Source organism: Amia ocellicauda, chromosome 7, assembly GCF_036373705.1.
Source record: "Amia ocellicauda isolate fAmiCal2 chromosome 7, fAmiCal2.hap1, whole genome shotgun sequence".
NCBI classification, from domain to species: Eukaryota; Metazoa; Chordata; class Actinopteri; order Amiiformes; family Amiidae; genus Amia; species Amia ocellicauda.
The window spans coordinates 47,216,360-47,276,664 of NC_089856.1; the positions used below are offsets into that span (position 1 = coordinate 47,216,360).

The 60,305-nt window shown below is 43.4% G+C and overlaps 2 protein-coding genes, 2 long non-coding RNA genes and 1 other non-coding gene across 8 annotated transcripts in view; 1 reads left to right on the forward strand and 4 right to left on the reverse strand.

Annotated features, from left to right (window-relative positions):
- Positions 1–4,232, reverse strand: part of LOC136753715 (uncharacterized) — a 4,545-nt gene extending 313 nt beyond the window's left edge. The window contains exons 1-4 of the long non-coding RNA XR_010817462.1: positions 4,180–4,232; positions 3,725–3,861; positions 2,675–2,772; positions 1–2,127 (exon numbers count right to left, since the gene is read on the reverse strand). The exon at positions 1–2,127 is cut by the window's left edge and continues 313 nt beyond it. This is a non-coding gene — a long non-coding RNA (uncharacterized LOC136753715). The remainder of the gene's footprint in view (positions 2,128–2,674; positions 2,773–3,724; positions 3,862–4,179) is intronic.
- A 5,782-nt stretch (positions 4,233–10,014) lies between these two features.
- LOC136753716 (uncharacterized) lies at positions 10,015–11,217 on the reverse strand. The gene is made up of 4 exons (XR_010817463.1): positions 11,102–11,217; positions 10,595–10,657; positions 10,344–10,406; positions 10,015–10,071 (listed from the first exon to the last, which is right to left on the reverse strand). It is a non-coding gene; the product is annotated as an uncharacterized LOC136753716 (long non-coding RNA).
- Positions 11,218–25,993: 14,776 nt separating this feature from the next.
- LOC136753696 (6-phosphofructo-2-kinase/fructose-2,6-bisphosphatase) lies at positions 25,994–49,571 on the forward strand. Of its 4 annotated transcripts, none has more exons than XM_066710015.1 (15): positions 25,994–26,453; positions 37,979–38,104; positions 38,329–38,425; positions 38,619–38,685; positions 39,153–39,227; positions 39,551–39,607; positions 40,005–40,126; positions 40,378–40,585; positions 40,895–41,041; positions 41,305–41,409; positions 41,506–41,635; positions 41,936–41,998; positions 42,337–42,401; positions 44,036–44,161; positions 46,759–49,571. In XM_066710015.1, exons 1-15 carry the CDS (start codon positions 26,414–26,416, stop codon positions 46,816–46,818), a joined length of 1,488 nt encoding a protein of 495 aa, XP_066566112.1. In that variant the 5' UTR covers positions 25,994–26,413; the 3' UTR covers positions 46,819–49,571. The 4 variants fall into 4 exon arrangements, with proteins under 4 accessions (XP_066566112.1, XP_066566111.1, XP_066566109.1 ...); XM_066710014.1 differs by lacking the exon at positions 25,994–26,453 and adding an exon at positions 27,958–28,191; XM_066710012.1 differs by lacking the exon at positions 25,994–26,453 and adding an exon at positions 35,158–35,500.
- A 2,641-nt stretch (positions 49,572–52,212) lies between these two features.
- ndnl2 (necdin-like 2) lies at positions 52,213–59,752 on the reverse strand. Its single transcript, XM_066710038.1, has 11 exons — positions 59,622–59,752; positions 59,129–59,201; positions 57,770–57,895; positions 57,149–57,212; positions 56,930–57,009; positions 56,657–56,751; positions 54,937–55,016; positions 54,652–54,694; positions 54,008–54,070; positions 53,503–53,617; positions 52,213–53,147 (listed from the first exon to the last, which is right to left on the reverse strand). Exons 2-11 carry the CDS (start codon positions 59,186–59,188, stop codon positions 53,058–53,060), a joined length of 816 nt encoding a protein of 271 aa, XP_066566135.1. The 5' UTR covers positions 59,189–59,201; positions 59,622–59,752; the 3' UTR covers positions 52,213–53,057.
- LOC136754179 (small nucleolar RNA SNORA11) lies at positions 53,735–53,869 on the reverse strand. The gene has a single exon (XR_010817558.1). It is a non-coding gene; the product is annotated as a small nucleolar RNA SNORA11 (small nucleolar RNA).
- Positions 59,753–60,305: the final 553 nt, after the last annotated feature.

Consider the following 60,305-nt stretch of genomic DNA (forward strand, 5'->3'; position numbering starts at 1 on the left):
GCTGGGATTTTTTTCTTTGCGCTTAACGAGATCGAAGCTCCATTGTTCCTCTGCTGCGTTTGCCTTGACCGCTACATAGCCGTGCTTCACCCGATCCGTTTCTTGCGCTACAAAGATCTTGCATACTTGCATACAGGCTGCTCAGCTGCTGTTTGGGTCATTACTGTGGTCATCTCCTTCTACACGACCTTCCTGCAAGGTAAACAGGGTTTTTACCTCACAACCAGCATCTTCTGCAGTGCCTTCATATTGATGATCTTCTGTAACCTCTCCATACTGTGGGCTCTTAAGCGGGCTGGACCGGCTGCCCAAGAAATGCACCCCGTCAAGAAAAAAGCCTTCAACACCGTTCTGACCATTTCAGTTATCCTGATTTTTAACTATAGTCTATTCATAGTGCTTATACCGATTGAACATGTGCTCCCTTGTATACATATTTGAATGCTACATCATTCCCATCGGCCAGTCCTTTGTCACCATGCGAATCTCTATCCAACCGCTGCTCTTTCTGTATAGAGTGGGAAAAATGCCTTGCTTGCCAAATTCAAACTAGTGCAGGTCAGACAAAAACCCTATGTATGACATTTAAGTTAGTAGTAGTAGTAGTAGTAGTAGTAGTAGAAGCAGTAGTAGCTGTAGTAGTTTGGTTTGCTTAGTCCAAATTCCATCTCTGGAATTTTAATTCATTTCAAGTGCAATTATTTTGCTTTGATCTTTTGTTTCCACTTCACTTGAAATAAACTTAAAATTGTCTGAATTTAATTAGTGAATATTTTTTCTTTCTCTCTCGAATTCAATTAAAAACATGTACATTAATACCGTGCCTTTACAATGTTTTGACAAAATCTGAATTCTACAAATGTGTGTCACAGAGCAGTATTGGTCTGTGTTCACCTTGCTGCAATAAAGTTATTTAGTTAGCTCTCTGTTGTTCCAGTCTTCAGATGTGGCAAAAAAGGATTGTTATGATTATACTGCTTTAATCTTTTTCTTAAACTGATGTATATCATAGTACATATTCACAACATTACAAGAGGTTAAAATACTATTACAAAAAATACATTTAGCCATGGGTTGAATGATGAACAACATTGTCATATTTTGTAGCTTTCAATTGTGGAAATGGAGTTATTACAAAGATAGGGGATTAAATAAAAACTAAATGGAATGGTTAATCGGATTCCCCCCAAATATTGCAAATAACAAAAAGGCAGTAACAGTATAATTTTGTCTTTTTTGTGAATCTCATAGGCTACCCATAGGCTAGTATTTAATAGCTACAGCGCCTCTACTGATTTGTACTTGACATGTCACAGGATATTAACTGAGTTGTAGGGCTACTTTATCTTCAAGTGCACTGTGCCTTTTTATATTAGTCATGGTGCGTATTACTCCTTTAGGTTATGTTCAGTCAAGCTCACATATCGTTCTAGTGGTAATCAAGCAATAAACTTTACATCAGTCTGTAAATTAATTTGAATAACACTAATTAATTAACACTGCGTTACTTAACAAGTTAATGCTATTTCTACTGCACACACAAAATAATGTCACACTGCACAATTAAATCAATTAAATGCTGGGCCCACTGAAAGCAAACCAGTATAATATACTAGCCAAGGGTAAGAGGTGTTACAAAATCTACTACACTGTACGATTCCCATAACTAAAATCCATCAATCTAAGAACGTCTTTATAAGATTCAAAATAATGAGATTTCATATAGAGCAGTGGTTCCCAACCCTGAAATCGGTGGACTGTCTGTTTCCTGTTGGTTTTCATTCCAGCCCTAGTCGTTGTCACCTGTTTACCCGACCCAATCCCCACCCGTTTAGGAGCTGAAGACTATGAACAAGGCTGAACTAAGACCATCATGGCTGGAATTAAGGGTTTGATTGAGAGCTCAGATGGAGTGAAAACCAGCAAGCTCAGCTGTCCTGCAAGAATAGAGTTGGACACCACTGACACAGGCTGGTTTGGGAACGTAAAGCTCAAGGGCTTTCAGCTGCCTTCTCGCAGATAAAATACTGGGCTTTGCTGCAAAGGTCATCGTTCAGTTTGTCTCCTCTTATCTCCCCACAGTCTTCATTCCCATCATAGTTGTTAGGTTGACCAGGACCCCAAAAGCTGAATAAGAAGAGAAAACAGTTATGTTTTGTATCTGACCCATGTACAACTGTCTCATTGGGTCAAAGCTCTTAATGGTTCAGCACCAACTTCTACATTTCCTCACTCAGTCTCCGCAGACAAGATGCCAATGTATTAAACACACAGAGAACCAAACCTGCTGCCTTGAGATCAGGCATTCTTACCCTTAACCCCTAGATTATGGAATAAACTCCATACACATATTAAAGACAACATACTGTTGTGTTGTTATTTTCTTAAATCTAAATCGATGACATTATATATATATATATATATATATTTTTTTTTTTTTTTTTTTTTTTTTTATTGCTGGATATTTTGTTTGTATGTATTTGAATAGAAAGGTGTCACTATCTCTATTGTGTTGATTGTAGAGTTATTTGTGATGTCCTGACTAGAAAGGCTCTATAAAATAAAGATGCTGATTTTCATGATTGGTGTGGTTATTAACACAAGGTGTGCGTTAGTGAATTAACCCTTTAGTCCTTTCCATAGAAACCTACAAGGGAATACAGAGTACTTATACCTGCTCTCCACTGGACTCTCATCCAGCCACTTCCAGGTTTGCTCCTGGTCATGGTCATTCAACCCCAGCCAGCGCTCAACAGGGCTTTGGAGAAACTTCTGCAAATATAAGGGACAAGAAACCTCATTGTGAATCTGAATCAGTGTAGTGTGGCCCGCAGAAGACTCCACACTTTGAATGATGCCTCCACGGGTCTACAGCTGCTTTTAATTTAATCATCCTGTGGATCCTAAGGTGTGGACAGTGCCAGGAGAGCATCTCTCCCATACATTCTTTCCTGGAAATGACCCCCTTGTACCACTGATATCTTTTCAGATTTTTGTCAAACACTGATTAATTTAGTTTGGTCTAGTAAACTTTGCCGATTTATCAGCGAGTCTGCAATGGGTTTACCGCTCCACTGTGTGGGCTCAGTTCAATCACATGGGATTATTATAGTTTCCTCTAGGCTGAGTTAGTGTTGAACTTGGAAATTACAGCCTTCATAAATAAGTATACTTTACAGAACAGTCATAATGAAAGTCAATGAATAGATCCATTAGATTTGTCTGACAAGAAGGGTTGTGTGTATACCTTTCAAACTACTAAATATTGGCCAGGCTTGGGGTCACATCCACTTGCAATGCTCTTCAAATACCATTATTAGTGTTCATCCCTATTCATTAAGGTGAGATTGTCTTATAACTCCTCTCCCATTCATCCTCCTCTGCACTCAACACAGTGTTACCTGTTCATGATCTTCTCATACACTTCATGAGTGTCATAAATGTCATTACAACAACCATGTAAAACTCCAATGTTTTCAAACATAATGATTCTGAAAGCAGGTACTGTGCAAATTACCTCAGACTTAAGACTCCCCTCAGAGCAGCCTGTGCCGTACTCAGGGCAGTATGGCAAGCCTATCTGGACAAACTTAATAATGACTTGTATGTGTCTATGTCACCAGCACTGTGGAAATTCAACTTTTCCAACTGACACGTGTCACTCAAAGCACAAAATCAGTCATGGCCGAAACTGGCAATGTAAGAGCAGCAGCTGAGTTCTTACCATCTCCTCTTGAGTCTTGACAATGGGAAGCTGCGAGCGTTGTTGTCCACAGTAGTTTTTAGCTTCATTCCAGTCCTTTTGCTCTTTGGAGAAGTAATAGCATTTCCCATTGAACAATCGCCATTCAGGTGGGCAGGCTTTCATAGCACAGTACAATGGGAAAAAAGGAGAAACATATTAAACTCATCCATTTACATAACAAACACAATCACACATCATAATACGGTTACATCTACGGTCATTTATAAACATGATAATATGAATTCCTCAAGTAATGTCCATACCATAACCAACCACGCACAAGCATTCTTAAAACACAGCCTGGACCTAATCACTGACAATGTTGGAAAAAGGGTTGGATTTAATAAGAATAGTCAATATAACATCACCAACAATAACAATGATAATAACAACAACAACATCAAGGGAAGACATTTAAATATCAGATGACTCACCGTTTCGGAGTTTGGCCTCTAAACCCTCCAGTCTTAATAGCAGCTGGGAATCTGAAAACCAAACACAGAGCTTCTTGAAAATGTTCAGAGGCAAGAACAAAGAATGGTCAATTTTCCCAACGGTGCTCAGCTCACAAGCTGGGGAGCCCTGGCCCTGGGGGTCCCCAGCCAGTGCACCTGGAAACAAAGCTGAATTGACTCAGTTCAGTGGATACAGGGTTCACTTCAGTGAGTGACAGTCGAGTCAAAACTAAGAGACAGGAGCCCCTCCAGGAAAAGGGATTCCTACTGCAGCGTTACTCCTAAAGGAAACAGGCGCAAGGCCAAAGATGGCATTCTCGTCCCTATTATTAGACCCAGCTGCCATTTGCAAATTACAATTACAGTAAGTGCCGTTGGATTCTGTGCTCGACAGAGGATTCTGTCTTCTGTCCTAACGAATCTGGAATCTAATGCGGATATGGAAAGATATAAGCTACAGGAAGTGCATTCACCTGTACGTACAGAAAGAACTGGACTGCAGCATCAGAACAATGACAAACACCAGGCCCACTTCACTCAGTTGCTGGGCCAAAGGCTTGATGAGCTGAGAATCTCATTAGGCTGTTTCTGAAAGGATCCCAGGGAGACAGGGATCTGCTTCACCAACTGGTGAGTTTGTACCCCCCCAGCCCAACTCCTGTTTCCAGTCCTAAAAGCCCTCACACTTCACTTCCATTTGTGTCCTTCTGGGGTCCTCGTATCACTGATGTTCTTGGAGAATGTTTATCAGTGGATGTCACTGCATGGGACTGAATATATCTCCTCCTCATGTTCCTCCTCAAATTCCCCAGTATAAAGGGAGTCAATGATTTTGCGAGTATGATGTTCCTTTGCTCTCCTTTGTTCTCTTTACGGAGCAGAAATATATACTGTAGAGTGATCGGCCACAACTGAAACAAACATGTTGACAACGGAAGCCTTGGACCACCTGCAAGACCATCTTAGACCACCAGACTACACACTATCAAATCATGAAACTTGCCTTGTGTTTTCAGTTGGTTTTGTTGGCTCCTGACCTCAGATAATGCATTAGAATCTGAAAAGATATATAGTGACTGTGTTGACCTTGTACTGGTGTGTAAGTGCAACCACAACAACAGTGACAATGACAATAAAAACATTGAAAGAAGAATTATTGCATTATGTTGCATGTCTTTAGACATGGATTGAGAGATAACAAATTAGGCATTAGACAGCTCACCTTCCTGAATCCTGGACTCCATGCTCCCTAATCTTAAAATGATCTTAGAATCTGAAAAGCAGAAATACACATTAGCATCCCGAATGTGTTTAATGTACAGCAGTGACAATAATCCTCTTGGGTCTTTGGCTCTCATTTTAAAACTAATGAGGGAAAACAGTTAAGCACGTTTACCCTGGTATGTGTACCATATTGGTTCAGTTTTACCCTACCTTTACTGTGGTTTTATCATCCTTTTACTGTGGTTTCCTATGGATTCAATATCTCTTCACTGTGCTTTACTGCACTGGACAGTGGGAATACCATCATATACCATGGGAAATATTTTGAAGGCTTACTATGGTAGACCAGGGTTGATTCATGGCAGAGTGCAGTTTTAATTTCTTTGTCCTCTATATATATGCATGTCCCACTGAATGTGAAACCAGATTCCAATCAACAATCTGCCAAATCAATTCCAAATCAAGAAACACAAAGATCTTGAAAAGAGTCTGTTGACCGTATTTTAATTGCCCACTGTAATGGCTTTAAATAGGAACACCAACCTTGACTGATGAGCTGGGACTCCATGTTCTTCATCTGAGAGGAGAGCTGAGATCCTAGCAAAGTGATACAACAACAGTGTGAACACCCGTGGCAGCCCTTGGCTTTGCTCTGCGTACCAGGCAAAAGCAGTTGCCTGCTGTTTAGCAGTCGATTCTACACAGGTGTGGGAGGAGGTGGGCGGTAGGGCTGTTTGAGAAGGAGCTCTAAGCATCTGTCTTCTGTGTCTGGACAAGCTTTGCTGACCCACCTGTTATGTGTGAGAGTTTCTTACCTGCTGTAAGTTAGTCCTCAGTCATGTTGTATGCTGACCTTTCACTAAATTTATAAGTGTGGATTTGAAAACCTTTTACAATCTAGACTTTAAAAAAGCTCATCTGCCTACTGTGTCTCCTGCTCTAAACCAGGGCACTGTCATGCTGTTTGATGGTGCCCTGGGTGAGAGCAGGAGACACAGTAAAGGTAGAGAAGGCAGAGACAGAGGAGACACAGAGGCAGATCATCCAATTAGGCAACTGAGGCATGTCTTCACTAAGATTTCCAAAACATTAAAATAAAATTATAATAATATTATAATGCATATTATTTTAATTCCTTGAAAGAAAATACAAAAAATTATATGCAACGGACCATATTCTCTGTGTAACTTCCCAATAAGCACTGTAGTGACAATATTGAAAACAGGCTCATAAAAATCGCAGCACAACACCAGAGAGCAGAACAACACTTGATTTTATGTGAGGCCAGAAACCTTACATGAGGCAACTGGCCTCACTGAGGTATCGTCCCAAATGGCACACTTGCTCCCTCCACCCTTAGACAAGTGTACACTTCACATGACGTTGTCCTGACCTAGGATGTAGGCTGCAGGGCGAAGCTAAAAGCGTTAAATGGGACACAATTCAGTACCATCATTCAGCTACACAATCTTTTCTTGTCAGATTGTAATTTAGCATTTGCACTGTTCATCTTCCACGTTCCTTTTTAATAATATATTTAATATATGATTTATTAATAATAATTTGGAAATAATTTGATCGCTTATATAATCTCCTAGTTTTATACTGCTTCAGTAATTAATTCATAGGTGCCAAAACTTTTTTTCGCTGTACTTTCTAATAACATATTTAAATCATGACTATAGATAATTTTTTGTATTATGTATGCAACTCCATAGAGCATACATATTACAAATAATGTCCTTAATAAATAACAATATCTACAACTGCCTAGATAGATATATTTACATTACATTTATATGCACTCCCCGCTGCCATATTTTCCACATTTTCCTAATCGACTTCCTGCTTAAAAGTTCTCAGCCCCCTTTCCAGTTCCGTCTCTTAGGTTTCTATGCAATGCTGGGCATTGAACTCAAACTCTGGGAATACATTGGAATAGTGGAAGGAAACTGCTATAATAGTAGGCCTATATGTTAAACAAATGCTACTTTTACTAAATCAATACGGTCCTTAATAGCATATCGAATCATTTAAGTATCATTAATCATTGAGAGTTTGAAGGAACACTTTGAGGACCTCCTCAACCCGGTGGACACGCCCTCCTCGCAGGAGGCAGTGCTGGATAGCTCTGGCGAGATCAGATCTATCGCTGTAGCTGAGGTTGCTGCAGTGGTCAAGGGCCTCCGTAGCGGTAAAGCTGCAGGGGCAGACGAGATTTGTCCGGAGATGTTGAAAGCGCTGGACAGGCGTGGCTAACGTGCCTCTTCAATGTTGCGTGGAAGGTGGGTACAGTTCCTCTGTATTGGCAAACTGGGGTGGTGGTCCCCATCTTCAAGAAAGGGGACCAGAGGGTGTGTTACCAGCCTCCCTGGTAAAGCCTATGCCAGAGTGCTGGAGAGGAGACTTCGTCCGTTAGTTGAACCTCGGGTTCAGGAGGAACAAAGTGGATTCCGTCCGTTCCGTGGAACAACGGACCTGCTCTTTGTCCTTTCACAGATATTTGAGGGGGCATAGGAGTATGCTAATCCAGTCTACATGTGCTTTGTGGAGAAGGCATACGACCGTGTTCCCCGGGATGTCTTGTGGGAGTATGGGGTGCCGGGGCCGTTTATGTGTGCCATCCAGTCCTTGTATTCCCAAAGCGAGAGCTGCATCCGTATTCTAGGTGTTAAGTCGAAAAAGTTCAAGGTGGGTGTTGGACTCCATCAAGGGTTTGTCTTGTCCCCACTCCTGTTTGTGATTTTCATGGACAGAATATCAAGGCGCAGCCAAGCTAGGAAGAGTATCCAGTTTGGGGGCTTGGAGGTGGCATCGCTGCTGTTTGCAGATGATGTTCTGCTTTTTGCCCCATCCAACTGTGATCTCCAACACGCACTTCATTGCTGAGTGTGAAGCGGTTGGGATGAGAATCAGCACCTCCAAGTCTGAGGCCATGGTTCTCTCTCAGAAAAGAGTGGATTGCCCGCTCCAGGTTAGGGGGGAGTTTAAGTACCTCTGGGTTTTGTTCACAAGTGATGGAAAGGGGGAGCATGAGATTGGCAGGCAGATCACTGCAGCGGCTGCAGTATTGTAGGCACTGTATCGGTATGTGGGGTGAAGCGGGAGCTGAGTCCTCGGACAAGGCTCACGGTTTACACGTCAATCTACCTCCCCATCCTCACCTATGGTCATGAACGTTAGGTAATGACCGAAAGGATGAGATCGCAGGTACAAGCGACAGAAAATTAGGTTTCTCTGCAGGGTTGCTGAACTCACCCTTCGGGATAGGGTGAGGAGCTCAGTAATCTGGGAGAGCCTCGGAGTTGAGTCACTACTTCTCTGGACCGAGAGGAGCCAGTTGAGGTGGTTTGGGCATCTGGTAAGGATGCCCCCTGGGAGGCTCCCTGTGCAGCTTTACCGAGCATGCCCCACTGGGTGGAGACTCCGAGGCCGACCCAGGACACACTGGAGGGATTATATCTCCCGGTTGGCCTGGGAACGCCTGGGAATCCCCGAGGAGGAACTGGAATCTGTCACTAGGGAAAGGGAGGTCTGGTCCGGCCTGCTTAGTATGCTGCCACGCAACCCTCACCAGGAAAAGCGGTGTAGAAAATGGATGGATGGATGGATGGAAGAAACAAAGGCAGTGTCAGCTGTCCTGGTATGGGGGACATAAACTCCAGTAGCACGTGACTAACAAATTATACTGCTGGTCATGTTTGCTTCAACAACAAAATCAGTTTGGACGAGTAATGGTGACAGCGACTGGGAAAGTCTGTCACAGCTCACCACAGGAGCACAGAACTGAGGAATGAGGTTTCCCTGAATAAGAATGACGAATCAACCTTCACTACAAGTAAGGTAGGCATACGTTATTTTCTTTAACCTGTAACGCTCAAATGAATAATAATCTTTATGATTTAAAGTATCTTTAATCTCTAAGAATTGTTTCTCACCGAAAAGCTTGCCTTATTAACATCACTCTCAACATCTATTTGCTGAGAACGTGCGTCATTGTTGGGGGCCGTGGTTGGGGGGGTGTCTGCTTTCAGGTCATTGGGCAGATTACATCCATTCAACTCTGCCAGGGAGCAGGTTTAAGATGCTGGACATGGACAACTTTAAGTTCGCTTTGTAGAATGGAAAATCACGAGTTTATGGCAAGTTATCCTGAAATTTAGCTGGCTAACCTGTTCAAACTCGGTGTTGTCTTCTAATGCGTTAATTATACACTAGCTTCTGTCACAGAATGAGTCTGTTCACAGTGACATGTGCCTGAATGCTTGTCTGGTTGTCATGCCATATTATAATGTTGTGAATATATACTACCTTGAATGTACAATGCATCTTAAAATAATCATCATCCTCATCCTCATCATCATCATCATAACAACAGGGCAAGCTGTAATGTCAGTACGCTGTTTCACATCAAACTTTAACATGAACACTAACCATGTGCATTTAGCTGGGACTCCAGATCTTCTACTCGGGAACCTAAAACAGAAGTAAAGCAAATGGCTTAAAAATAATGCAACTCTGCTGTGCATTCATTGTGAGTTCATTAAGTGCGCGGTGCAGTGGGGTGCAATCATGTTAAAGGAGAGTACCAACCTTGTGCTTTGAGCTGGGTTTCCAAGTCTCCCACCTGAGGGGACATCCCGGAAACTGAAAAGTAATAAGACCGCCATAATACCACAAAATGATTTATTCATTTACTGTGTGATATGCCTCGATGCAAATGCTTGGAATGAAAAATAATAGATTGAGAAGGACCAGAGTAACTGGGCACAATGTTTTTAATAGGAGTGTGGAATTGACTTTAGTTCATTTAAATTAACATTTCTTAAAGAAACATGTCCCTGTTTTCTTTCAGTCATGAAGACAAATAGGGGGAGCTAATTTAGCTGATGATAAAATTATTCAGGAATATGTCTGACCTTGTGTTTTGAGCTGGGCGATGTCTGATTCCAGCCTCTGTATTCCGGAAGAGACGTGAGCATCTGAACACAAACAGCAAACAACATGAGTTCATTCACAATGACTTAAATCACGACAATATGGAGACTGGCCAGTATCTAAAGTACATATTATGTTCAGGTGTATACATTTGAAGGACATAAAATCACATTTGTATTATTGCTTCTCAAGTTCTCAGACGCTTCAACAGTGTTCAGATGCAAGTCCATACCGTTCTCTTTCCAGGTCGAGATAGATCTTCTCAGCTCCCGAATTTCTTCTGCCAAAGCTGAATCTAGGAAACAGAAAGTAAATCACACCAAAGCCCCCAGTGCAACGTGTAACTGGTGGGCACACTTTCTGCTTCCTGTCTCTGGTAATCAGACAACAAAACTGTGTCCTATACATGGCCCTTTTAAAGGTAGTTAGTATATGGTCATATAAAATGGTTCATGAAAACTTCCCCATAGAGAGATGATATGTGTGACACATATAAATAGAGTAATGGGCAGCAGGCCATTCAAAATCAAACTGCCCAGTAGGACAATGAAGAATTCCACTTCCCCAAAGCATTTTGGGAAAAGGGGATACCTTGGAGAAAACTAACCAGGAAAATGGAGGAAAGGGAGTTGCTGATTTCTCATTTGGATTGCTTTTGTATTAGGCTAATAATATATAGAAAAATACATCCTGTCCATATACATGAATTATGCTTCACTTCCATACATTTGATACTTACATTTGTTAACTACAACTGATAGCAGCACTGTCCCAATGAGACACACAGTCAGTAGCAAGATGGTGAGAGCCACAGAGGACTTGGTCTTACAGATGACAGGAACTCGGGAGGGATGGTTAAAAGCTGAAAAGCAGAGAGAGGTTCCTGATTATAACCCCACATTTTTATATTCCCTTTTAACCCCTACCTCTCAACCAAAATGAGTTGAGACCCTGGAAATTTTAATTGCAATAGTCCACTCAGTGGGTGAGTTCTGTAATGATGTAATTGCTATTCACCAGTCTTGACTTAATGTATCTGTCCTGAGAGAGAGACTTAAATCCGCGGTCATAAAACATTAACTTCATGTTACATTTATTATCCATTTTTTTAAAACCAACATCCAATGGTACAAAATAAAACATTACATTTTTCATTACATTACCTCAGTACAACAGATGTTAACATAGCAAATTGACACAAGGAATATCACCCCTAATCAGAAATTGGAAAATGATTATTTTCTATCATCCCAGTCTCAAACTAGACATTTATTGTCACTTTGGTCACCTCTATGACCCAGGAACTAATATTAAATTCACAGATCACAAATCACAGGCTGCTGTGTTGCTGGTAAACCAAATGTCTCTCAGTGTTACAGAGAAAAGCAGGGAAAAATGTACCTTGGCTACTGTTTGTGTAACTCCCTTGTCTTCTTCCTCCTGGAAAAATGTCAATCCTGTCTTCTGTAATTTCAGTCGATGCCTCCATTTCTTCAAAAATTCCTGCATTATCATATTCAGTCTTACTTTCTTTGCATATGTATACCTACATAGAAATTAGTATGAAAATGGAAATCCTTTACCTGAAGTTAGCTTTCCCTCAGAGTCCTGTAGCTGGTTAGGAGACACCCCTTGCTGGAACGACGTATATTTTGAAGTGGTCATCTTATATAAGGCAAGGAAAGTGAATCCAAACACTCTCAATCTCTGGCTGCCTTACTCTAGGAATGCACATATCCTGTACTTTGGGGTATTTTGAGAGAGAGGGGAAGGCAGGATGATAGTTTTCAGTTCCTCATGAACTTCAGCGTTACTGAAGTTGAACAGTTTTTAGTTGCCTCCAGGCACATGCTTCTTCAGAGGCTTGGAGGGCAACACATATGTGCTGACATGTACATGTTCAATAGTAATAATTATTATTATTATAATAATACATTACTTAAGAGAAACCTTAACTTCAGGGAAACACAACATTTACACACTTTCAAGAAACATAATGATCAGAAATCTATAAAATAATTATTCCTTTACATTGTAGAGCACTGTCTGTCTGTCACTGTCAGGGTCAGAGCATCAAAACATTGAATGTAAAAGAAAATAAGAACCTGAGTCGAGTCATTGACCTACCCATGAACTGCAAAGCACAAACCTGTACCTTTGAAAGTGGCATCTTGCAAATAAAATAAAACAGTAATCGGTGGTTGTTGGTCAGTCATTCCTGTTTGGCTTTCCTCCTGGTACAGACCCCTCTATGAAGGATAGTTTGTGCTCCATACCCCTCGGCACAGACCCCAGCAGGTCTGACTGTGTCGTGTTAAGATGGAATTTAACTAATGCTCCCAAAACACCATCAGATTGCTTTACTTCATTCAATACGTTCTTAGAAAACAAGGCTGCATTTCAGTTTTGTCCTATTTTCCGGATATCTTTTTGACATGATGACCAAACCCTGGCTACAAAAGCAGAAGTGTATGATTGCACATGTTTTGATACATTTAGCTTTGTGTGCATGTTCTTTATATGGAGTTGTTTTTCACGCAACAGTGTCAGGCGAAGGTCTTCATTCACAGTTAGGGAAGGGCATAGAGGCAAGGCCTTCGTAATAAAGAAATGTTGATTCCTGACTCCAGACTCTGACACCGTTTTGGAAAGAAAAATGCTCCTGCAAGACATGAATCAATATCTAAAAACCACTCCTTGCTTTCCCACCTTCCAAATAATCCAGTCACACAATTCCTCTCAGCAAGGCTGTAGTCTAGATAGAGTCTTTCAACCAGGTACCGAAGTTACCATGCTATATTCAAGAGTTAAAGTCTGTGATTTACGTGTACAGGAGGAGGGATGATTGGTGGATGTGTGTGTCTGCTTTTGTTAAATTTTCCATCTTCTTTTTCTTCAGAAAATCCCAAATTTTTAAACAGGCATTAGGGATTAGGTTACAGCAAGTCTACACACTGTGCTGCACACAGTGAAAGAATCTGGACTGAAGTTGAACAAAGACAAATCATCACAAGTCATTGAAAGAAAGATCTACAGTTGTTTGGTCACATCATCAATGGAGATGGAATCAGACCAGATCCAGACAAAGTGAAGGCAACCACAGACTTGCCTTGTCTGACAAATGTCACAGAGATTCCACAGGTGTTAGGCATGATTAATAACTTTATCCTACTTTGCATATTTTACATATCATTGTCCCATGGTGTTTGTGTTTGTGTAACCGAGTTGTCAAGCTGAGGATCTGGGGGGTGGGAGGACATATCACAGAGTTGTTCGGGGGAGGGGTGAAGTCTCCACGACAGGGGTGTGTGGGGGAATCCAGAGCCGTGTCTGAAACAGCCCCCTATCCACTAAATAGTGCATCATTTCGGGTGTGGGCCATTTTGTAGTGGTGTCCAAATTCATTCGCTACATCTCGTTCCCTACATTTGTTCATGCATTCTTACCCACAATGCAATCTGATTTCGAGCGTACGTACGATGTACACGCGCCAACCCCTATTTCCCAGAATCCAACGTGGGGACGGCGGATGCAAGCACCGGAAACAAACAGTTCTATTGTCTTTTTATGAAAAATAAAATATACATAAACATGACAAGTTGAATTATTTTCTCTATAATTTTTGTAATAATCATAACAAATGAACAAAGATTAATTGTATTATAATTCATTTTTTGTTAATGCAAAAATAAAACAAAGCCAGGGGTATGCACAGTAAATTGCATATTATAAAAGTGTATACATACAGTGAGGGAAAAAAGTATTTGACCCCCTGCTGATTTTGTACATTTGCCCACTGACAAAGAAATGATCAGTCTATCATTTTAATGGTAGGTGTATTTTAACAGTGAGAGGCAGAATAACAACAAACAAATCCAGAAAAACGCATTTCAAAAAAGTTATAAATTGATTTGCATGTTAATGAGGGAAATAAGTATTTGATCCCCTATCAATCAGCAAGATTTCTGGCTCCCAGGTGTCTTTTATACAGGTAACGAGCTGAGATTAGGAGCACTCTCTTAAAGGGAGAGCTCCTAATCTCAGCTCGTTACCTGTATAAAAGACACCTGTCCACAGAAGCAATCAATCAATCAGATTCCAAACTCTCCACCATGGCCAAGACCAAAGAGCTGTCCAAGGATGTCAGGGACAAGATTGTAGACCTACACAAGGCTGGAATGGGCTACAAGACCATCGCCAAGCAGCTTGGTGAGAAGGTGACAACAGTTGGTGCGATTATTCGCAAATGGAAGAAACGCAAAATAACTGTCAGTCTCCCTCAGTCTGGGGCTCCATGCAAGATCTCACCTCGTGGAGTTTCAATGATCATGAGAACGGTGAGGAATCAGCCCAGAACTACACGGGAGGATCTTGTTAATGATCTCAAGGCAGCTGGGACTTGTGTGCAATTTGGGGAATTAGTTCATTAAACAGGGTTCAATCAGTCCAGCCTATGTTTCAAGTGTGAGAAGTTAAGTGATAATGAAAAATCCAATAAAGCAAACTGAATAAAAGAAAGACAAAACAAATCACACATGCAAATCAGTGAAAATAATGTAATTTCAACAATCCTTAGAAAATTTGTGCAAATCCTAGTAAAAGGTAATTTGAACAAACATTAAATTAGTATTACTTAATTGCCACACCTATGACAGTTCCACCAGTGCATAGTGTGTGGCTCCCCAGGGGTCTTCACAGTAACCATGCATGTGACCTGTAAGTGTTTGGTGTGCAGGTCTAGCAGGTCTCCTCTTCTCAAGTCTTCTCTTTCTCCTGATCTAGATTACAGCTTCTCTTCCATGCTGAACGTTTCCAAAGCTTGCACTGCAGAGGTAGTGATCGGCAGTGATAGTGACAATCATTGTGACCGAAATCAAGACCAGATTCCTTGTCTTGGACAAGGAGCCCTTAAAGACATTAATCAAATGTTATGCAAAAACAATAAAAGTGTACATTGATGAGTACTAGATCCATTGATTTATATTAATTATAATAAGGATATGAAAGTGTTTTTCTTTTCATTGTTGACAAGGAGACAGTGAGGCCAAGTCAGAGCTGCCATATGGAGTGAACGGGTTTCATCTAAGAATGAAGGAGAGAGAGAGAGAGAAAGAGAGATCGAGAGAGGGAAGAAGGTACATGCACATTACATTATACAAGGGAAAAAGCAAGAAGTCTTTATTATTCTCCTCTTTTTACAGCTCAGTTTACAGTTTTATACTTCATTCCTACATTTGCAAAAGACCAGCTTTGGTTGAAAAAATCCATCACCTTAAATGTAAGAATGAGTTGAGCGATAGTATGATAAGTTTCACAGACTGGAAAGTATACGAATGGAACATAATTAATTGTAAATCAAATTTTTGGTTTTGGAAATGACTGTGGAGGAAGTTTGCATATTTAAATGGTTTTCATTGTTTATGGAAACAATTACATGTCTGCAGCACCTGCACTGACCCACAGAATCTATCAATATATATCTGGAGCTTGCCATGTACAATAAATCACTTAATAAACAAACAAGCATCTGTGAGAAATGCTTATTGAAAACGGAACTTAAATCATGGTTCCATATTAATTAAACATAAGTAGAGATAGAGATGCAAATATTTTATTATATCGGTTTTGTCACACAATCCATCTTCTCAAATGGCAAGACAGTGATAAAAATCCTGCTTGCAGTTTTTATCCTCCTATAGCATCAGAAACATTTTCTGCAGTTTTCTAAAAAAATATACAAGCACATTTTGAACCAGTTCCATTACACACACGCATGAATGATAGTTCTCTCCAGCTCTCTCTCAGCACAAGCCCTGAAGAGCTTCAACCCATCCCTTCTTCCTCCAGCCTGATGGTCACTCATGGATCCTTTCCTCATCAACTCAACATCCGTCCTCAACACCACCAACAAAACGGCAAAGTGCAGAGATATCTGCAAGGACAGAATTGCTGGTTACATATTCTGCCTTACAGTGGAGTCTATCACTGTCATTGTGGGTTTTCCAGCCAACCTGAGGACCCTGCAGGTGCTGCGAGGGAGGGTGGCCGATTCCTCCACTTCGGATGTCTTCATTGGCAATGTTGTGGTCCTGGACACTCTGTTTTGCCTGATTATTCCTGTGACTGTCATTAACGTTTTCCACATCCAGAACCCATACATCTCAAAGGCAGTGGATTTAGTCTTCATGCTCAACGAGAACGGAGCTCTGTTGTTCCTCTGCTGTGTTTGCCTTGACCTCTACATAGCCGTGCTTCACCCCATCCGTTTCTTGCGCTACAAAGTCCTTGCCTACAGAGCTGGCTGCTCGGCTGCCATTTGGGTCATTACTGTGGTCATTTCCATCTACTTGACCTTCCTGGCAGGTAAACAGGGTTTTTACCTCACAACCAGCATCTTCTGCAGCGCCTTTGCATTGATGCTCTTCTGTAACCTCTCCATACTGTGGGCTCTTCAACAGGCTGGACCGGGTGCCCAAGAAATGCACCCCATCAAGAAAAAAGCCTTCAACACAGTTCTGACCATTTTAGTTATCCTGATATTGAACTATAGTCTACTTGTAGTGCTATTCCTTATTGACGATGTGATCCCTGGATACATATTACAGTACTACATCACTCCCATCGGCCACTCCTTCGTTACCATTAGAGTCTGCATTCAACCCCTGCTCTTTCTGTATAGCGCGGGACAAATGCATTGCTTACCAAATTCAAACTAGGAAATGTGGGTAAAAGAAACAAAGTGTATGACATTTAAGTTACTAGTAGTAGTAATAGTATTTTGGTTTGCTAGTCCAAAGTCCATCTCTAGAATTGTAATTCATAAAAATTTGATTTTCTTTCCATTTAACTTTTAATTCATATTTAACTTTTATTGGTGAATATTTTTCTTTCGCTCTGGAATGCAGTTAAATACATTTATACATTTATAACACGCCTTTACTACATTTTGACAAAATCTTCTGAAGTCTACAAATTTGTGCCACAAAGCCGTATTGGTCTGTGTTCACCTTGTTGCAATGTTATTTAGTTAGCTCTCTGATATAGTTCTGAGCTTCAGTTCCAGTCTTCAAATGTGGCAAAATAAATACATACCTACATACATACATACATACATACATAGTTATGATTATACACCTTAAACACCTTTAAACTGATTTATAAGAGTCCATCACAACATTGCAAGAGGTTAAAATACCATTACAAATAATACATTCAGCCATGGTTTGAATAAATAACAACATTGTCATATTGAGTAGCTTTCAATTGTGGGAATGGAGTTTGTACAAAAAAAAAAGCCAGATTAAATTATTCCTGGTATGGTTAATTGAATTCCCCCGAGTATTACAAATAACAGTAACAGTGTAATGTTGTCTTCCATGTGAACCCCATAGGCTCCCCATAGGCTAGTATTTACAGTTTCTCAATTGCGTACAAGCATTATTCTAAAAGGGTGACATGAGCATTTACAGCATAAAAGCAATTATCAAATCCTTAAATCTAAATAAACCTCTAAACCAAACCTCTAAATGTGACTTGTGAAACTATTCTATTGGCTCCAATGTACAAAGCAAATTACATCACAGTATGCACAGTAATGTAAATCAAAATGGTTGATCATTTGGTCTTGCTGGAAATACAGAGAATGTTTTTGCTGTTCTAGAATTCAGAGAAGAGCACGTTGGAAGCGGCTGTAGTTCTCAGAAGAACAAGAAACTGTAATAGAGGACATGGTTCAGGAGAACAATGTCATTTGCCTTTGGAAATCAAGCAAAAGATTATTGAAGGTGATCAAAAATTTTCCAACATACTGTAACGGGTTGGGGAGCCCCGTCACAAGAAAAGGCTGTATGTAGGCGGGGTCTGGTCTTGAAACACAGTAGGGAGGCAGGCAGAGGGTACAAAACAGGCTTGCTGTTGTTTTATTGCTTCCCTAAATGGCAGGCACAGTGTTCAGTTTGTCTGCCGATATCTCCCCACAGTCTTGGTCCCCAATCATAGTTGTTAGGTTGACCAGGACCCCAAAAGCTGAATAAGAAGAGACAACAATTATGTTTTGCATCTGACTTGTGTACCACAGAGCCAGAGCCTCCCGTCTCATTGGGTCATAGCTTTTAATGGTTCGGCACCAACTTACATTTCCCACATACATTCCCTCACTCAGTCTCTGCAGACAAGATGCCAATGTATTAAACACACAGAGAACCAAACCTGCTGCCAGGCATTCTCACGCTTAACCCCTAGATTATGGAATAATCTCCATAAACATATTAAACACAATGACACGGTTGTGTTGTTATTTTCTTAAATCTAAATAATTTTGTTGTTGCATATTTTGTATGTATGTATTTGAATAGAAAGGTATTGCTGTCTCTATTGTGTTAATTGTAGAGTTATTTGTGATGTCCTGACTAGAAAGGCTCTATATAAAATAAAGATGCTAATTTTCATGATTGTTGTGGTTATTAACACAAGGTGTGCATTAGTGAATGAATCCTCATTAGTCCTTTCAATAGAAACCTACAAGGGAATACAGAGTACTTATACCTGCTCTCCACTGGACTCCCATTCAGCCACTTCCAGGTTTGCTCCTGAAGTGTGGACAGTGCCAGGAGAACATTGGGAGATGTCACCTTACTCTACTGATTCCTTTCTGCCATACAACCTATCCTGGAAATTGTCCCCCTTGTAAAACTAATATCTTTTCAGGGCTTTTCCTAACACTGAATCACTTAGTTTAGTCCATTAAACTAAGCTGATTTATCAACAAGTCTGCAATGGGTGCCACTCTCTGTGTTTACCGCTCCCCTGTGTGGGATCAGATCACTCAAATGGGGTTGTTAGTTTGCTCGAAGTGTTGAACTCGGAAATGACAGCCTTCATAAATAAGTATTGTAAAAAATCTGATGTGAAAGGATTCCACACAACCATGTGAATCAATAAGATGTTTATTGTATAGTGGTCATAAAATATAGATAAACAAGTGACAAAGATATAGAGGATCCCCAGACTAAGTGCAGGTTCTGAGCCACAAGCAATAATAGGTGCTTTTATTTATGGGTCAAGACCTCGAAAGCGAATAAGGAAATGTCAATGGGAATAATTAGGAAGAATCACTGAATATGCTTTAAATACTGATTAGTATGCAAAGCTAACAGATCATATTGGCTACTGAATAAAACAATATAGCTAATGGGTAGATCTGTCAAACTCTCTAGTACATTTCCACTGCAAAACGTCTGTAACCTTGTGGATGACTCAGAAACAGGAAGGTTCATTATCAATATAGCCATGTTTACCTCATCAGGGCAAGGGAAATCAATTGTTTTGAGAACTGAGTGTTTGTCTGACATGAAGGGTTTGTCTACCTCCAAACTACTAAATATGGAACTTGCAGCGATCTTCAAATTCCATTAAGATGGTGTTCATCCCTATTCATTAATGTAATCAATACAACTCAATACAGTTACCTGTTCGTGATCTTCTCAGACACTTTAGAAGTGTCAGAAATATCGTTACCTGAGTTTGTATGTATAATATATATATATACACACACACACAGTGAGGGAAAAAAGTATTTGATCCCCTGCTGATTTTGTACGTTTGCCCACTGACAAAGAAATGATCAGTCTATAATTTTAATGGTAGGTGTATTTTAACAGTGAGAGACAGAATAACAACAAAAAAATCCAGAAAAACGCATTTCAAAAAAGTTATGAATTGATTTGCATGTTAATGAGTGAAATAAGTATTTAACCCCTTCGACTTAGTACTTGGTGGCAAAACCCTTGTTGGCAATCACAGAGGTCAGACGTTTCTTGTAGTTGGCCACCAGGTTTGCACACATCTCAGGAGGGATTTTGTCCCACTCCTCTTTGCAGATCCTCTCCAAGTCATTAAGGTTTCGAGGCTGACGTTTGGCAACTCGAACCTTCAGCCCCCTCCACAGATTTTCTATGGGATTAAGGTCTGGAGACTGGCTAGGCCACTCCAGGACCTTAATGTGCTTCTTCTTGAGCCACTCCTTTGTTGCCTTGGCTGTGTGTTTTGGGTCATTGTCATGCTGGACTACCCATCCACGACCCATTTTCAATGTCCTGGCTGAGGGAAGGAGGTTCTCACCCAAGATTTGACGGTACATGGCCCCGTCCATCGTCCCTTTGATGCGGTGCAGTTGTCCTGTCCCCTTAGCAGAAAAACCCCCATGTTTCCACCTCCATGTTTGACGGTGGGGCTGGTGTTCTTGGGGTCATAGGCAGCATTCCTCCTCCTCCAAACACGGCAAGTTGAGTTGATGCCAAAGAGCTCGATTTTGGTCTCTTCTGACCACAACACTTTCACCCAGTTCTCCTCTGAATCATTCAGATGTTCATTGGCAAACTTCAGACGGGCCTGTACATGTGCTTTCTTGAGCAGGGGGACCTTGCAGGTGCTGCAGGATTTCAGTCCTTCACGGCGTAGTGTGTTACCAATTGTTTTCTTGGTGACTATGGTCCCAGCTGCCTTGAGATCATTAACGAGATCCTCCCGTGTAGTTCTGGGCTGATTCCTCACCGTTCTCATGATCATTGAAACTCCACGAGGTGAGATCTTGCATGGAGCCCCAGACCGAGGGAGACTGACAGTTATTTTGTGTTTCTTCCATTTGCGAATAATCGCACCAACTGTTGTCACCTTCTCACCAAGCTGCTTGGCGATGGTCTTGTAGCCCATTCCAGCCTTGTGTGGGTCTATAATCTTGTCCCTGACAACCTTGGACAGCTCTTTGGTCTTGGCCATGGTGGAGAGTTTGGAATCTGATTGATTGATTGCTTCTGTGGACAGGTGTCTTTTATACAGGTAACGAGCTGAGATTAGGAGAGTCCCTTTAAGAGAGTGCTCCTAATCTCAGCTCGTTACCTGTATAAAAGACACCTGGGAGCCAGAAATCTTGCTGATTGATAGGGGATCAAATACTTATTTCCCTCATTAACATGCAAATCAATGTATAACTTTTTTGAAATGCGTTTTTCTGGATTTTTTTGTTGTTATTCTGTCTCTCACTGTTAAAATACACCTACCATTAAAATTATAGACTGATCATTTCTTTGTCAGTGGGCAAATGTACAAAATCAGCAGGGGATCAAATACTTTTTTCCCTCACTGTATGGGATATATATAAACTCAGCAAAAAAAATAATTTCGGCTTTGCAGAGAATACTTTCTAATCTTAAACTTGTGCTAAATGCAAACAAAACAAAATGCATTCTTTTTTCAAGGTCACATAAGTTAGATTTAAATGATTATGAAGCTACTAGTTCAAATGCTATGAATATTGAAATTCGTTTATTTCTATAAATATCTTGTGATCTGGCTTGATAAGTTGTCTTTTAAAACGCATGTAATCGGTGTACATAGGAAGAAAATTATGAATGCCACTTCATGTCCGTTTTCGATTATGGTGATATTGTATTAATGCATGCCTGTCCACATTGAAACCACTGGATACTGTGCTCCATTGTGCACTTTCTCACGGGTTGCTACACCCGCTACCTGACAGTTCCCAGGATCACCGCCAGAGGCCGCCCTTGCTACAGTGTTTTCCTCTGATCTTCACTTCACTCACCTCATTATGGATTAATTAGTGCTTGTCTTTGGTTTCTCATCGCACCTGCTCCTAGTTCCCTATTAATTATCCCCTTGTGTATATATAGCCCTTTGTTCCCAGCTTTCATCGCGACGTCTTGTCGTCTGTAAAGTCGCATTTCCAAGCCTTATCGTTCGTATTGTTTTCGCGTGTACCAGTCCCCAGCTTTGTCTCTCGATCCCCGATTCTTGGCTTTTCTTGACCCGCCTGTTCGGCCGATCTCTTGCCCACCCGCTAGTGCCCTTGACCAGGATTTTGCTTTGTTGTTCACGTTTGCTGGCATTCGACCCCTCGTCCGACCTGACGTGTCCACTGCGCTCTGCACCTGGTTCAGCACAGCCGGCGATCCCCGTCCTTACAGGTACAGAACACCCCACTGTAGTCCGCATCAAGAGGTGGGATGGACCTCTGTAGAGCGCAGGGAGCTGCATGCTGTAGCATTTATTTCTGAAGCACTATGCAAAAACATTATTCATACTTGTCAAGTTTATTTGCGCCCTATTTATGGAATAAAGAGCAAAATTCTTTAAAATATGGAGGGCTTGTACCTGTTTTTTAAATGTTTATTTGTGATGCTTGTCTCGCAGCGCAAACGTGAAAATGAGACTTCGGCCTCAATGTGGTTTTCCCTCTTTTAAATAAAGTATGAATAAATAAATAAAAACATCTGGCATTTGCCAGAATTGCCAGTTGGCCAATCCACCAATTGTAACACTCACAGCTCAACTATTCCCAAGTGTACCACCAGATGTCGCTCTTGCCACAGTGTCGTCATTCTCTCTCCCTTCAGATCTCCATTTCCGATGATCTGATTACTCAATTATCATCCCTGTTATTTACTCATCAACACACGTTTCACATTCCCCTGCTCATTATCACTGGTATTTAATACCCTTTGTGTCAAACACCATTTGCTAAGTCTTGAAAGCCACTCCAGCTACTTTTCTGAGTGTTGCAGATCCATGTTTTGTTTTCTAGTTATTGACCCATGCTTTCACTGTTTTGACCATGGCTTCTTGGATCTTCTGCTCTATTGTGTTTGCCTGATCGCCTGTCCTCCTGCCTGCTTCACTGATGCTGCCTTTTGCCTGACCTCCATTGTTCCTATTGCAGGCCCAAGACCCAGTACTCTTTACGACCGCCCTGTTCTGCTCTGTGTTTGGGTTCTTACCTCCTGTCCTGGCTAGCACCAACAGTCATGAGCACAAGGACACTCTCTGTCCAGAGAGAGACACAGGCTTAGACCCATGATCATAAAACATTAGCTGCATGGGTAATCAATGTAACTTTTTTTTAAACCAACATCCAATGGTACAAAATAAAGGATTTAATGTAATTGTGTGAAATTAGCCTAGAGATAGTTATAGGTGAGACTTCCCCACTGAAATGTGTTCCTCCTCAGGACAACAGGTGTTAATATAGCATGATGACACATGCTTTAGGAATATCTTAATTAGCAATTGAAAACCAGACATGTATAGTCTCTCTGGTCAACTCTATTACCCATGGACTAACACTAAAATCACAGATCATGAATCACAGGCTGCCGTGTTGCTGGTAAACTGACTGTCTCTCAGTGTTACAGAGGAAAGCAGGACAAGGGAAAAACAGTGATCAGTGGTTGTTGGTCACTCATTCCTGTTTGGCTTTCCTCCTAGTACAGACCCCTCTATGGGGGATAGTTTGTGCTCCATACCCCTTGGCACAGACCACAGCAGGTCTGACTGTGTCATGTTTAGATGGAATTGAACTAATGCTCCCAAAACACCACCAGATTGCTATACTTCATTCGATCCATTCTTTGTAAACAAGGCTGCAGCTTCGATTTCAGCATTGAATTTTGTCCTATTTTCCAGATATGGTGTTGTTTTTCACCAAACAGTGTCAGATAATGGTCTTCATTCACAGTTAGGGAAGGGCATAGAGGCAAGGCCTTCGTAAATAAAACCACTGGTTCCAGACTCCAATATTGAGAAATCACTCCTTGCTTTCCCACCTTCCAAATAAGAACGTAAGAACATAAGAAAGTTTACAAACAAGAGGAGGTCATTCGACCCATCATGCTCATTTGGAGTCCATTAATCCAAGGATCATGTCCACATTTTTGAACATTCCCAAACTGTCAGCTTCTACCAAATCGCTGGGGAGTTTGTTCAGATTGTGATGCCTCTCTCTGTGAAGAAGTGTCTCCTGTTTTCTGTCTCGAATGCCTTGAAGCCCAATTTCCATTTGTGTCCCCGGGTGCGTGTGTCCCTGCTGATCTGGAAAAGCTCCTCTGGTTTGATGTGGTCGATGCCTTTCATGATTTTGAAGACTTGGATCAATTCCCCACGTAATCTCCTCTGTTCCAGGGTGAAAAGGTTCAGGTCCTCAGTCTCTCAGTAGGACTTTCCCTTCAGACCTGGAATAAGTCTGGTTGCTCTCCTCTGAACTGCCTCTAGAGCAGCGATATCTTTACTGAAGTGTGGTCCAGTCACACACACTACCTCATGGCAAGACTGTACTCTAGTCAGTCTTTCAACCAGCTACACTGTATTCAAGGGTTAAAGTCTGCGTTTTACGTGTACATTGGGGGGGGGGGGCGTCTGCTTTTTCTATTGTCCATATTTTTACTTAGAAAATCACACACTTCTAAACACGCTCTGGAGATGAGGTTATAGCATGCGCACACACTCACATAAAATGCGATATGGTCATAATGTCCCTGATTAGTTTCTGAGCTGCCGTGTTCACAGTTTTCACACCATTCACATTTTTATTTTTTTATCCTAACACGACGACAGTGTTAAACAGTCTCTCACACTCGTTGGCCAACATGCTGCGATCAGCAGGACACTATCACTGAAATATAATGAACCACTAATGAAGCACAGATTTCAGCAGAACCGCACTGGCCTCATTATATCGTATGTATGTCCATAAACCTCTCCCGGTGTCTGACGTAGAAGTCGTGGTAGTAACAGTATTTAACAATAATAGCTGTCCTGTACCACAGTCAGTACACCATGTACACTGTGTTTTCAATCATCTTCATCTTCATCTTCAGGTGCAGTTCCTTGACTGTCCACATGAAGGCAGAGTCGCTTCAGTATTTCCTGTCCAAACTATAAAAAATCCGCCGACGCCGCTCAGATCTGGATGTTTGCACAGATATTAAAACTTCGTCTGTACGTTGTAAATAACTATCCTGAACTAATGTGTTGTATTGCTGGATAAGTGCGTCTGCTAATAAATAAATACATACATGCATGCATACATGCATAATATTCAAAACGGGAAAAATGTAACGAAATATAGAAAACCTGACAAGAAGATAACATTTCAATAGCCTAAATGAGAATTGCTATTATAAATATAATATAAATATAAATTGAATGTATCATCATCATCATTATTATTGTTGTTAATATTATTTGATCACGTTTTACTATACTATTAGACCCTGTTCAAATTAAGGAAGCAATCTGAGCTCTGCGAAATGTCTCATATATATCATTCCAGGTAGGGGCCTGAACCCGGGGGTGGAAATGCCTACGTGTCTCGTCGGTGCATAACAGGTTTCTATGATTATGATTATGAATATGATTTATTGCAGCTGTGCAGTCGCTGTGCTGCAGCTCCAGTTTAGTTACAACTGAGCGCCTGAAACTTAACCCGGGATCAAGCGGGGATTATTTATAGCGCAGGAGTGACGAGCTTATCATACCAGCGTCATAGTAATAATAATAATAATAATAATAATAATAATAATAATAATAATTTCCCAAAGCAAATGGGCTAAGAAAGCCACCGCATTGCTTCCAATATTGAAAGTGAATAGAGAGGGGGGCCTCAGGCCAGGCAGGAATGGATACCCACTATTGGCTGCTCAGCGGCGTGTGAGAGCGACAGTGTGCGTGTGGGTCGGTCCGGCGGCTGGGCAGGGCGGTGGATGTCACTGGCGGCTGGGAGGATCGTGTTACCCGAGCTTGTTTTGAAGTGGGAAAGAAAGGGGCGGGATCTCATTGTATTTCCCTGAGCAGCCCGTTTGCACAGAAAGAGTCCGGGCGTCTGCATGACCCCCTTTTGACGCGTTAGGAGAGCCAGGCGGGTGATGGTTGTAGAGGCGAGCTGTGTGGAAGCCCTTGTCTGCGCACCCCCTCTGCCCGGCCCGGCGAGTGACAGTGCGGGCTGCCCCCCCTCTCTGGCCTGCACTTCGGGGCATGAGGAGCGGAGCTGGGGGGACGGGGTTAAGTAAAGGACACGCGTGTTACTGCGGGCGGGGGGCAGTGCAGAGTGGAGCCGCGGATGACTTGTGCACTTGGCAAGGGGAGCGAAGGACACGGGCGCACGGAGACTGATCCAAAAATACAGCCGTGAAACCCCGGGCCGATGGAGTCGCACTACTAGCAGCAGCGGAGCCGAGCTGTGTCTGACCCGCACAGAAGCATGGCTGCAGCGCGGACAGCCCGATTCCAGCGGCCGCATGGTGAGTCACAGTCGGGCTCCACTGGACCGAGCTGCCGGCCGGCCGGGGATGGGATGGGGCTCAAGAGCGCATCCTGCGGGGCTTTTGTGTGTTTTTGCTGTGTGTAGTCAACGTAGTGTTGCACGCAGAAGGACCCCCCCTCTTCTGCCAGAAATAAGATTAAAACTAATGAAATGACATTAGACCTATAAAGAAACCTGTATAACGTCATAACAAAATCATATACGTCACAACAATCGGCCGAATCAGTACAAATACGCACAATTCTGTGAGCATGAAAAAGCTGAAACATTGCCGGTTCACAATATTACTCGTATGTTTTTTAAATAAATACAATAGAAATGTTTAGTTAAACCCCAGTGTTGCAGCACAGCTCAGTCACAGGGGCCCACAGACAGCTGCTCTACTGAAGAACCCGTGTGCGTCCGGGTCGGTGAGGTTGGTCACTGAGTCCTTGCTTTATGATATTTGCGTTTCCTTGGGGAAACGCGTTGGATTCCAGCCATTTGCCATTGCGCAGGTCTCTCTTCTCATGAAGCTTCTCCGGGACTGGGACCTCGCTATTTCTAAATGACCTGGCCTGGGAAACCGTGTACAAACAGGAATCAAGGCAATGTAGCGCCCGAGGATATCCCGGTTGACCTTTCTGGAGCAGTTATTAACCTGTGCGGAATTAGTCCATATAGTTTTGAAGCTCGTTGCACACAGGGGAGAAACATGCATCCTAAAAACTGTAACAGGGAAAGTTGAAAGTTGAAAAGTTATGACGACTTGTCTTTGGCCATTCTGGTTATACTTCCACGGAATTAACACAGCAGCTTTCTGTAAACTACGCCATGCTTTCTATTTTCTATGTGAACCCGCACATATGTTATTGTGAGTGGGGTGAAATGAGACGCATTTGAACTTTTTGGACACATGGGATATCCTGCACCAGTGTGCAAAAGCGGAGCAGAATGCGTCCTAGTCGACCTGAGCTAATAACATGTGTCTAATAACACATATGGTTTGATAGTGGGGGTTCATTCATTATTATTTAATATATTCTTATCCAGTGAGCTCTCAACGTAACTTGCTTGTTGCAGGGGGGGCATTTGTGGTGCAAATTCGTCTTTATCGGGACTGCAAAACACCACGTTGTCAACAAGCACCACCATAGCCGCTGCTAAGCACGTCAGGGGTATTCATCTATGTCCCTTTTACTAAACTAATTAGTGAGTCTTCTCCCACTCACGCCTCCCAGGTGCCACACAAGGGTGCGCACTGCACAACACACACAAAACCACCAGTATTGCGAGTTGCACAAAGCTCCCCAAGCGTTATAGTAAGGCAACTTGTTCGTAAACAAGGAGCAGTCTGGTCACAGTAGGGACTCGCCTTGCTGTCTCCTTAAAGGTTAATCCCTAACAGATCGGGTGACCCTTGCCCTCTGCCTTTGCTACATATTTCCCAGTGTTTTTCTGCTGTGTGGTTTCAAAGCACAGTTTGCAAGTCGAACTCTTAAGCGCTGGCACAGACTAAAGGACACTGCTTTGGCTATAGATGTTGCTTGTCCCTAAAAGTCCGTTAAAGAGGCGGAGAGGCAGGAGGGGGGTGTATACTTGGTTGTGCTGGTGTGTGTCGCTGGCTGTTGATAATATTAATATCCAGAGACTGTAGTGAGGTCTCCTTACGAGCAAAGGTGTCTCGATGGACTCTCCCAGAAGAAGTGGTCACCCCAGCAATGCAGAAATCACAGGTGAGATGCCGCTTGTTTTTTGGGGGGGGGCGTGATCATTTGCAGTGATCATTTTGGCTGATTTCAGTTTTCCTGCCTGTAGTCTTGTGTTTCCTGGTTGAGGTGCGCTGTGGGGTCCTGTTCAGATTTCAGTGTTGGTGAAAGTTACTCAAGCAAGAATGAACCACCACAACCACTTTCTACCCTGTCAGGCGTTAGTGAGAGTGACGTGGAGACGTGCATCCCTGTTTACGTGTTGTTCTGTGGAGCTTAGACTCTCGGATTTCAGCCATGCAGGAGCACCTTGTGTTTGCTCAGCCAGATGTTCTGACTCCTGGACTGGCGAGACCCCAGCGTGTCCCGCTTTGCCCTAATTGCTTCTAATCCCCGAGCCCTGGACTAATTGGCTGCTTTGTTCAGTCTGTTTCATTTTATTCTATTAAGTTTGCTCTAGTGATTTTTTTTTTTTAATTGGGCCTACACTAAATCATCTTATTAATTAGTTTGAATAAAATGATTTCTGTAGGCATTAGTTCAATGCAAGCATTACATTGGATTTAGTAATCAAGAATGCAGAAGCAACAAAACTAGCAGCGCTTCCTCACAGTTGAAATAAAAAAACAACAACAAAAACACACACAACTTTGGAACTGAAGTGTTAAAACTAACACAGGCTAATGGGTGTAATTGGGGACAATTTCCCTAAACACAGGCACTGTATTGTAAATGTATTCATATGCAAATAAAGCATTTTAAAACAATAACAATTAGATGGATACAAAGCAGAGTGCTGGGTCCAAAACCAAATAAAAACTTTGACTTGTGGCACAAGTTAGGTAATCATGGTTCATGGGTAGGTTTGATCTAGGCCTAAGAAAAACACAGATGGTATTCCCAAAGAACTCTTCTTTCTGCATAGTTGTTTAGTACAGCTGGTAGAGAATTGCGCCACAGTACAGGATTTTAAAAACACCACACACAGATAATGCCTCTTCCTTGTGCTTCAGAGCATTTACTTATTGGAAACACAAAGACTACTCTGTTTAGAAGTATTTCAGATATCTAATCAGGAGAGAAAACTATCTCTTACAAGATATTTATTTCCTTTAAGAAGAAAATACCCCACGTACAAAAACAATGTTCCCATTGAAGCCACAGTAGCTGGTTGATGCAATTGGCTGTGCTTTGAAGTGAAAGTACAGACCACAGATTCAGTTGATTGCATCTTCAAAGTCAGATGACGTTACAAAAAGAATTCCACGTATGGTAAATATGGTAACCAACTACAGTGGGGGGAAAAAAGTATTTGATCCCCTGCTGATTTTGTACGTTTGCCCACTGACAAAGAAATGATCAGTCTATAATTTTAATGGTAGGTGTATTTTAATAGTGAGAGACAGAATAACAACAAAAAAATCCAGAAAAACACATTTCAAAAAAGTTATACATTGATTTGCATGTTAATGAGGGAAATAAGTATTTGACCCCTTCGACTTAGTACTTGGTGGCAAAACCCTTGTTGGCAATCACAGAGGTCAGACGTTTCTTGTAGTTGGCCACCAGGTTTGCACACATCTCAGGAGGGATTTTGTCCCACTCCTCTTTGCAGATCCTCTCCAAGTCATTAAGGTTTCGAGGCTGACGTTTGGCAACTCGAACCTTCAGCTCCCTCCACAGATTTTCTATGGGATTAAGGTCTGGAGACTGGCTAGGCCACTCCAGGACCTTAATGTGCTTCTTCTTGAGCCACTCCTTTGTTGCCTTGGCTGTGTGTTTTGGGTTATTGTCATGCTGGAATACCCATCCACGACCCATTTTCAATGCCCTGGCTGAGGGAAGGAAGTTCTCACCCAAGATTTGACGGTACATGGCCCCGTCCATCGTCCCTTTGATGCGGTGCCGTTGTCCTGTCCCCTTAGCAGAAAAACACCCCCAAAGCATAATGTTTCCACCTCCATGTTTGACGGTGGGGATGGTGTTCTTGGGGTCATTCCTCCTCCTCCAAACACGGCGAGTTGAGTTGATGCCAAAGAGCTCGATTTTGGTCTCATCTGACCACAACACTTTCACCCAGTTCTCCTCTGAATCATTCAGATGTCGGCAAACTTCAGACGGGCCTGTGCATGTGCTTTCTTGAGCAGGGGGACCTTGCGGGTGCTGCAGGATTTCAGTCCTTCACGGCATAGTGTGTTACCAATTGTTTTCTTGGTGACTATGGTCCCAGCTGCCTTGAGATCATTAACGAGATCCTCCCGTGTAGTTCTGGGCTGATTCCTCACCGTTCTCATGATCATTGAAACTCCACGAGGTGAGATCTTGCATGGAGCCCCAGACCGAGGGACACTGACAGTTATTTTGTGTTTCTTCCATTTGCGAATAATCGCACCAACTGTTGTCACCTTCTCACCAAGCTGCTTGGCGATGGTCTTGTAGCCCATTCCAGCCTTGTGTAGGTCTACAATCTGTCCCTGACATCCTTGGACAGCTCTTTGGTCTTGGCCATGGTGGAGAGTTTGGAATCTGATTGATTGATTGCTTCTGTGGACAGGTGTCTTTTATAGAGGTAATGAGCTGAGATTAGGAGAGTCCCTTTAAGAGAGTGCTCCTAATCTCAGCTCGTTACCTGTATAAAAGACACCTGGGAGCCAGAACTCTTGCTGATTGATAGGGGATCAAATACTTATTTCCCTCATTAACATGCAAATCAATTTATATCTTTCTTGAAATGTGTTTTTCTGGATTTATTTGTTGTTATTCTGTCTCTCACTGTTAAAATACACCTACCATTAAAATGATAGACTGATCATTTCTTTGTCAGTGGGCAAACGTACAAAATCAGCAGGGGATCAAAAACTTTTTTCCCTCACTGTACATATTGATTTACATTGTTCTCTTGATCCCCTCAGTAAAGGGCTCAGCCAAATGGTTACACAATAACTATCATCTGGGTTGGGCATGCGTTCAAGCATGTAACCCAAATGGGCTAAAGGAAGAGTATGGTTTGAACTGTTAGAGCAATTCATGTTGCCTCATCTGTGGTGCACTGAATGTAACCCGCGTCTGTTGAATCAGTTGTCATCAGTTGAATGGTAACATAAATGGCATTTTAAATAGTTTTATATGGACTAAATGAGATAGATCAAAAGGCAAAGGAAGCTCCCTTGAAATTTCTTGTTTTGTTGTTTCTGCCTGTTCAGTGCTATGAGAAACTTATTTTAAGGGTGCTTTATATGATTTCAGCGTAGCAAAGGACCTTTTGGGAGAGGGGTTGGACCCTAATCCTGCCAACAGCACCAAAGAGTGGTGGGTGTCTGGCATGAGCTACCCCGTCCGCCATGCTGTTGGAGTGGATTCTCTTGGTCCCAGACATACTACTGCGGTCACCGGGGGACGGGACAACAGAGTGGCAATGTGGAATAGTACAACTGTTGCCAGCTGTTCTCAGTCTGTACAGAAACAGTGCCAGGTGTATGCAAACAAACAACTTGGTGTGATGTAGGGCCAGTGTAACATATTAACTAGAATTTGTCTGGTTGCTATTTTTGGCGAAAGCAGATTTAATCTTTGTGCAAAGAGGAAGATGATCTCATCTGTCGGCTGTCCAGTCTTGCACTCCTAGATTCTGCAACACATCCGATTAATCAGTAATGGGGTTTTTCCATTTATAAAGCTCTTCAGCATGCTGCAGGAGCCTGAGAAGCCACAGAGATGGTGATCTGGGGATTCCCCTGGTTGATTTCTGCCACCCCCAGCCCTGCCAGTCCCTGTTGAAAAGTGTCCCAACCTGTAACATTGGCAAAGCAGAGCAAAATTGGAAAGCAGCTGGGTCTAGGGCATAGGACACATCCCTCACTCTGATTGGTGGCTTTTATTGGTGCCTCCAAATACCCCACACTGCTTTAATCCTCCTCCCCCCTTCCCTCTGACCTCAGGCCTAATTCCCAATTCCCTGCCCCCACCCTACTCCAAACACAGACCACAATTTACCAGTTTAGCAACATACAGAACCCAGATTTGCTGTCTTTCAATTGAATTGGCAGAATCCAGTTTTTCTTGTTTGAAAGCCACAAAGAAACCTAGCCCAGGGCAAACTACTGTAGAGGGTTACTCCCCCCACAAACCTGTAAGGGAACATTTATAGACATCTAGTTAATCAATAAATAAATCTTACAAACAGGAGGAGGCCATTAGACCAATCATGCTCGAAAACTGAACTTCTGAATTACCTTAAGACTTAAAAATATAAGTTGTTTCTACAGCAATCTGCTGGTTAATTATTTCTCCAACTCAGTTTCAAGTCCCCAAATGTTACACAGTAACAATCAACCCTAGAGACAAATCATAATAAGGAAATGTTGAAATTGATTATAACATTACCCCCACAAAATAAGTAAACCTATCTGGATTTTTAATAGACCTCAACAGGACAAAGACAGATAAGTTTATCAACTCGGATTCTCCTATGAAATCCATAAGAATAAAATAGTCAGTAAATGAATCTGAAGTCCAGAGACCGTTCAAACCAGCTTTGTACGGTACATCTGTTCCATTACTAGAGTACTACTAGAGAAATGACTACTGTATTTCAAGGATCCCATTCAGTGCATTGCAGTCATTTGGTTTAGGCATTAATCCTTGACATTTCAGTTCATTGGAGGGAATTCTTGGAACCAACTCCACTTAATTAAGACTATTTCACTTCTCTGCTGCTACACGACTACATGAACCTAGAATAGTGAACAGAACTTATTTTTCCTTCACCCCAAATGTGTATTTTATTTATTTATCCATTCCCAGCAAACATTGAGTACTGGATACCTTAACACTAAAAATATATTGTTATAAATAATAGCCTACATAATTTGGTGTGTTTAAAAAACATGCTGTCCAATGCAATGCGACTGCCAGGTGATTTCTTGGAGAGAACAAAATAAGTCACTGAGTGGGGTTTATCTCGGCATTGTTCTTGTTCGGGCCATTTGCTTGCCTTTGGGTTCATTAATTCGCTGGTCTTTCAGACACAAAGCAGGTAATTGCAGAAGGATTACCGTTGCTGCTCTTGAATGGAGTCCATGAACTTGAATGGTAGGGTTCAGTCAATTTAAGCAGTGTCCTTATTTGGGCACAGTAAAGATGAATGGGAATCCGCAGCTGAAATTCCAGCGAAAGAAAATAATCCACCCACATCCAATTTAATTTCCCAGTAACCCTAACTGACTACGTCTCAAAGGAAAAACACTTATTTTTTTTTTTTTAATCCAATCAGCCCATCAGTGAGCTATGTGTAACTCAGGACACAGGCGTTTTCTACTGCTGTGTAATGAAATAGAAATTGATAATGAGGAATCGTGGCTAATCAGTCTATTAGTCAGGCACGTCAGTTTACACAGAAATGTTGTTGCCCCGTCAAATGCTGTACCAAACCGACCCTGCTTCCACTAAGATGGACATATCCCAGGTTAATTGTGTGATGATGTTAATCCAATTCAAACTGATCAATTCCTTCCCCATAAGTCTCCCAGCATTGGTAATTTGTCTATCACTGAGATTCCCAACTTCAGCTGCAAAAGCCTCTGTGGTTCAGACAATCATCGGACCACATGGAGACTCTAGATGTGAATTTCAAAGGGCTCTGCCTGGTGTGGCCCCACTATATCTCAGAGATCTGCTTCACAGCTACTCTCCACCTCAGCACCCACTGATTGCAGGCTGCTGTGCTTCTCCAATACAGCTCTCTCTCTGGGGGGGAACGGGCGTTGTGCTGCGTAGCTTCACCCGTGATAAGAGCCAGGAAGTCCTAGGCAGTGCTGCTGGTGTTTGTGCATCCTGTTTGAAAGCATCTCTTCTCTTGATGTGCTGTGTTCTCTGCATTGTATCTTTCTTGTTTCCTGTTAAGCACTTGTGGTCATCTGATGAAAGGTGCTATTACAGTACAATATAATGATGTTGATGATCATGAAGCTCTAAAACAGTGAAGCTCTTACATAAGTGATACATATATCGTGACTAGCCTCTAAGCAGTCTGAGAGCAAATATTGACTCTGTTACGTCAACACAGAGGCTAGGGTCAGCTGCTATATTGAGCTCATTCTGTCTTTAGTCCTGACCACCCTGCTCATTGCACTTCGAAATGCAATTATTAGTGTAATGTATTCATGTAAACATAATTTTTAATGTATTGTAAATATTTAATGACATTTCCAATTTACTAGCATTCTACAGTAAACTGCATGATGTTGCCATAACCTGGACGGTTTACCGTCAGTAGCTTTCTACTCCCTTGTGGTGTATCGGTAGTATTGCAATTGCCCAGTGCTTTTTTGAGCTGTGGCGTTTACGTTCAGTGTCAATCGATGACTCGTTAAAACTATTACAGATTTCAGTTAGTGCCGTTTCAGAAGAGCCATATTATGAGAGAAACCGTGGTGTAAAAACAGCCACGAAACAAGCAAACAAACAAAACAAAAACTTTTGGGGGAATCTAGTGAAAATAAAAAATGTTGCTGAACTGTGCCATTAAAAAGCAACACTATTCAATACGTGTCGTCATTAAAATTCAGAGGATTCCTGTACAGACCGAGGCACTACTTGTGAACTGCGTATGGCAGTCGTCACTTTTCGCACGATTACGTCACCTGCCATCGTCGCATCATACGTCACAGGCACGCTCAGCGCTTGATTTATTGTATGGCTACATGTAGTAATAATAATAATAATAATAATGATGGTAAAAAACGAAAAACAAATAATAAAATACGTGGCAACACCGTCAGAACAAAAAGGCGCAATGAATGCAATAAACGTGTTTAGTTCTACAGCTGCAGAAGTTGTTTTCTGATCAGTCTGTGTTTCCAGTTAAGTCGCAATATAGGAACAAAGTTGCGCACAGGCTTTGCGCTGCCCGACCGCCCGCTGTGCCACTCGAGCCCCCGCGGCGGCTGCAGGCTCGGGCACAGCTGGGCACAATGGCAGTGCCCGCCTCTGCATGGTGCGGCTCCCGGGATGGAGGAGGGGGTCGAGTGGGAGGACAGTGTCCCGGCCCACGCCGCTGCCGGCCTCTCACGCAACCCCCCCACCCCCCAAGGCCGGCCTCCAGGCTCTCGTCAGGTGATGATCGAGGCAAAGTTCGCCCATGCATGCGAAGCGCGGCTCACTCACGATCACCGCCGCGGCGAAAGCGCTCAGTGCCGAGCCATTGTTGTCTCAGCTGGCGAAAGGAAGGATACTTTCCGGGGGAACATGTCCCAGGAGAAGGCAGAGCTCACCCAGACGCCGCTGCAGAAGATCTGGGTGCCCTGGATGCAGGCGCAGCTGCAGAAGCGGCGAGGGTGTAAGTGGCGAGGGGCTTAACCCGTTCAACCCCGGCTTCCCATCTTTCTTACTGCTGTGTTTCCCGATTGTGCCGATAAACCACTAGTGTAGAAATCGATCCCAAACGCGAGTGAAGGGTTAATGTAGGCCTTTTGTAAATTGGTTTTGGACTTCTCGTCAGTTTGCCTCATAGACTGATTTCAAATGTAAAGTTGAATATATAAATGGAAATACCAAATTATAAATAACTGAGTGTTATGTAATCAATATCAAACAAACACGTTTTAAACCAAACACTCATTCCCACTTGGCTAGACTGTTTATTATTATTATTATTATTATTATTGTAGTAGTAGTAGTAGTAGTGGTAGTAGTTGTAGTAGTAGTAGTAGTATTGTTTATTCTTTGTTTAACCAAAGATTGAGATTTTAATATCAATCTTTAGAAATGGTCCAGTTTGAAATCCTTCTGTACAAGAGTCCATGAAGATGAGGCAGCAGAGCTAAAAGCACTTTGACCAAAATCAGTCTGTACATTAGGGTTGATATATAACATACAGTTCTGTGATCTCGGTCTATAATGATCATTTCTTGGTAGAGTGAGTTCGGTGCTTATATAAGATGGCAACTGCCCTAGAATGGCCTTATACACTAACGGACCTTGATGTGTCTGTCGGCGTACAGTCCATGATGTCCATCCCATAGACTGATATAGTCTACGGTGGTGAATCAAGAATCTAGCATGTGTGACAAACTTTACAGCAGCATGGTATTGTGCATCTACTGTATGCCAGTGTGTCCCCAGTTTAAAATTGTATGTTTAAGGTTGGAAATGTGGCATTTGTATTGCAGTGCATTTGGGTTTCAACTCGGGAATTGTACTGATGTTTGCAAGAAAGCTTGTCGGTTATGATCAGTACAATTATTTCTCGAAACCTGGTAAGACTTTTCCGAGTGACCTTCATTTGTTAGGTTTCTAAACATCTGTGTGGGGAACAACACTATAGATGAGAGAAGAAACACTCCTCGGCTAAATGTAACTTTTAATTTGAAAGAAAATAATTGTATCCCTATGAAGAACCACAATAATTATAAGCTTACATTTACAATCAGGGCTGAGTGTTATTTGTAGTAGTGCAGAATTACATTGGTCATTTCTTGAAGGAACCCAGTGTCAGCTTCAACTATTCACTATTTACTAACAACCACACAAAAATAGCACATAATAGAAATAGATTTAGGAATAGGAATAGACCCATCTGGTGTACATCTAGATACATCAAGCAGTGCAGTTCCTTCTTTATCAGGTTTCTGTTCTTGCGTTCAGACTAATCTGTGATGACCTGATGTTTCGAGTGTCAGGACATAAAAACAAATGTGAAATAGGCAACAGCAAACAACCTTGTAGTTCTGTCCAGAAGTGAGTAAGGCTGAGAACTGGTCCTGCAGCGTTGCAGACGTGCCGACACCTGCATTTTAGGGAAATCTGACACCGAACTTGGACTCTGAGGTAGTTTCTGAGAGCCGAGGTAAATAAACTGGATTATACACGAATATAGAAACTGGGACCTTGGGTGCTTCCACTTTTGTGAAGCGCACAAACTCCACTTTTTTTGGTTTGCTGGGGTCGGGGGTGCATTTGCAATTGGTTCATCTGTTGTAAGAAAAACATTTTTATTTTAAAAATATGCATTTTGGGGAATTCTGTAGAACGTATGTGTCAACCAACCCCCACAGTAATTCAAGTGTATGGGATTTGTGATGTTCAGAAAAAATAATTCAGTTTGAGGATGCCAGGAGCTTCAGTGAACCATGATCAACTCATCTCAATGGAAACTGAACGTCATATGTGTTCCACACCCCCACCACTCTTGGTGTACAATGAAAGGTCTTAAAAAATGTCTAACAAAACTAGGCAAGGATTTTTGAGGAACTGTTTTATTTTATCCAGTTGTATCAAAGGATCTGAAGCGGTACAGAACATTTTGTTTCTGTTTTTGTTTTATTCAAGTCCGCAATCTTGAACTGCGGTGGACGTGCGCTTTTCTCTGTGTGACTCTGAGGTCGTTAACCCTGCGTTGGGAAACTGGGCGAGAGGAAGGGCTGGACCGTTCTGTCCCTGGATTCCCAGAAGAAGAAAAAAAAACATTAAATAGAGCAAACGATCTGTATGAGGTCAGACAAAATGATGAGATTCATTTAGTCTAGATTCAAGGAAGGACCTGAGAACTTTCACTGCCACCCAGCGACACAAGCAGCTGTCAGTGTCAATATTTATTACCTCGTGTAATTAAAAAAGAAAGAGAAGACACCCAAACGAACTGCATACATTATTCCTTATTTTAAAGGGACAGCACTGATGCTAGATGTGCCTGTGCTGTAGTCACGGCTCGCTGCATACTGCAAAGTATAAATTAAAGGTCAAATAAACCCAGTTTTGCTAAAGGAAGAGAATTTTTATCCATGTCTTTTTTCTTTTTCTCTCTCTGCTTTTTCAGCCTCTGTTCCACAGTTTACCAACTCACCCACCATGATCGTCCTGGTGGGGCTCCCGGCGAGAGGCAAAACCTACATCTCCAAAAAGCTCACTCGCTACCTCAACTGGATCGGTGTGCCCACCAAAGGTAGGCCTCCTTGAGAAGACCGGAACCGGCCAAGATCTCCGTCCATCTCTCCCACGCTCACTCACGCGCTCTGACAGAGTTCAGTTTAACGCGGTCAGAGTTCATTTGACACACTGGTGGCGCACAGTGGGGTTGGCACGACATCCGTATTAACAGTTATACGATTGCGATGGGAACTGACCCCTTTCCCAGCTCTCACTGTGGTTCCTCTCCCGTCCCTGCAGTGTTCAACGTGGGACAGTACCGCCGGGAAGCTGTGAAGACGTACAAGAGCTTTGATTTCTTCAGACCCGACAACAAAGAGGCCATGAAGATCCGGAAGTAAGATACCACTGGTCTTATTTCTCTCTCTGTTTTTTTCCAAGCTGAAACATGGCGGTAGATTAATCTGCGCCGTGCATTGTGGGATACAGCAGGCAGTTTAGAGAGACAGAATATGTACAACATTGAGGGGGTAGATGCACCGATGACTTAAGGGCTATGGGGCTGACTGTGCTTGTCTGTGTCACCGCAGGGCCTGCGCTATAGCGGCTCTGAAGGACGTCTGCACCTACTTCACTCAAGAGCAAGGACAGGTCGCGGTAAGGAATCAATCGGCTACGGCGAGCCTGGGCTCTCGCCATGCTTTCCAGTCCTAAAGCGGCTTCTAAAACCCTGTTCATGTAACTGAATCGCTGGTTATATATTTTGAAAAGGGATACTTGATCCTTTGTATACAAGTGAGGTGTTAAAAATCTCTTGGCTTATTTGTTTTGCCCCTTTTGGTTTATCTGAAGCCTTCTGTTTCCCACAAACAGCCATTAAAAGTCTCCTGAGCAACATTTCTAGCAGCGAAGTACAATTACATGTCAACAATGCTGTATTTAGTTGTGAGTATTCATATTTTCCCTAGATAGCGTTCTAGAGCCCATAGATCTCATTAATACATTCTGAGATTGGATCTCCGCAGGTCATCCTTTGACACCACATATGCACTTAATTGTATATTCACTTCTGTATGTTCTCGTGATTTGCCCTGTGTGTTTAAGATCTCCCGTTCTTTCTGCAGGTCTTCGATGCCACCAATACAACCCGAGAGAGAAGGGAGGTGATACTCAGCTTTGCCAAGGAAAACGGTTACAAAGTGAGTGAGCCCGGGGGGCGGACTTAACCCTTTCACTGCTGGTTGTGACAGTGGATTTGCATATATATTAGCGATTGGGGTCTGTTGTGTGGAGGGACTGCAGTGTGGTGTGTGTCTGTCTGTCAGTTCTGTGTTGGGGGTGGGGCAGATTGTTTGATTATCTGATTTAGTGAGTGGGAAACTGGGTTCTGTGGTCAAAGGTTAACCCCAAGTGGGGAACCAGGACCGGTCACAGGGGGGCAAAGAGATAAATAGGGGCGCCCCATTTCCCACAATCAAAGTTACGAAGATTTGCTTATTTTTACCCCCACCTCTCTCTCCAGGTCTTTTTTGTGGAGTCAATTTGTGACGACCCCGACATCATCGCTGAAAACATCATGGTAAGCACAACCAGCAGGAGTTATAAAGTTCCCATTATAACCCCGACCTAACAATATTCCCTACAGGGACACACATTCTACCTGAAATAGTATTCAATACAAGTATATTGATATATAGAGTTGGAGAGGTGAATTTACTGTTATTTCTTGGGGGGGATCATTGTAAACAAAGTAATAAGATGATGTAACGTTCATATCCCAGAGCTCTGCTTTAAATGATTTTTAGTAAATCAGTCCTGGGGATTGCCTGGGAAGACCACACAGACTCTGTTTGTTATATCACATACAGGAAGCAGAAATCAACATTGCACCACCCCCAGCTCTCTGCCTACATGAAATCCCCCACTGTCTTTCCCCCACTGTTACTGTGCCCCATGATCTTGCTCTGTGTTTGCAGCAAGTGAAGCTCAGCAGCCCTGACTACAAGGACTGTGACAAGGAGGAGGCGGTGGAGGACTTCCTGCAGAGAATCGAGTGCTACAAGATCACCTATGTCCCTCTGGACGATGAGCTGGACAGGTAATGGAGTTGTAGGGACCTCACTGCCTCCCAAAAATGTGCGCGTGTTTACTGATAGGAGACGTCATCCATCAATCATTGAGGTATATCCTAAAGCAGGACAGCCTAGCGAAGGTCTGATTGAGCAGCAGGTCTGCAGGGTGTCTCAGAGAGTCCTGGAGAAAGCAGATCCCTTCCCCCCCCCACCTTATAAAGGCCTCAGGAGATTGATCTGTGTCTTTCTTTTGTCTTTGTGGTTCACCGTTGTGCAGGAATCTCTCCTACATTAAGATCTTCAACGTGGGCAAGCGGTACCTGGTCAACCACGTGATGGATCACATTCAGAGCAGGATCGTCTACTACTTGATGAACATCCACGTTGCGCCCCGCTCCATCTACCTGTGCCGGCATGGCGAGAGCGAGCTCAACTTACTGGGCCGGATCGGGGGGGACTCGGGGCTGTCCAAACGTGGCAACCAGGTCAGACTAATATCTTCGGGGCCGGCCCAGCTCAAAACCTGCAGATCACTGGGGTGGGGTGCCCTTTAATTTATTTTGAAGTGGATTTCTAGTGCTAAAAGTCAGTCTTAAGGTATCTTTTGTTGCTCTATCAAAAAGTTTAAATGGCCCAAGCAGAGTCTCCCATTAAGTTGCACCCCCCCACACAGACACACACACACACACACAGACACACATTAGTCATGTCACACAAGCCCACAGCTTCATCTCCCTGTAGTCTTGCACCGGCAGTCAGCAGTTTAACCCTGACTCTCCGGTTGGCCTCCTCAGTTTGCTGGCGCTCTGGCAGGCTTCATCCAGAGCCAGTCCATCAGGGACCTGAAGGTATGGACCAGCCATATGAAGCGAACCATCCAGACCGCCGAGGCGCTGGGGGTCCCCTATGAGCAGTGGAAAGCCCTGAACGAGATCGACGCGGTAAGAGCTCGACCTTCATCAATCGACTGCAGTGTATTCTGGTCATGGTTCGGTTTTAGCTTTTTCTTTATTGCAGCCAGCCTCTCAATGTCCCTCAGTTGGTTTCAGGATGGGCTTGTGTCCTAATGACGAGGACATAGCATTTCCACTCACCTGACACACTGGAAGCCAGAGCAGACAGTGAGAGCCAAGAAGACCGGTTCAAATGAGATGAAAGCCCCTTCTGTTGACATCTAACTGAGGGCATCTCTGCTTCCTTTCAGGGAGTGTGTGAAGAGATGAGGTACGAAGAGATCCAGGAGAACTTCCCAGAGGAATTCGCCCTGAGAGACCAGGACAAATACCGCTACCGCTACCCCAAGGGAGAGGTAGGGGATCCCCGGACAAAACCCAGAGCTATGTATTAAGTAGAGATGAGATGACCATAGGAATGGCCGTCCAACTGTTGCCTCTGTTCCCCGCAGTCCTACGAAGACCTGGTACAGCGGCTGGAGCCAGTGATCATGGAGTTGGAGAGGCAGGAGAACGTGTTGGTCATCTGCCATCAGGCGGTCATGAGGTGTCTGCTGGCCTACTTCCTAGACAAGAGCGCAGGTGAGGTGGAGACCGGCACCTATTCAGGGATACACGAGGGGTGGGGGGGTAATCGGCGCAGTATATAATGCACGTTCTGCCGCAAATGAGGACACGTGCATGTGTGACATTTCAGTGAAGCCACCAGCTGCATCTCCAGCTTGTCTATAGATCCAAATTCCCCCCATCTATCAATGCATACAAGTCGCTGAACAAGGGTAGAAGTTATCTTCCTCCATTTGAATGTCAGGAGCTGCATTGGCAATGTGCATCAACCACACTAAAGTATTGATCTTTTCTTTGCTTTCTTCCATCCCACAGAGGAGCTCCCCTACCTAAAGTGTCCGCTCCACTCCGTGCTCAAACTCACTCCTGTCGCCTACGGTGAGGAAAGACATGTCACTTAACCAACTGTTTGATTGTATCGAAGGGCTGTTGAACAGTATTTCTGTAAAAAACATAAAACACCATTTCCTCGTGAGTATTTTATGTTCCCAATCTGGAACATAAAGAATGTCCACCTTGCTGTGTGAGGGAACAATAGATTGCTAGACGAGTAGATGACCCCTCTAAACCGATCTATACTCTTTATTTTATAATGCAGTGTTTGATGGTTTATGTATAAAAACATCATCCAATTAAATAACATAAAATTAGGCTGTTTTAGTATCAATCTCTTCCTTAGCTTCTCTGTTGAAATAATCTCTGCCGTTTCATTGCAGGCTGCAAGGTAGAGTCCATTTTTCTGAACATCGAAGCCGTCAACACTCATCGAGACAAGCCCGTGGTAAGAGACGCTCCATTCAACTCTGATTGACGGTTAAAGGGTTCATATAAACCTACTGAGATCATATGAAATGGTTTTGCGTACTTGTCAGGGTCCCCATGTGATTGAATATCATTAGACCCCCCCCCCCCCCTTCCCCAAGTATGTAAATGCACATACCGGTGTAAATGTGCACCTGTCACTTTTTGTAGAAAGTTGCTCTTCCTGAACAGAACGAAGGTCAGAGGAGTGTGTACTGAAAATATTGGCCTCTGTGCTGTAGGTCACAAGGTCATGTTCTGTGACTCTGGGTATATTGGTATATTTGCAGACCCTGCCAAGTAAGCAAAGGCATTCGATATCCTATTGACGCGTTTATGCGATTCCTTTAACGGGACATGCATTGCATTGCCTCTGGATTGTGCCCCCTGTTGGAATTCAACACTTTTCGGCCCGTCTCCTATGTAAAAACGGCATGTGCAATTCCAGCAGGAGGACATTGTGCACCCAGGGAACGAGCCACAGAGATTCATGCAGCAAGAAACTGCACGAGCGTGCACTGGGCAGGCTACGCTTTAAAAGGCCATAAAGCGCAAAGCACACATCGCTGTCGACACTGAATGAGCTGCTTTGCTATTCCAGCGATGATGAGTCATTATAAAACAGGAATGGCAGCTGAGCTCTCCTCCTTTAGCTGGTAGAGCTGTTCCACAATTAAAGCTCCAAGGTATCCGACACATTGGACATGATGTGCTGCCTGTTGGTAAGACGCATCGTACCGGCACACATGTAGAATTCAGATCTTTAGTTTTCATGCTTCACTTTCATCAGTGTACAGAATGAGTGGGTTTTCTTTTGGAGATGTTACTTCCCCAATTAAGCCCAAATACACCGTGCATCTGACTGGGGGGGCTGCAGGGTTATGGGATATGCATGGGGTCCATTTGAATTTTGTACAGGTGTTTTATATCCTGATGGTGTATTTATTTTTAGGCCAGGTTGACAGACAAAGAAGGAAGCCTAATATAACTCAGTTCAACAGAAGACCATTGGAAGTGTCGCACGACACAAGAAAAAAGATCATAACAGTAACGACAAACTTTCCAGTTGCTTCCCACAAAAACCAAAAACCTGGCGTGCGCTCTCTCGTCAGGGCTCCTAACCTCCATCTTGTCTTGAAAGCCGGTCTTTCTTGACTTTGATTGAGCATCTCCATTTCTTTCTTTCTCTCTCTCTCTCTCTCTCCCTCTTTCCACCCCCTCCATTTCCACCCCTCTGCATCTCTCCACCCCTCCCGCACTCCACTCCTAACTGTTTTCCTTTCCCTCCTCTCACCCCCTTCAATCCCTGTGCCTTATCCATCTCACCACCTTTCACCCAACCTCTCTCTCCCCTTAACGAACGCCCATCTCGCCACCCCCTCCTCCTCACCTCCTTTTCCCTCTATTCTTACCCATTTCCGGTTCCTTCCTCATCTGGGCGACTGGGATCGTGCCCTCATTTGTCTCATTGCCTTTTCTTCCCCTTTTTGACCCCAATCTCCTCCCTCTCCTCACCCCTTTCTCACACTCTCTCTATCTCTTCCCTTCACTCACTCTTCTTACCTTCTCCTATTCACAACCCCCCGCCCACCTCCCCTTCCAACCCCCGACCAGAACCACCTCCCTCTCCCCAGTGAGGCGCCCCTGTACAGACACCGGCGGGCCTTCCCCCTCGCCAGCCCAACGCCATACAAAAGCCCCACAATGCAAGATCTGGGCGAGGCTGCAGACAGCCTGCAGGTAAAACTGCTGCCCCCTAACCACACACAACCACCTGCTCACTCACAATAGGGGTGCCCAGTCCCGTGGGAACCCCTGTGTCCTGTGGTGTTCATTCCACCTCAGCTCCTGATCAAAGTTAATTAAACCCTTTCATGTATCTATTGTCCATAGAATGTCCATAGACATTTTATTAAGACTAATTCCAGCTCTCAATAAGATAATGGGCGTATGCCCATCGCATTAGCCCGGTACCACGGGCTGGGTGTCAGAGCTCCTCGATTGGATGAGACATTTCAATGACCAGGTGTCTGCAGGGAACCCTCTGAGGGCTTAAATAATGAGCAAAGCTAATTACAGGACTGTTTGATACGATAGGATTACCGCCTGTGTCTGAGCAGCAGGAACTGGTAACCTGTCCTGAGTGGATTAGACTGGATTAAGAGAGCGACAGTTCTGTGAACGACTGCCGGTGTCATGGCAGCAACACTCCTGCGGAGCGGATTGTTTCTCAAACCCAGATACCAGGTAAATAAAGAAGCCAGTTAGCAAAACAGCTAAATTAAGGGTCTCAGTAATTCTAAGTAATTAAGAGTTTAGTTGGAATACAACATCGGCAATACACAGGGGCCCCCGAGGACGAGGGTTATGGACCACGTTGCTGACAGACAGACAGCAGGGATACCACGATTTGATTATGTAGGTAGCGTTTTCTGGACGGGTTACAGAATGACGCCCACTGAGGTGACCGACACTTGAAGGAATGAGGGGAAACTTAGCAAGAGAGCGAGGTCAGTGATACTCAGACTGAGGCAAATGGCTCTTTGATGTGTTTTCTGTGGCCCTGTGGAGCCTGTGGTGTCACAACACTGTGCGATGATGTTGTAGCTCAACAGACACAAATGGCCACATGGTCTCCCCACCGGCAAAAACTTTTCCACATGATCCTGTTTGAATACGGGATGCATGGTGCCATGATAGTCAATGAAACCATGCATTTTCACCACAGGGGCTCTTTGTAGGCAACATTGATCGCTAATGTGGCCCCTTCAGCACTGCAATGATGGGGGTGTGACGCTCTCCTCTCCTCTCTCACCAGCCACTTGGGTTCCCGTGCTGATTTGGCCCATACAACCTCTTGCAACCGTTCTTCATTTCCGAGTGTCGGGCCCCTCCCCCTGTATCCCTCCCAGGAGACAAAAGGAGAACAATCGGCCCATGGTTTTGTGTAGCACAACCAGACAGCAAGGCGTGGTCTGAACCCGGCCCGAGACTATCCCTGCTTCACTTCTGCTGCCTGTGCCTGCCTTTAAAGCACTCTTTCATTACAGCTCCCGAATGGATACATCCAGTAGGGTCGGAGCATGTGCTACAGATGGGTCTCAGTCTAGCTAAGATGTGCTGGTCTGCAGTGATATAATTTTTCCCTCTTTGCAATATTTGATTACACGAACGAGTTTCTCCGAACTTGTGGAGGAAAGTTTCGCCATTGTCATTGCTGAAGAGACTGGCTTCTAACTCTTTGAGTGAAAATCCAAAGAAAAGAAAAGAGAAAGAAAAGGTGAATAGAAAGGCTGGTTGAACACCAACCTCACTGCAGCTGTAGAATCGGCAGAAACGGGCCGAGGCTCATCCTACCCACAGCACTTCCCAGCGCAGCACGGCGTAGACTCGGCCTGCTCCAACACTAACCCCCGCGCGATACCTAAGCCGTGACCACACTTAATCTGTAACACAGACCACACGGCGGAGGTGGGTTTCAAACGTTTGAATGCTGATCTAGAAACGTCGGTTGAGGTACAGATAGTGTGCAGGAGCGTTTACAGTCTCACTCTGGGGTGGTCAGCTGGGATCTGGACGTTTCTGCTGCAGGCCAAATCTCAAAGATGGCTCTGATTAATAAGAGTAACTAAATAAGCAATACGTATTAAACAAAATAGATTGCAGAAAAAGGACTCTCCGTAGAATCTGTCAGAGTTGTGGATTAAAAGGCCTAAAACAAAGCCCCCAAAGAAACGACAATAAACTAAAATCACTGCATTCATCGCTCTGTGTGGCCTGATAGAAGAGTGCAGTTCAATCGCAGTACAGGTTGAGGAAACCGATCTATAATCAACACAGACCAGCAGGGGGAGGCAGTTGCTCACGACACATAGAGGCAGTGATCCATCTCGCCTGAAATTGAAATCGTAGCAGAGCTGGAATGTCTGAAGATTTTCTGCAGCGTTTCCAGGCGGCGTTTGGGTTACGAACGTGTTCTTGTTAGCGGTTTTCGTTAACCAAAGAAAAAAATAAGTAAGGAGAGGGAGGAGGTTTTAAAGAGACACGATAGAAGATCCTCAAGTAATAAGTGTTCGGTGGAGTCATGGTCAAATCATTAATACTTTAACGGCACTTTCTACACTTGTGGTTTATGAATTCACCCCTTTTCTGCATGACTGCCTGCGCCTGACTCAAAAGGCTACAGCATGTGGGGTGGGTGTTAGTGTGTGCTGCACTTGTGTGTCTGTCGAGGCTGCTCAGTTGAATGGCACGGGGCCACTCTTTGGGAGTTTGACTTTTCCCTGTGACTGTTCTTTTGTTTGATTGTTGTTTTGTTTTATTTCTGTTTTGTATAGAACGTAGAAATCAACAGAGACCCGGAAGAGGCTTTGATAACCGTCCCCGAACATATATAAGAAAGCCTGGAGAAAGCGCGAACAGCTGGACAGAGAGCAGTGGACGAGAGGGTTGAAAATCGTTGACTATTTCGGTGCTTTTTACCTCTGGTACAACTTCATTTTGCATTTTTTTTTTTTTTTTGCAATCCATTTTTAACTTATTCTATAAATGCTGCTGTAAGAACAGGTGCAGAGTTCATGGACTGCCCCCAGCTGCTGCAGGATTTAGGATGCTTTGAAATATCAGGGATTGTCGTTTAGGGATGCAGGGCCTTTCACAGCATCCAGGCAGAGAAGACTACGGTCCTTTTGATGCTCTGAACCTTACCGGTTGGACCACAGTCACCGTCCAACGTAAACTCTGGGGAGGGATGTAAACGAGGGAGATGAAGAATGTATCTGATTGTGATGGAAAGGAAGCAGAATTGAAATCATATATTTAGCCAATAATTATTTTGACCAGATTAATTGAGTGTTTTTTTTTGTTTGTTTGTTTACAGTTTCTCTTTTTGGTCAAAGACTAGGAAGTTATTCAAGGTTTATTTTGTAATTTTTTTTTATGTTAGCATTTTAATATTTTATAAAACCTTGCAATATACATTTAAAAAAAATCACCTTATTTCCAATTACATTGTGACACTTTAACACAAACAGCAGAGCTTGAGATCATTTCATATATATTCCTTGAAGCTGACACCGACAGAGGGGAAGGAATTAGGGGTTGCGCCGGCTCTGTACCTTGTGCAACACTCATTTGCTTCCCCCTACCTGCACAATTCGTGCTCAGCTTTATTAACACTGTTCAGGATCCTGCCTGCACATGCTGCAACACTGACAGGCAATCAGGCAGGACACCACTGAGGGGAAATAAGACCATCCGGACTCCCTCAGTGAGGTATAACTGTACACTTGACCCACAGAGCTTAGCGGTGCTGCAGAAGAAAGCATCTTCCCTAGATTGGCATAAGGTTGAGGATTTTCTGAAATGCATCCAAAGCCTGATGACACTGTATGACGACACCATGTCAGACATGCCTCGGTAGACCTGCCCAAGAGGAGGTCCGCTCACAGAGGCCATGTGAGTCTCGTAGCCCCAGTGTCCACAAGTGACATTTGTGCGGGAGACTTGGTGTGCATATTGGTTCGCACCCTCTACAGCTCCCGTGGTTCTCTCTACCAGGGCCAGAGTCCAGAATCCTGGTCCCAGTGAGAGACCCAGATCTCCTCAGTTTTGTAGCTCACCACTTTTCTAGAGGCTTGGGAACACACATTAATTATTGAGACATTCAGCAAGTCTCATCCCCTCACTTGTCAATGAGGGCAACTCTGATCTTGGGGGGCGACTCAGTGTCTGGCTTGATTCTATATTAACAAACAATAGGTTTTAGTTTGATAACCAGGATGTGAAGTCGTGAAACTCAGGTAATAGTTTATCAAATTCATGGCGAGGCTTTAAGGCAGTTTGAATCGAGGCCAGACTATTCGATGCTGCAAATGAAGACTGTTTGCTGCTGTCTGATGTACACTGTATCCAAGACTCAGTTGATGACTGTTATTCCCCTATCTGTATTTACTCTGTCGGCAGCATGAAAAAGAATCGGGGACGGAGTAGAGGACATGCGTTGTATATTCTGTGTTAAACCTACCTTGTGTCTTCCAATACCTTTACAATGAAGTCCACTCGGAGCGCAGGTTGGGCCCCACGGTCCTGACAGCACTGGTTCCGGTCTGGCCTGTGTCATAAGCCCCCTTTCACACTAGCACACAGGGTGGGTGTATGTGGCATTGCGCAGGCTCGGGTGGGCTCCAGTTAGTGACTCCTGTATCTAATCGCGTAAATATTCAAGAACCAGCCTGCCACTGACAGTGTGGGGCTCTTTGACTGTTGAATGTACTGTGCTATATATTTATATAGGAATAACTAGCTGCATGAAGTAGTTATTCATATACTATAGTTACAAGAGGGTGCAAAACATATATAGGGCCGACTGTATCAGTCACAATAGGGGCTGTGCAGGGTCTAGCTGTACTGGGTTGTTTTCCTGAACCAACACCTTTCCATTCCATTTAAATCCTACAGGTACGTCCTGCTGCGATGTTTAACAGTCAGATGTTGCCTTGGTAATGCATTTCTTCCATGATATCCAATGCAGTTGCTCTTTAACAAACAAGCAAAGCCAGAGCAGCTCACGGCTCCAGTTCAGGCTTCAAAATTAAATGCAAGAAACTGCTAGTTACAATACTGTTTGTTTCTGCATGGATTTAATGTGACAACGATTGGCCAGTAAAAAGAATTTAAAGAAAATTCTACTATTCCATTTCGGTAGACAACAAGCAGCACAAGAACCCAGTTTTAATGGGACCACGTTCAAATGGAAATGTTCGGTTCAGCGATGGCTCAGAAGAGCTGGGCTCCTCACGGGCCTAATATCAGTGACTCGGCTCCTCGCACCGGACTGAAACACACCGCCGGTGTTCGCGTGGCCACGGTGCCCTCGCTGTGCAGGGAGAAGTGGAAGTAGCACAGATGTGTGGAAGCTCAGATGCATTTCCCCTCTCCTCTCTGGAATATCTCTGGTGGCTCTCTGTCTGATTTACAGGTGACTGACTTCCTGAGTCTACTTTGAACTCCAGCCATTCACAATAATAAAGGAAGTTTGACTAAATTAATGTAAGAGGATTCAAATAGACTGTGAAACACATGGGTTCTGGATGTTATCAGTCCTAATAAAAAAATACTGATTCTATTTTGTAGAATAAGATGACTATTATACAGACCTGTCATTGTGTTTTGTTGTAGGTGTTTTGGGTGGAGGGGTTAGTGGATATAAATACACTTGCTACAAAGGTTCAGAAGGGGACAAATTCCCCTAAAAACACAAAAACTTTCAAAATAAACTAATGATTGATGTGTGGAGTGGAAAACTTTGTGAGGAGAATGCATGACGTCAGTCTCGGCAGATATCTGATATATGTCCGTGAGGAGGGTACATTTTAAACTATGCTAAACCAGAGTTTGCACTTAAATAAAAGAGTTAAAACCTAAATAAAAAAGTCAGTTCACACCAAACCACTAAAAAAAGGAGTACATAAGCTAGTAAAGATCAATCGTCAGAGTTAAAAAAAAGAACCGGTTTTAAAAGGCAAACCCAGCAGAGAGTAAACAGCAGAACTCAATTCAGGAGGACGACGGCAGGCTTTCAAACTCACCAGGAATGGCGGTAGATGCCTGTGGTTGGCACTAAGGTTCACATTTGGTTTCCCTGGATATTTTGGAGCTGGTAGGCACAGCGTCAGTGGCCTTTATTTTTCCAAAAGCAGAGGCTGTGTGTGGAGGGGTGGGGGTGACAGAACGCACTGTGTGAGGGCAGATTGGATTACAGAGTGGGCGTGAAGTCCTGGCCCAAAAATAAAAGCTTGTTTGTTGCTTTTTAAGTTCACAACCATAAAACGACCTCCGCTGCAAGCATTTAAATTCAAGCCCACAGTGTATTAACTTCTATACCTACAGTGTCCAGTCAGGTTAAGTTGACCTTGCCCCCAAACCAAACTACTGAACCCTTTCTCTTTTTCCCGTAAGGCCGTCACTGCCACTCCTGGTATTACTGGAACCTTTACAACCACAGAAAGTATTTTAATTATAATGCAGTGTGGTAATTAGACTGATACAAGACTAACATCTGGAGACTTCACCAGCAAAGCCAAAATGACACATCCCCTTTTCCTGAAGTCTCAACAGTCAACCTTGTTTGACCAGTGACCCCCAGATGTGGTCCTGGAGAGCCCAGAAACATCTCACCAATGTGCAGTTGTGCAGGTAGTGTTTTGGTTAATAGTCATTTAAAGATTGGAAAGAAACACTTGAAAACACCGTCACTCCCGGAGGATCGGAGTTCCCCCTAATGGACGAGTGACTCACTGATCAACAACAAACACATTTTCAGTCTTTAGCAATGGGGGAACTGCACTGCTCACTGGACTGGGGTTTCTGGGAACCAGGCTGGGAGCCGTGCTCTACAGAGACCCACTTAACTGGAGAGTCACTCTGAACGGCTACTTAAAACTAATAAGAGTTAAAGCCAAGTTTACGAGCTCAGAGAGAGTGTGTAAGTAGGATTGCTTGCTCAATGCCTTGGCAAGAACAGAGGTAAAAGGAGGGGGATTTCTTAAAGCAAGGCTTAAGGGCAAAGGGGAAAAAAGCTGAGAAGGAATCACAAAAAACTGTCATTCTGAGAGTGAACAAGAAACAGGAGCGGGAAACACTGCTGCCAAGAACAATCACCTCCTTGTTCTGCAGTTAAGTCTTGAGCTACAAACTGGCAATAAACAGGAGGGACAGAAATTGCCTTTTACTGGATTGGCGTTCTTCTCTGAAAATGAAATGCTCCAATAGATCAGCAAATTCCTGCAAACGCCACGGCAGAGGAACTCAATAAAAGGTCTCTCTCACACGGAAAAAATGCACCTCTGAAACTGACTGCATGGGAAAACTGGCTGCTGTTGTCTTTATCAGATCACAGCAGAAACTTCTGCAAGTTCTTTGGAATTAGAATAGACCGTACTTGTTGGGCAGATTTTAAAACCATCAAAACAGCAGCCACAGCTAGGTTTATCTTTCTAGGACATGTCCCAAATGTTGTGGGAGAAGATAGGGTCGGTTTGGAGAAGCACTGCTTAGAGTCGGGGCGAGAGCAAGGGTTGTGCAGAAGAGTGCAAAACTACAGACAATGGTGTGCAAACAAAGTGCTGAGAGGAACTCAGGATTGTTGCAGTTTCAAAAATGGTTTTCAGTGCAGCAGCTTGACTGAATCGAGTTCCCCAACTTTCCCCAAATAGCAATCTGTGGGTTTTACAAGCCGTTGCCGATCCAGTCCGAATGCATGAGAACAGAGGCCATGGGGCAAGGATGTGGATTACATAGAATTATATAGAAGCAGTTAATAAAGTGTTACTGGAGGTTTGCTTTTCCTTTCTATGTCTATTCTATTGCAGAAATACATCCTGCTTGTCCAGCTGAACACAGTCATTCTGTGTCACAGTCAACACAGCACCTAGCATGAAACAAACCATGTAAAGGGTTCCTCACGGGCAAACCCTACAGCTGCACAGCCCAGGTCCTGCACGAGACATCGGTCCGCCTGTAGAGCCAACACAAGGACCTGGAAACCTCTCATTCTGATTGGCTGATGAGGCAGTGCTGGCTAAATTCAGTCACTTTGAGACCTTTATAACAAATACCTTCACCAAGGCCCCTTAATTGGACCACAGAGGCCTGGGTTGGAGAGCACGTCAAAATACACACTGCAGCTTTCACACAGTCATCCAATCTCAGCCTTGTGCTTCAGCCACCGCCTCGAACCTCAACTACAATCAGCAGCTGCCGAGTACAATAAGAGAACAAGAGGCATTGAGTCAGTATTACTTAATTTAATACACAATATAAAACATTTCTCATGTAAGACAATGCCTTCAAACTCTTGAAGCATGAAAGACCTGTACAAAGCCACCATAAAATATATAAAATGCAAAATAAGAACAGATCATTAATAATATTAAGCAGAGCCGAGTCAGTGGTTCATGTAAGACAGCGTTAACCGGGTTTGTCCAGTCATCAAAGGAGAAGAGTCAGCCAAAATATTGAGCATTTCCCAGGTGTCTTATTTAACATGTATTTTAATTTTATTTACAGTATTGGTCCTAGGTCTGAAAAATCTTTATTTATATATTTACTGTATGGAATGCAACAATGTGAATCCAAAACAAGACTCTTTAACTAAATGAACTAAATCGCTTCAGTCAGCAGCGATATTTCTGTGCAATGTGTCCGCTGCGCTCAGTCGCACACTGAGTCTGTGGGCCTTGACTCTGGGAAGCCAATGACTGCTTACTAAAGGGGAAAACCAGCTCCAAGGGAGATTCCCCAGATGAAACACTCAGGTTTAGACCAGTCTTTCTTTTTCAGAGAATCCTCCTAGTCAAATCAACAAGCTTCAACGCAGAAGTGCCGTAGTCACTCCGTGGGGAAGGATTTTCCAACAATCTCACCGCACCTGCTTCTCGCACAATCCCGGGAGGCGAGTTTGAGAAGCAGTTTTCCATCTCACGAGTTTGTAAGGATATTCCGAATGCCTGCCCTAGCAGACGCACACGCCATTGTCACACAAATGCACCAAGGATCGTCATGGATTCTTCTTTGGTTCAGCTGACCCCAAACCCCCTACAACCCCCTTCTCCAAGTCCTCCAGCCACAACGGTCACTAGAGAGAGACTCTCGGCCCAGCCGTCGCCTCGGCCTCCATCGCCTCCTTGTGCTGAGACGCCCAAGTCTGAGGTTGCTGATCGTGCAGCTGCAGGGCAGAACAAAGAGAGAGACACACGTCAGGTCGGCACATTTAGCGTATCACAGGCTTTTCCGTGGGACGGTGCAGCGGGACAGTGCTGGGAATATGCGACGCTTCAACTAGACAGATAAGTGACAGGAACTAAGAGGGTTTTCCCCCCCCAAGTTTTGTTGGTTTGTTTTAAAAGAAACTTGGGGATTCCAATCCAAGAGGACACATAATATAGGATCTTATCTAGTAATGAAGAAAAAACGTTTTTTTTTTAAATATTTTGGACCCCTAGATCGTTATTCTTTGCTACCCCAGCACATCTTAGCTCGGCTGGACTCCTGACCCTGGAGGGGAGCAGCTTCATCCTTACCTGTGCGATGAAGTTGAGCACCTTGAGCTTGGAGACCTCCTTCTCGGCCCGCAGCCCCCAGTGGAACTCAAACTCCTGGGGCTCGGTGTGGGGGATGCGGTTGTACTCCAGGTACCTGAGACGGAGGAGATGAGCCTTTACAAAGCTAATCATATACATTTAATCACACGCCACAAAGAATACATTTTGACATACATGATTGTGCCTTTTAATAACAAAATAACAATAATAAATGTATTGTCACCAGGAATGCAAGGTGAGGCTATGGGACTCAGCTCCCTGCTTGCCCCAGACAATCACGCTACTCTCCGGTGTGGTATAAACAGGAAGTCTATGGTCTGCGAGACTCCCGCTCTGAGCACACCTTGACCCCTCTCCCCTGCTGGGATTCAAACCTATGACCCACTCCTTTACTTCCCAGCAGATTAGCCCTCTGAGCCGCGGAACAGACAGGTAGGTGTGAACTGGGCTTTCGGGATACGGCGGGCGGGGGAGACATGCTTACTTCTGCCTCACAAACTCCTCCGTCAGCAGCTTCTTGATGTCTCCGAAGTCTTCGTGCTTCTCCCTGCGGAGACGGGGGACGTCAGTCAGTCCTATACATTATCCACTAACGATGAACCAAAATTAAGGCACAATGTCTGACTGAAATTTGACACGAAGCTAACTAATAGTTCCATTATACTTTATGTATTTTATTTTTACACACATTAAAAGAAAATACCTGATAAATAAAGGCATTTAACTACTGAATTCTGCTAATGTTCAAAACTCTGCAGAGTGAAGTAGGTTTTTTCACCAGTTATTTATGTAATCATGACTGAGAGACCACAACCCCCCCACTCAGGTGTGAAGTGTGTCGTTAGCGGCAGCATCTGTAATAATTATTATTATTATTATTTATTTATTGGCAGACGTCCTTATCCAGGGTGACTTACAAAATATAAGCGCAATACAAAGTGCAAAAATACAATTCAGTACAAGGCATCAAACATTACAAACTCAGATTTACATAATACAAAGCAATTCAAAGCATGATACATTTTACACTCATGCATACAAGTGACAGAAAAGGCAATAGAGAGCTGAAAAGAAAACCAGGTTCTTCACTCGTGATATCAGTCTATATTACGTGTGTTGTCTACCTACCCTTGGTCTATCCGTAGCTTCTTCAGCGTGTTCCAGATGACGGCTAAAGCGAAAGAAAGAGAGAGAGAGAGAGAGAGAGACAGAGAAAACTGAATTGTACAGCTCTGACACAGATGGGATAATAAACTGAGCTAGTGAACACACTGAAGTACTGAACACCCCGAGACACTGAGCTATTGAATAGACACTTAACACAAAGACACTGAGCTCCTGAACACACAGACGCTGAGCACACTGAGCTCCTGAACACACTGAGAAACTGAACAAAGACCCTGAGACACTTACCCTCTTTCACCACTCCTCCCTTCATGAAGATGATGCCGAGGATGACGAACAGAAGGCCGGTTTTCGGTGAGCTTGTGTTGCTGAAACCAAGAAAAACCTCACATTAAAAAGCATCCGATTCAAAGCAGGCCTCTGCGTGACCCATGTGACCACACCGTATGACCCATGTGATCACACTAGTGTCCTGTCGACATCCGCCTACAGGGCTGCAGAGACATTAAGAACAGAAGAGCAGTGGACTAATTTATTCTGCCGCCACAGTTCACCACAAACGGTTACAGGATGGACCTGATTTTCTTCCTAAATACATTTTAAATCCAAGTCCACTCAGCCATTAAGAAATTGGATCGTAATGGGTTCTAAAATTCCAAGACATTCGTTTATTTAAGCTGGGAACGGCTCCAGTGGCTCAATGCCTCGGGACACACTCTCACAAGCGCCTCTCCACTAGTAAACACGGACAGGTCTTCACTTTCGGCAATTACGACTCCTGTTCAATAACTGTAGAGTATTTTTATTAATGATCCCACCCCTGGGTCATAGTCATAAGACTGGCCTGTATCTGTTGTTTACGGAACGGCTGGATAATATTTCAGCTTTTTCTCTTACACATGCAAGTCTTGCATCACAATCACAAAATCATATCTGAAACCATTCCAAATAAAAAAAGAGTTCATACTGTGGGTGAAACAAACAAACATTGTTGTTGCACACTGGCCACATGCAACCGATTTAAATCACCGCTCTGTGTGATGTGATGAGCAATACCGAGCCTGCTGTACGTCTGCCAGTTTTTGGACTCGAAACAATATCTACGACTGCAGAACACAATAAGAGAAGGTGCCCCACCCTGATTTTTCTGGAAAAAGACAAGCAGGACGGAGAGAAAGAAAAGCATCTGAAAGAAAAAACTGTAAAAGGTAGAAAGACAAAATAAAATATTAAAGAAAAACAGGAAAAGGGGAAAAGGGGAAAAAAGGAAGAATAAAAATAAAAAAAGTAAAAAAATGCAGACCAATAACCAGACAAAAAAAGGGAACTAATAACAAAAACACATGGGGCGGAGAACAAAAATAAGCCCACAGATGAGAAAGTGCAGAAGCAGCGAGAGGGGAGGAAAGACCTGCTGAACGGCCGTTTAATAAAACTCTCACGCAGACGGAGTTCATTCCACAGCAGGATGGGGAAATTAAAGACGGCAGACAGGAATGATTGTGAAAACAGCTCCAAATGTCAACACGCCCACGGGCAACGGCGCGGCCGATAGTTCTGTGCGTCGCCCCGCCCCACCGCCACAGAAGAACGTGGCTTTCAATCCCGTATATGTCCTTACTGCCCTCTGGTTCACGTGAGCACCCACGTTATCTGGGTGGTATTGTTACGTGGTCACGTCTTTAAAAAGTTGTTTTGCTGAAGCTAGTCCAGCTGAGCCGAGTGGGTGGGGGGGGTCTATCAAACACGACAACTTTCCACATATTTAGCAATCGTATGACCCACAATATATCTGCCATATCTGACATTTTGGACAGCGGAGGACAGATTCAAGGGAGGCTACCACGTTGATTGACAGACTCCCACATCGTTAGCATGAATAAATGCTCAAAGCTACAGCAGAGCTGGACCGATGAGGCCGAGATCCGCAGTCTGTCTGGGCCTGCAGGTGGGTGGCCAGGTGACCCCGCTGTCAGGATGGGCGGTAACGGGCTCAGATTCCACTCACAGGTCCAGTGGGGCTCCGTCCACGTGCTCGAGCTTGTTGATCAGGATGTAGGTGTGATTTTTCACATCAATCTCCACCAGTTTGAGGCCAAACGTCTGCAAGAGAAACAGAAAGTGAGAGGGTGGGGGGGGTGCATTCTGCTCATCACTCGTATTGAAACACTTTTAAATGCTTCTTCATATTTACATCAAGCCAACGGCGTCTCAGGCCACACCGGGCCCAGACACTGGGGAGCTTATCTATAGCGGCAAGCGGCGAGGCTCCAAGGGGTACCTGCTCAAAAGTCCTGTTGACTCGCTTCATGATCTCGGGGTAGATGTTCTTGTATTCCTTGATGACTTGCTTCACAATTTCTGTGATGAGGTGGAGAGGACGGAGGGAGAGAAGAGTCAGGGAGTATAATCGGCTGTTTGTTTCGCAGGTGCATTTGTATTACCTGAAGCTACACTGCACCCGGAGTGTGAACGGGACTTGGTGCGTTTGTGTGCTCACCCGCTCGTTTGATGGGCATCTTTTTCTGGTCCTTGATCAGGATAAACTGGACAACCTCAGCCATCTAGGATAGAAGAAACAAAACTTAAGATGGCTGAGCTCAGGAAGTGTCGTCAAAGGATAATATACATTAAAACAAAAAGTCAAATATAGACTCACAGTGTGAAAATGATCTTTGCACCGTGTCTATGGTAGTTAAGGTTGTCCATATTGGCCAGTGTAGTTTTTATTGCAGGATACAGTTTATTATGAAAGACACACAACTGAGCCTCTTTTACACAGTCAAGAATCATCACCCTGCATTATATCTCATGGGGCAAATTATTAAGATAATGAGAAGATAATACTGTCAACCACCATGGACAGGAAGAAGAGTGCTGTGTTGTATAATCACATCATTTACAACCCCAATCCACCTGCTGTTGGTACAGATCCCTTTCATCGCCAATTCAAAGAAACTCGTTGATCAAAAGAAACACCGCTTTCGAGTCTTGATGGGCGGCTGATACAAGGGGTGACATTGAAAACCTGCTGGAGTGGGAGAGGCCTGTGCAGGACCAGGGGTTTGCCTGGTGCCAGCCATGCCCTTGGGAAGGAGGGTGGTGAGCAGGGAAGATGTACCTTGCTGTCAACCTGGGCAGGGGTGAGACGCTCCAGCCCCCTCTGGAGCTGGGAGGAGCTGGGCTGGGTGAGGGACACTTCTTCATCGTCATCGTCTGCTTCCGGGGGCTGGGACTGAGTCTGCGGCTGAGCGGAAGGTAAGAACACACGGGTTTGGGCTGACTGGGTTTGTACTGACGGACCAGACACTACTAAATTCAACAAGGAGTAGAGAAACACTATACAATTTTTTAAAATCTGCATTTTGCATGGTTTATTTCCCTGGTCTTGCTTGCCCAACAATTTTAACAGAAACCCAACAAGGAGCTAAGCAAAACAACCATAAGCAAGGGGAGGTGGTAAGGAGCACTGTCCTCAAAACACACGAGAAGATGAGACCATGCTACAATTAACACACCTGAGTATTTCTTAATTTTCCCATTTGCTGCAACTGTCATCTGACCTCGTTGAAACGCCTCACTCAGTTTGGGGGGGAGGGGGATCGACCGCACCAACAGTTTCAAACCCTCAGGTCTCTGCTAAGATTTGACAGTGATCAAATCTGGGGCTTTACAACAGTTCTGTGTTCTCCGAATTGCGCTGATTGGGGGAAATGACTGTGACGGGTCATTAAGAGTGAACACAAGCCCTATTATTATTATTTATGAACAACACATGTTCACTCTTCACAAAGTGGCTGTGGAAGAGAAAGCTTACACTCGATCTTATCTACGTGGAAATAAATCAGCCTTTTCTAAGATCAACAGGAAATGTATAACAGCCTGGCCCCTAAAAACCTCACATGCTATTTTGAGAACACGGCTTAATGTTCAGGATCATGTGTTCAGGGCTAAGTTCATTAAGAAAAGTAAGAGTTATACAATTAAAGCAAATTAAATAACACGCACATGCATTTTACCTCATCTCAACTAAGCAGTGGACAGAATATCGTTCTTGTGTACGAGCTCCTGTTTTGCAGTGGTACAAACATCAGGGAAGATACTAAAAATGCTGCAGGTCAGGGTCTATCCTGAGGTATAGTGGTCCAATTAAGGGCCAAGTATTTTGGCTCATCACACGTCTTGCAGGTCAGCAGCCAAAACACCTGAGAATAAATTGTCCTTCGTAATAGGTGTTGTACGTGTCTCTGTTTGGAGACACAATCAGGCTTAGAGGGGTTTTAATAATTGATAATGGTGGGGCAAAGTGGTCTCTGGTTGATGGGAATATAATACTATAAGTGTAAAATTGTGCAACCACATCTAGTTATGGTGGACACAACATGAAATAGGGACCACTTAACCCACTGTGATGGCATGTGCCCCACACAGATGCCGCGATGCATCTCTCCAAGGCTGATGCACAGCTTGTAAGACCAACCTTGCGTGACTTGTTCTGCGAGCTCTGACTGGCTGAGATCCTCTTCCGAAACTGAGACATCGTCGCCCAAGAGCTGAAACAAACAGCGGGCAGCCGGGGTGTTAATACGGATCACTGTGCGACATGACAGCAGCACATAAAATAGCTGCTGTAGCGCTTTGACTGTCCAGTTTATAAGACAGGCTGAATGAGAGGAATAACAGAGGGAATCTGTTCAAAACCCACTATTAAAATACAGATTATTACTACTACTACTACTACTACTACTACTACTTGTGATCTGTGTTCAGAAGCTGCCTGGGACGAAATATTTCCGCAGAAAAACAACTGAAGAAAAGTTATTGTCTTTTAAACATGTTGTATGATATTATACAGAACGTCGCCAAACATACGCACTAAACCCTTAAAGTGAAGTAGTTTCATTTCCCCCAATGCATACAATCACAGTATATTATATAGTTATTTAACGGCTTACTTCAAACAACTAACTCACCTAAACACAACACTTTAAACCCAATGTTCCCGCTTTATTTATCCAAACTGATCGATTTGAGTTCCTTCCCCGTCGACACGGCGCACAATCATTGCGTCACTAACAACCACCGAGTTCAGCTGACAACCATAGAGTGGTCCATGTGTGGAAGAAGGATTTGCTATCGGGTCCTCCAAAGGCTTTTAGTTAAAGATTTTTTAAAGAGTCAGAGAAACAAAATAAATAGCATTAACTTTGTATTAGATACAAGCATTTTCAGAAAAAAATATTTATGTGTTATGTTATATTTTGTGCAGAAATCTCTCTTTCTCTTTTCTTTCGCTATTTCTGGCTTTTTAGGACGAGATATAAACAAGTGCATTGTGGGACCGAGGCAGTGCGGCGCAACTCCGTAGTGCCAGTTAAATTATATAATATTATTAAGTATTATATTTTTCTTTCTTTCAGTCTTTCTTTAATATAGTTCACTTTAATGGTTTAGTGATGAAGTTTTGATAATAGGTACGCTACATTAATACATTATAAATTAATTAAACAAAGACAAAATAAAAATAAAATAACAGCCACTAAAGATCTAGAATAAAGAAACAAATACCTTTATTGTGACCCGATTGCGATAATTGAGTGTAAAATTTCCTGTAATTATGATTTTATAATTATTTTTAATTATTAGTTTATTCATTA

Coding starts and splice junctions, on each gene's coding strand:
- LOC136753696 (XM_066710012.1), top strand. CDS start 35,173: ATGGAGGAGGGGGTCGAGTGGGAGGACAGTGTCCCGGCCCACGCCGCT. Junction 38,105..38,328: donor GATCGGTGTGCCCACCAAAG/GTAGGCCTCCTT, acceptor CCGTCCCTGCAG/TGTTCAACGTGGGACAGTAC. Junction 38,426..38,618: donor GAGGCCATGAAGATCCGGAA/GTAAGATACCAC, acceptor GTGTCACCGCAG/GGCCTGCGCTATAGCGGCTC.
- ndnl2 (XM_066710038.1), bottom strand. CDS start 59,188: ATGTCTCAGTTTCGGAAGAGGATCTCAGCCAGTCAGAGCTCGCAGAAC. Junction 55,017..56,656: donor GACGGAGCCCCACTGGACCT/GTGAGTGGAATC, acceptor TCTTGGTTTCAG/CAACACAAGCTCACCGAAAA. Junction 54,695..54,936: donor GGGAGGAGTGGTGAAAGAGG/GTAAGTGTCTCA, acceptor CTTTCGCTTTAG/CCGTCATCTGGAACACGCTG.